General features: G+C 31.9%; 4 protein-coding genes and 3 pseudogenes across 9 annotated transcripts; all 7 read left to right on the top strand.

The window, feature by feature from the left end:
* Positions 1 to 4231: 4231 nt before the first annotated feature.
* Positions 4232 to 5986, top strand: LOC111277566 (protein LEAD-SENSITIVE 1-like; annotated as a pseudogene). The gene is made up of 2 exons (XR_016343834.1): positions 4232 to 4495; positions 4991 to 5986. The product of XR_016343834.1 is annotated as a protein LEAD-SENSITIVE 1-like (transcript).
* Positions 5987 to 31230: 25244 nt separating this feature from the next.
* On the top strand, positions 31231 to 32606 carry LOC111277165 (protein LEAD-SENSITIVE 1-like). 2 transcript variants are annotated; one of them, XM_089764386.1, is made up of 3 exons: positions 31259 to 31368; positions 31552 to 31600; positions 31900 to 32606. In XM_089764386.1, the coding sequence occupies exons 1-3, from the start codon at positions 31366 to 31368 to the stop codon at positions 32379 to 32381; spliced, it is 534 nt and encodes a 177-aa protein (XP_089620512.1). In that variant the 5' UTR covers positions 31259 to 31365; the 3' UTR covers positions 32382 to 32606. The 2 variants fall into 2 exon arrangements, with proteins under 2 accessions (XP_022719132.1, XP_089620512.1); XM_022863397.2 differs by lacking the exon at positions 31552 to 31600 and having other exon boundaries at positions 31231 to 31368.
* Positions 32607 to 34828: 2222 nt separating this feature from the next.
* Positions 34829 to 35454, top strand: LOC111277880 (uncharacterized). The gene has a single exon (XM_089764385.1). It carries the CDS (start codon positions 34855 to 34857, stop codon positions 35437 to 35439), a length of 585 nt encoding a protein of 194 aa, XP_089620511.1. The 5' UTR covers positions 34829 to 34854; the 3' UTR covers positions 35440 to 35454.
* A 2734-nt stretch (positions 35455 to 38188) lies between these two features.
* LOC111277164 (flowering locus K homology domain-like) lies at positions 38189 to 41888 on the top strand (annotated as a pseudogene).
* A 1522-nt stretch (positions 41889 to 43410) lies between these two features.
* Positions 43411 to 44913, top strand: LOC111277879 (protein LEAD-SENSITIVE 1-like). Its single transcript, XM_022864308.2, has 2 exons — positions 43411 to 43676; positions 44170 to 44913. The coding sequence occupies exons 1-2, from the start codon at positions 43598 to 43600 to the stop codon at positions 44661 to 44663; spliced, it is 573 nt and encodes a 190-aa protein (XP_022720043.2). The 5' UTR covers positions 43411 to 43597; the 3' UTR covers positions 44664 to 44913.
* A 2994-nt stretch (positions 44914 to 47907) lies between these two features.
* On the top strand, positions 47908 to 50247 carry LOC149518241 (protein LEAD-SENSITIVE 1-like). Of its 2 annotated transcripts, none has more exons than XM_089764384.1 (2): positions 47908 to 48038; positions 49464 to 50247. In XM_089764384.1, exons 1-2 carry the CDS (start codon positions 47957 to 47959, stop codon positions 49943 to 49945), a joined length of 564 nt encoding a protein of 187 aa, XP_089620510.1. In that variant the 5' UTR covers positions 47908 to 47956; the 3' UTR covers positions 49946 to 50247. The 2 variants fall into 2 exon arrangements, 1 of the variants encoding a protein (XP_089620510.1); XR_016343833.1 differs by having other exon boundaries at positions 47930 to 48038; positions 48161 to 49604.
* Positions 50248 to 69169: 18922 nt separating this feature from the next.
* On the top strand, positions 69170 to 71640 carry LOC111277878 (GDSL esterase/lipase At4g10955 pseudogene; annotated as a pseudogene). Of its 2 annotated transcripts, none has more exons than XR_016343831.1 (2): positions 69170 to 69306; positions 70149 to 71640. The product of XR_016343831.1 is annotated as a GDSL esterase/lipase At4g10955 pseudogene, transcript variant X1 (transcript). The 2 variants fall into 2 exon arrangements; XR_016343832.1 differs by having other exon boundaries at positions 69184 to 69306; positions 70155 to 71504.
* The last annotated feature ends 449 nt before the right edge of the window (positions 71641 to 72089 follow it).

The following is a 72089-nucleotide window of genomic DNA, read 5'->3' as shown; positions in this document are numbered from 1 at the left end:
GGAAAAATGACCAACCCATATATGATTAAAGCAAATGCATTCATTCCCTGATCATCATCTGGATGCTTGATAATGAAATCCTGGAGAACCTCTCATGAAATACCCTTGTGATCTCCTTTCTCTCGAATGTATGAATCTATAGTCTCTTTTCCCACTCCTAGCATTTGACCCAGCTTTTTGCAACTTCCTGATTTGTGTTTCTTCATGTATATTCTGTCTGGATATAATAGATACATACCCACCAGAGTTGAATACTCTTATATTGTTGGTACTAGATTAACCTCATTAAAAATGAAACATCGGTAGGAAGGATCCAAAAATTGTACCATCATCCTGATAAGTGAGTAGTCAATCTCCATTGACATGAGATATGCAATGTGCCTAAACTTATCACAAAAAGCTTCCTACCTTGAAGGGGTCATACCATTCCACATATCTAATAGGCATTTTAGATCATTATGTTTGAGGAATAGGCAAACTTCTCTTGATAGCGTAGGGACATGACCAAGTGGCAAATAGTCTTTTTATTCTAGCTATCTCTTTTTTAATTCCATCCTCACCTTTATAGGAGAGTCACATTTGAACAACATAGATGATGCACAAACTTGAAGTTCTATGTAATCCATGAGGGTTTTTGTTGAAATAGCTTTGAGGTAAAAATATTATGCAATTTGTGAAAATGTTCATGAATGTGGAAGAAATGAAATAAAGAAGACAAAAAGGTTAGTTAATTATTTCATATAGTAAACATAGCAATTAAGACAACAATATGACCTAGAATTTTGGATTTTACAAAGGGTGAGAAGACAAGGCTCTATCTATGGTTGGGTTTTTAAGGTTGACTATATACGGTTTGGGTTAATTCTAAAAGGCCCTCAACTTGTTCCCTATATCACTATCTATTACAGACTAGTAAGGCATGTCAATCCTCACCCATTATAGGCTATAAGTAGAAAGGGCTCAATCTGAGTGGGAGTATTTTGTAGGCCCATATGGAGACATGAAATCTCACGAGGGTATAGGTACTTTACTTTTTCCTAAAGGTGGAGGTTGGGTGGAGGGTTTATGTTATGCAAATGCATGACAGGTATATATAATAATTAAATAATCAAGTAAATAAATAAGTAGGTATACACAAGGAAAACAAATAATAAAGTCGATATAAGCAATAAGAAGGCATAAAATAATTTCGAACTTATTAAGCAAGGCTTGGATAATAAGAAATTATTTACTGGCTTGACTCTCAATTGTCTTTAGCGGAGTCGTCAAACTATCACGACATATAGATCCGTGGACTTACCGTTAGACATGGATCGTCACCAATCTTTTTTGTCTAGGTGTGATTGGCCACCTGATTGAATCCAATCTGTAAAACAGATGTTAGGTTCGGGAGTCGGTTACGCATAGAGAAGGTTGTAGTATCCCTACAATGCCTATTCAAATGATGATACCAGTTTGATTTCAAATTATTTAAGCCTTGATCATTTTGATGATTTATCAAATAATTTAATATTAAAAATTAACTTTAAAATTGTCCCAATAGTTTGGTAGTAATTTAAGATAATTCAATCTTCTCAGAGGTATTCATGGAGACTAGTGTTTCTCTCTGAAAAGGCTTTGTTGTCGGATTTATTAACTTTTATTTAAAAGAATTAGTGCAGCCTCCCAATAGTTTGGTAAGACTCATTTCAAAGCAATCATCCAATAGTTTAGATGATGAAAATTATTTTTGTTTATTTAAAAATATATATTTTTTATTGAAATGATTTTATTTATTTATTTATTTATGTATCATTTTTTCTTTTTTTTAGCATTATTTTTTTCTTTTTTTTACTTGATTTTTTCTTTTTTAATTTTTTCTTTTTCTTTTGGAAATAAAGGTGACAAAAGTAACTTTTGTTTTGTTTTGTTTTTTTAAAAACTAGAAAATAGGAAAATAGGTAAAAAAAAATAAATAAAATCAAAAAATAAAAATAAAATGAAAAAAAAGAAAAACTGCGATTGGGTCGGTCAAGGTGTGGGTCAACACGTAGGTCACGGGGTCTACGCGCGGATCCTAGCTTATCCGAAATGACATCGTTTAGTTGCCATATAAAAGCTAAGCTTCAGCGTTTTTCTTCAGAAGCCTTTCGTTCCTTCTGTCTCTACTCTAACTTTTTTCTGTCTTCTCTCTAGAGCTGCCCACCGAAAACTTCAATCGGGGATTGAAATTTCACTAGTTTCTAAAAAAGTTGTTAGAAAATTCAACCGGAACCTACCAATTTCTGGAAATCTAGTTGGATTCTAGAATCTCATCGGAATCTTATCGGAAACTTCAAACGCTCATCGAAAAATTTATCAAAAAATTCATGTTCTTCCCTAAAAACCCAAAAAAACTCAGAAAACCTAGATTTCTTCAAATTTTTTTCAAATTTCTCCAAATTTTGTCCAGATTACTCCCAGAATTGTCTTAAGCCCTAATCCTAATCCTAATCCAGAAACCTAAAACCGATCCTACAATTCCAAATTGAACTCTAGAACCCAAAATTGAACTGTTAGAACCCTTTTTGCCTAGTATTTTCCAAAATTTTTTCACAGTTCTTTCCAAATTTTTTGTGCTTTTGTGTGTTCCTTCTGTAGAAGTTAGTCTAATTTATAGGCAGTCTTAACAATAATTTTAGGAAACGGACAAAATTAATCCCAAGCTTGAATCCTGAGATTGCATTTTGTCTAGATAAGATTTTAGGTCCAAAATTCTAGCAATTATTGATTGAATTTGACCAAGGGATCCTAATCATGATTCACTCTGTGTACGTGTGGATTGAAATAAAAAAAAAAAGTAAAACAGGAAAATAGAAAAAGGAAACAAGAAAAAAATAAAAGTAATAATAATAGTAATAATAAATAAGCTATCCACTTAGGTCCGGACTCAAATGGGCCAACTGGGCCCGAACATTGATGGGTCCAATTGAGCCGGACCTCAATGGGTCCGGACACAAAAGATTGTCTACAATAACAAGCTAAACATATTAGATTTTGTCATATGCAGTAGCCTAACCGGAGGGTTGAGCCAGTACAATATTTTTGAAATTTCTTTAATTCTATGTCCATCTTCCTTACCTCTGATTATAATTGTTTAATTCGGGTTAGATTCTTGATTTGTGCGATAAGGCCTCATGTAGAATTTGCCAATGACGAACAGCAAGCATATATTGGGCAGACAAGAAAGTTAATTGGGACTGATAATGACTTCACTAAACTAAGCATCTGCAAGCATTAATTCCAACGCCATATATATAGGATAATTGTTTCATGTAGAATACATGCACTAAAATTATAAGGCGTCACGTACACCACTAAAATTATAGATTTATATAGTGATTCTTGAAACCAAGTTTTTATCTGGCATTCGAACCTTTTTCCGTCTTATCTTTATTTGATGATCTCCACTTTCGACTTGGGTTCTATATATCTATGGCTAATAATAAAGTATCAATTCCAAAGTAGAAAATAGACAACTCGAACTTGAAGATTAAAAGTGAATGCGTGGAACACGTTTGAAGAGGTTTGGACCTCTTACCTTCCATCGTCTTGAACTCAAACTTTCTTCAATATTGATTAAGAGCGTCAAAAGGGTTATACAAATTACTTTTTTTTTTTCAATAATGATTTAAAAGTAAATGCATACTTTTATTTTTTTAATAAAAAAGAGATCAAAGCCTAAAGAATAATTAAAAAAAGAGAATTTGCGGGTGTTGCATTTTAAATTATAATTGTGTGAATTTAGTTCTCGAAAGATGTGGTTGAACCATTTGAATTAAGAAATAAGTTAAGAATTCACACGAAATATGAAATTCATTGTACCACTAATAGTCGGTCGACCGCTTCTTAAGATAATAACATTTTCTTCTTAATTACTTAATTTGTTTGATTCCCTAATCCTCCCTCTGGGTTTCTCCCTAAAAAAGAAAAAGCTTTGCGAAAGAATGGGAATTTGAGTGAATGTATACACCCAATGGACGGGGCATCGATCCTACCATCATTGACGAATCTAGAATTTTTTTTTCTAAAAGTGTATGCTTATGACATGTATAAAAACTGTTTGATGGATTTACTAATTTTTTCAATAAAAAGAATTTTTAGAACTAAATTTTGGGGTATCAGAGAATCTTTGTTTTCAAATTTTTTTTATTTTTCAATTTTTAAGAGTATCCATAAACACTCTACCTCAAAGGGTTGATCAGCCCCTCTTCACAACTAATTGATACTACAACAAAAAAAAAGGATTCTTTTCTACAATATTGTGTTGGGTTGCTACCTTTTTATGATTCTTCGTTACTTCTCAGCCGCTTTGGATATCATTTCCATCTATAAATGAGCTGGGATTATTACGAAGTAGCCAACTTAAGCTCAACCCAAAAGAAAAGAGAAACTAAGATGCCAGTGAGACGCGATTCCCTCAGGCCTGGTGACCACATCTATTCTGATTGCTGTCTATACCTCTATTTTCACCATGGTATAGTCTTCTATCCATGTAATTAATTTTTTTTCTCAGTTTCCGTTTCTTTTTTTCTTTTTCACATGGGGAGGAAGAACCAAGTAGTGTGGTCCAACTTGAATGTTTGCGGCAACTACTAGATGGACCTTGATTTCATTTTCAAACAACTAATAATTTGTAATCAAATCCCAACTATATATTATATATTCATTCCTCAACCCTGTTTGGGTGAAAACTATGTGTACAATTGAGTATGGGAAAGATAATCTCATTTATCCAAATTGATTTTAAGTTAGATGTTCGTCTAAAATTTAACGATTCTATGGATGCAATAGGCCATGAGGGCCAAACCATATTAATTTTCGGCAAGTGTTTGTATCTAAATTTTCTGTTGTGTAAGCAAAGAATCTAAATTTATTGCCTAAAATCAAAGTTCATAGCAAATTTTCTAAAATCACGAAATGTTCCTAAACATATATATAGACATAAGGTTCCCTAATTTCATGGCTGCAGGCATATACGTAGGGAAAGCGACTGTGACCAACTCGAGAAACGAAGAAAAAGAAATAGACGATGCGGTTATTCACTTCCTGGGAGTTGGCAAATCCACCAGTAACCCCCCATGCAAAAGATGTGGTCAGTGCTCTCAAAGAATAGGACTTGTTATAACCTGCCTCGAGTGCTTCCTGGAAGGTCAGTCACTCTATGTCTATGAATATAATGTCCCTTACTTGAAGTTGTGTTTCAAGAGGAGCGGAACTTGCAGTGTTTAACCCCAGCAGGCCGGTGGATCAGGTTTTGAAGACAGCATTTGGTTACCTCAAAGACCAAAACTTCGGAAAGAAATAAAACTTTTTATTTAACAATTGTGAGGACTTTGCAACACGATGTAAAGTGGGGGATGCAATGAGCAATCAATTTGCTGGAACGGTTTTCGGATTTGGTTTAACGGATGTTCTAGCTGATAAAGCTGCCAAAGGGATATATGAGGCAATCACTGAAGACTAAAAGAACAAAAAAATTCAAGAAAGTGATCAGGAAATATTTAAGGACCAAAAGCTATTATATATATATATATATGTCTAAAAATAAATGTAATAGGCTTTTCAAGTATCAATAAATAAATTGTCACTTTGCCGGGCTCAGGGTTGCCAGTGATGTGGCTGGGGGTTTGTGGTATTTATCTTTGTACTAAAAACAACAATAAAGGAATGTATATTACATAAAGAGGTTGTTTTCACATACTGATAGCGTAATTTTTTAAATTCTGGTCCATTAATAAGGTTAAAAAATTGTCTCATTTTTTAATATATCTTAGAAATATGTGTTTTTTTTTTTTTTTTTTTTTTTTTTTTGCAAGGTCAAAGTTTTATTCATATGGAGTTGGTGATACAAACCACCGGCTGTAGAACTCCGAACACTCACCCAAAACGAAACAAAAGGGTGACAGGGAATCTTTAAAATAAAGAACAGATAACACACGAAACTAAGCTCCCTTCCCTGCTGCTACACTCAACGGAAACAAGAATAAAAGTAGCTAATATCCTCGAGCATTGTTGCGCCTGAAGCAATAATCACAACAATACAAAAGCAATAGATAACAATCAATAATAAAAAATACAGGAAAAATAAAGCACATCAAGATTTACGTGAAAAATCCTTTAGTGTAAAGGAAAAAAAAATCACGGACTACCAAAAAAATCTTCACTATCAAATAATAGGTATACAAAGTTCTTCTCTAGCTAAACCTAGAGCTAATCAACAACTAGAGAAACAATTGGAGAAATCTCACCAAATAAGTGACTCAACAAATATACCTTGGATTTGTTCCTAGAGAGCTTTAAACCCGATCTTCACCGTTCAGAATGTAGAACTTTGAATCATAAACCTCCTGACAAGGTTCCAACTCAATCGGATCATGGATCGACTTCCGTTCAACCAACTCTCCTTTCTCATTTTTCTCTCTGCTTTTTCTGGCTTTTCTTCTTTCTCTACTTAGTTTTCGACACACACTTAAAGTAACCCCATCTTTTTTTTATTAAGTAGCTAGGGCTCTGTGTAAAATGAAAGATCAAGGCCCATGGCCTTTACTTGATCCAAAACCACTTACACGAGGCTGGACCCCATTTTTTTAACAATCTCCCCCTTCAGCCCCATTAGGAGGAGATTCATCACCATAGCAGTTTCATTTGAAACTTACCTTGGCCAGGGAACTCATTCTGGCCAAGTTACTGCAAAGCTCAAGCTTTTCCCTGAGAAGTATCTTAGTCAACATATCTGCTACATTCTTATCAGTATGGACTTTCTTCAATAGCATCTGCTGTTCTTCAATCACTGAACGTAACCAATGATATCTAACATTAATATGCTTTGTTCTAGCATGGTACATGGTATTCTTACTCAAATCTAAAGCACTTTGGCTATCACAAAATACCATATACTCTTTCTGATTCAACCCCAATTCAAGAAGAAAACGTTTCATCTAAAGCATTTCTTTACATACTTCGATTACTACAATATACTCAGCCTCTGTGGTTGACAAAGCAACACACTTCTGCAACGTAGATTGCCAAGATATAGCTCCTCTTACAAAAGTGAATAAATACCCTGAAGTAGATTTTCTACCATCAAGATCGCCTGTCATGTCAGCATTAGTAAACCCTTCTAGAATTGGTTGTGAAACTCTATAAGTCAAGGACATTTTTGAGGTACCCCTCAAATATATAAAAATCCATTTCACTGCTTCTCAGTGAACCTTTCTCGGATTAGAAAAAAATCTGCTCACTACACCAACTGTATGAGCAATGTCAAGCCTTGTACAAATCATAAGATACATTAAAGAACCGACTGCAGAAGAATAAGGAGTACTATACATAGCTAGTTGCTCTTTTTTAGACACTAGACAAGATTTCTTACTTAGATGAAAATGGTTGGCAAGTGGACTGCTAATTGATTTAGCATGTTGTATGTTGAATCTACCAAGCACTCGTTCAACATACTTTCCCTGTGACAACCATAGCTTTCCAGCTCTTCTATCTTGGATAATGTCCATACCAAGAATCTGCTTTGCTGGACCTAAATCCTTCATATCAAAGGACTTAGACAATTGTTCTTTCAACCTGTAAACTATACTAGCATCTTGTCTTACAATTAACATATCATCAACATATAATAATAGGATAATGAAGTTACCATTAGGGAATTGTTTAACATACATACAAGAATCCGCTGCTATTCTTTTATAGCTATGACTCACTATAAAAGAATCAAACTTCTTGTACCACTGTTGCGGAGCTTGTTTCAAGCCATACAAGCTTTTCTTTAATTTGCAAACTAAGTGCTATTTCTCTTTCACTTTAAAACCCTTAGGCTGATTTATATAAATGTCCTCCTGTAAATCACCATGCAAAAATGTAATTTTAACATCAAGTTGCTCAAGCTTAAGATTCAAACTAACTGCTAATCTCAGTACCACTAGAATAGAACTCATCTTTACAACTGGAGCAAAAATCTCATCAAAATCGATGCCTGATTTTTGAGAAAAACTTTTTACTACCAATCGAGCTTTGTACCTCACTAGTTTATCACCATCTTTTTTCAACTTGAACACCCATTTATTCTTTAATGGCCTCTTCCCTGTTGAAAGTTTAACAAGATCATAGTACCATTCTTTCGTAATGACTCCATCTCTTCTTTCATTGCTTTTAACTAGTGCTCTCTATCTGGAGTAGCCTGCATATCTTGAAAACTTTCTGACTCCCTTTCACTGGTAACTAAAATAAAATCTGAACTTGGATACCTGGTACATAACTTACGCTCTCTAGTAGATCTCTTGGGCTGAGACTATACATCACTTGATGCCAAAGGTAACTCCCCCTGCTCAACACTCTCAGGTAGAGAGGATTGCTCCCCCTGCTCAAAACTAATTGCATCTGGCTCATTACCAACTGTGGCTGGCTCATTCATATCCCAAGTTTTATTTCTTGCTCATTTCCACCATCTATGGCTCTTTTCTGTGAAATCTCTGTCGGTGTTGAAATATCACACTCAACAGTAATCCGTATAGTCTTCTCATTTTTTTTAAGATTTGCTATGGTTTTTTTTTTTTTTATGAAAGACCACATCTCTACTTCTGACTATCTTTTTCTTTACTGGATCCATACCCTGTAACCAAATTTCTCATCACCATATCCTATAAACACACACTGTGTGGCTTTACTGTTAAGCTTTGATCTCTACTTTTTCGACACATGCATGAATGCTTTACACCTAAAAACTTTCAAGTGAGAGTATGAAGTATCTTTTTCTGTCTACACTCTTTCTGGAATGTCAAAGCCCAAAGGAACTGATGGTGATCTGTTAAGTAAATAACAGTCGTGTTGACTGCTTCACCCCAGAATGACTTTGGTAATTTTTTCATCCTCAACATACATCTGATTTTTTTCACAATTATACGATTCATTCTTTTAGCTATACCATTATGCTACGGTGTTTTAGGTTCTGTTATCTTATGCCTGATCCTATGCTTTGAGCAATATTCTTCAAAGCCTTTAGATGTGTATTCTCCACTATTATTAGTTCGAATACACTTCAAGAGTAACCCTATCATCCTTTCAACCATGGCATGGAATTTTTAAAAATACTGTAGTACCTGACTTTTATTTTTTAACATATACACCCAAGTCTTACGTGAAGCATCATCAATAAAAGTAACAAAATATCTGCTACCACCTAATGACTCAACTTCAACGGGACTACATATGTCAGAATAAATTAATTTCAATCTATTTTCTTTTCTCTGAGAACTTTTACGAAAAAAAACTTTATGATGCTTATCAAACAAATAATAATCACATGAATCGAGAGACATACCTTTGGTCAAGGGAATAAGAGACTATCTTGCCAAAACCTGTAACCCTTTTTCACTCATATGTGCCAGTCTCTTGTGTCACAAGTTTACTGAAGCATCATTTTCAACAGTATTTACTTGGTTACCATTCAATTGCATTCATGTTTTATACATTGTGCATCATAGTTTTCCCCTTGTAACTACCATAGATCTTTTAAGAAGCTTCCACTATCCATTTTTTTATCGTTTTCATATCCCTCATTATCAAGGACATTAATAGCAAGCAAGTTCATTCTCATATCTGAAATGTGTCTGACATCCCTCAAAGTCAACATGCAACCTATACTAGTTTGTACAATAATATCACCAATCCCAACAATCTGCGACACATTTTTGTTTTCCATCTTGGTACAACCAAAGTCTCCTACTTTGTAAGTTGTAAACAACTCTCTCTTAGGAACACAATGATATGTTGCTCCTGTGTCAACTATCCACTTAATGTCAGGATCACTAACATGATTACAATCACTATGTGTACAAATCAAAGTAACTGAATCACTATCTGAATTCACTGCTATAACATTACCATCATCTGAACTCTTACATTTCTCATCTTTTCGCTCTTGCTTCAAGATTTTATAGTTTGTTTTATATGACTTGCCTTACCACAATAGAAACACTTCACTTTACCTCTAGACTTGGATCTATGTTTAGACTTACCATGGCCATTTGAGTCCTGACCTCTGTTGATGTTTCTACCTCTGTTCTCTGTGACCAGAGCTTGATTTTCAGGGTCTACATCTTTTCACCTTGCTTCTTCATTAAGCATACTATCCTTTACCATTTCCAATGTCACCATATAATCAGGAGCTGAATTAAGAAAGTCACAACTAGAGTATTTCAGCTGTCTGATAATGAACCCAAAAAAAATAATGCTTTCATTTCATCATCCATCTTAAGCTCCATAGTAGTCATCCGATTAAATATATCTTGAAAATCACTCAAGTGCTCTGTAACAGATCGTCCATCCTTATACTGTAAAGTTGCAAGCTTTTTAACAAGCATAACTTTATTCATACCTGTTTTTCTCTCATACAATGCTGTCAATTTTTTTCAAACAATGTGAGCATCTGACTCCTGCGCTACATCATGAAACACGCTGATATCAACCTATTTTTTGATTGTAGCCAACGTCTTTCTACCTAGCTTCTTTCAACTTTCATCTTTCATATCTGCTGGTTTAGCCGAATCACCCAATACTGGCTCATACAAATCTTTGCAGTATAGATGATCATCCATCATAGGCTTTCAAATTAAATAATTCGATGCTGTCAATTTTATCATAGAACATGTATAACTCTCCATGATCTCAAACAGAATTTACTTTTATCTTGGGTTGCTTCTGTATTGATGTCTAAAAATAATCCTCGCTCTGATATCACTTGTTGTGCCTGAAGCAATAATCACAATAATACAGAAGCAATAGACAACAATCAATAATAAAAAACATAAAAAAAATAAAGCACACCAAGATTTACTTGAAAAACCCTCCAGTGTAGAGGAAAAAAAAATCACGGACCACCAGAAAAATCTTCACTATTAAATAATAGGTATACAAAGTTCTTCTCTAGCTAAAACTAGAGCTAATCAATAACTAGAGAAATAATTGAAGAAATCTCACCAAATAAGTGACTCAACAAATACACCTTGGATTTGTTCCTAGAGAGCTTCAAACCCGATCTTCACCGTTCAGAATGTAGAACTCTGAATCATAAACCTCCTGACAAGATTCCAACTCAATCGGACCATGGATCGAATTCCGTTCAACCAACTCTCCCTTCTCTTTTTTCTCTCTACTTTTTTTGGCTTTTCTTTTTTCTCTACTTGGATTTCGACACACACTTAAAGTAACCCCACCTCTTTTTTTATTAAGTAGCTAGGGCTCTGTGTAAAATGAAAGATCAAGGCGCATGGCCTTTACTTGGTCCAAAATCACTTACATGAGGCTGGACCCCATTTTTCGAACAAGCATAATTATACAGGAATGGACAGCCCTTTACCACCAACCCAATAATCATCAACTCTTAATTTCAATCCATGCTATTTTTACTTGTGAAATCTAAAAACTCCACTAATAATCTAACCTCTCCCTTAGATGGCCTTGGAAGAAAAAGTACTCCACTCAAAGTTTGTAATATTAATTCCTTAACCCATTTTGAATTTGGATTTTCAAATTCCAGTCTCTTGATTCTTGATTTAGAACATTTGAATCCACATCCATAGCTAGACAACAAGTAGAATTTAAATTTTTATTAGCATTCAAAAGAGTAAGACTAAGAGCTGGTTTATCATTGTTGTTGTGATTAAAAAAATATATTTAAAAAGTGTGATAGAAAAAATATGGTTAAGAATTTCAAATGTTTATTATTATTAAGAAAAAAACGGTGAGTAATTAAAATGTCTAAAAAAAATATGTATAAAATAATAAAAATATTATAAATATAAGGTAATATAGTAATTTTCTATCCCAAAACACTTTTTCACGGTAAAAATTACTTTTTAAGTAGCTTTCTTGTTTGGGTTGTAAAACCAGACTTTTAAACTAAAAAGTCGCATTTATTTTTTGCTGTTTAGCAATGAGGCTGGATCAAAAATAGCTTATGAAAACAAAAGTTATTTTCAACAATAATATTAAATTAGACTTGAGTTGGTCTCTACACTTAGATTTTATACTACATAATACATTTGTTTACATTATGTGACCAATTTTTTTCTTGAAGAAATTATAAATGTGACAAATTAATTGTAATAAGATATCAATTATCGCTGATCAATAAACTTACAAAGATTGATTTACATTTTCTAATTTTCAAATAGTAGTATTGTATAATTAGCCACATCCAAGGGTGGATCTACAATGGGGGCAGGGGGAGCAGTTGCCCCCACTGAGATCCTAATATCCTTAGAAATTATTACAAAATCTTTAAAAATTTTAATTCTTTTATAATTTATCCCCACAAAAAATGAAAAAAAAAATATAACACTTTTATAAATGTTCGAAAGAACAAAATTATAATTACAATATAAATGATTTATTTTACAAAAATAATAGGGTCATATGTATAAATATAAATAGAATAAATGTTTATAAATAATTTTTTATTCAAGGATCAACATTTAATAAAAAGTGATCTTCTTTCTATTCCACCTATAATTTTTTTATTGGTCCAAACACATAAAAAGTACAGTATATAGAGAATAGAAGTAGAGAAACAACAAGAGGATAAAGAAAAGTCAATAAACCAAAAAAACAAATTAAGCAGTGAACATTTTTTTCTTCCATCAATATATTTAAGTAAGTAATTACTTTTTTTGGAATTTTTTTTTTGTATTTATTATAATTTGTTTATGTGACAGAATATTTGTTTACTATATAATTTTTTTTATATTGATAAAATAATTTGATTTGGTGCTTAATTTATGATTTATTTATATTTATATTTATATTATAAGTGGATTAATATAGAAGAATATTGTACTTTTGTAAGTTGATCAATGAAATAATTTAATTTTTATGAAATTATTTTTTATATATAAAATTATAGTATTTAATTAAAATTCAAAATACATAATAAAATATGCATGTTGATTTGGTTTGCATAATTACAGTTCAATATCTAATACAAACTACAACATTATCTTCTTATTTTTTAGAAATTATATAAACTAAATTATCTAATTTAATTAGATTTGTAGAAATATCTTATTAAACGAAAGTCAATTTCGAAAGAATCATCCAAAATCAATAATAGTGACACACAACATTTTGTAAAATAAATTCATGTTTAATTAGATCTAGACGATTTTCATTGGATCCAGAGTTATAAAAAATGATTTTAGACTATCATCCTAATGAAAGACATAATGTTTAAAAAGTTTATTTTCACAATAAGAAACCCATAAAAAATAATTATAATATGTTATCTTTATATATAAACAAAATAATTTTTTATACATTTGAGTTAATTTATATTTTTATATTTAATATTATCTATATTTGTTGATTCCATTGAACATGAATCTTAAATCCATCCCTGGTCACATTTTCAAAAGTTTTCTCTCCATTCATAATGTGCTCTGAAATTTTTGTCTTTTTTTTTTTTTTAAAATAGTTGCTGGTATTTTGTTCAGGGTCAATGTATATAAAGGATTTTCAATAATTGCTGAGTTAAAATTTTTTATCCTGAATTATAATTGCTCTTGAAGGCTTTATGAGATTATTAGATGTTAGCCCTCTTCAAAATTTTTGGTAACCTTCGTTTTGACCAACTACATGTATCTAGCTTTAGCAATAAGGTGATCGTCATCAATTGTAATGAAAGATGGTAGTATTCTTTATAATTAACCACACCTTATTGCTTAATGAGAGATTAATGTATATTTTTTGAAAGGCAATGATAGATTTATTTAATAAAAATTGGAACAAAAGGTAACAATAGAAAAAATTGAAAGATTAAAGGCCGTCACAATCAAGTTAATTACAAGATCATTGGACCGATAATTTCTAGATTTGGCAAGTATATCAACAATTGAATTGGTCTTGCGCAACGTATGAATAAAAGATTAATATATATTTATATATAGTTGGTAAATTGAATTATGTGAGTGTCATAACGTTTAGATCCGGGGATCGATCGCTAGACATTGACTTAAAGAGTCGTCACCAATCTTTTTTTATCTAGGTGCGATTGGCCACCTAAGGAATTTATCTTTTTAGGGAACACCTAAGTTTAAGGGTCCCTAAAAGAATAGGTTCAGATCTACTAACCAGAACAGGGTTCGGGAGTTCGGTTACGTATGAGAAAAGTTATAGCACCCTCACAACGCCCATCAAAAGATGGTACCAGCTTAATTTTGTGTTATCCAATAAGCCTTAAAATTTTACCAAGTAATTAACTATTGAAAATTATTCTTAATTGACTCTAATACTTTTAGCAAAAAATTGAGAAAATCTCCTCACCTCAAGAGTATGCAAGAAAACTACTGTTTCACTTGTAGAAGCTCCATCGTCGGATTATTTAACATTAAAAAAAATTCAAAGGAAATACAAAAGAAAAAAAATGATTATTTTTGTACAAGGGAAAATTGATACTTTCAACTTTTCCTCAAAACCTCTTTTTTTTTTTGAAAATTTATTTTTAAGGAAAATTGATACTTTCAACTTTTCCCCAAAAATATTTTTCGAAAACTTTTAATTTCGAAGAAAATTGATACTTTCAACTTTTCCTCAAAACCCTTTTTTTTGAAAATTTATTCTTAAGGAAAATTGATACTTTTAACTTTTCCTCAAAAATAATTTTATTAAAAAAAATAATAAAATGATAAAATAAAATAAAAAGAATAAAAATGAAAATAAATAAAAAAAATAAATAATAAAAATGTTAAACAATTCTGATGTAATAATAATAAATAAATAAAATAAAATAATAAAAAAAAAACCTGAGAGCGGCTCGACTTGCGGCTCGGCTCGACTTGAGGAAGAAAAAATGGCTCGGAGACGCGGTTCAGGGTGTCAGCTCGGTTAACGACTTGAGACGCGGGTCACACGCGTGTCGAAAGCGGGTTGATGCTCGGGTCGGGTCGGATCTTGGTAAAACGCATGGATCCTCTGGGTTATTTAATGCAGAAATGACGTCGTTTTAGGAGTGTATATAAGGCTGATTCTTTCATTTCTTCAGCAGAAGCCTTTTTCCCTCTCTCTCTTTTTTCCTTTCTCTTTTCTCCCTTCTCTCTAAAAACCCGAAGAACTCTGGTTGAATGGCCACCGGATTTTGAAAATTTTCATTGGAATCTGGGTTTTTCGTCGAAAGTTCACCGAAAAGTTGGTCGGTTTCTGGAAATTCTTATCGAAAACTGGGTAGCTAGACGAAAACTTCAAACTTAGCCGAAATAGTTGCCGAAAAATTCAACCTTCGTCAAAAAATTCAACCGAAATCTGAAAATTTTTCAAAAATTTTCAAAAAAAAAAAATCACAGAAAAATCTCCAAAAATTTCCCACCGATTCCTAAAGCTATTCTAACGCCTCTAAATCCTTTTTTAGCTTTCAAATCTCTTCTATCTGCCTTTTTTTTCAGCCAGTAACTCTTTTTTCTATGTTTTTTCCTTTGATCCAAGGGTCTTTTTATAGAGATTGATCAGAAGAGTTTCTGATCAATCCCAACTCCTCTTTAGATCGAGATTCAATCATTGAATCCAATATGGACTCTGATTGAATCCCAATCTAATCTTCAGCCGAAAAAAAAGAAATCAAAAAAATAATAAAAAAATCAAATAATAAAAAAATATTAATAAATAAATAATCAGATAAACCAAAAAATTAACAGATAAATTATAATATATAATCAGATAAATATATATAAATATTAACAGGAAAAAATAATAGTAATAAGGATATATATATTAATAAATAGTAATAAAAAAATAATAATAAATACATAAGATAAAAATAAAAGAAAAAATATAAATAATAATAATAATAAAAATAATAAAAATATATAAATAAAATAAAAATGTAAAATACAAAAATAAAAAAGGAAAATGGGCTTACCCATTTGGACCAGGCCTAATTGATCCGGGCCTGGACCAAATTGAGTGTCTACAGCTGCCCCTCTTTGCACATTTTCTGTGAAACAAAAATTGCGCAAAGACGTAGACACCCATTCAAAACTCAACTCGACCTTTTTTTTTATTTTTTTATGTTTAAGATTTGATCAAGGCTTCTCTAAGCAGAGGCTCAACAATTTTGAAAAACATAAACAATGCTCCTCTAATCAGAGGCTTAATGACTTTGAAAAAATAAATGGCTCCTCTAATTAGAGGCTCGTCAACGACTTTGGAAAGATAAATGGCTCCTCTAATTAGAGGCTTAATGACTTTGGAAAAATAAATGGCTCCTCTAATCAGAGGCCAACGACTTTTGAAAAGTAAATGGCTCATTGACAATCATGTCCAAAGGAGTTAAAAATTGTGTTTGAAGGAATTTCAAGAGATTATGCCCAAAGGTCTTATAAATCAACCATGATACCAAGAGACATCTTATTTCAAGGATTAGGAACTTACTTGACAAGCTTTTTCTCAAATTTGAAAATGTTTTCACATCTATCTCCTCTATGTGAGATTTTGGAATACCCCTACTTCTTGAATTTATGTAGTATATGCTATGCAATGTATATGAAATTCAATGCATGTTATGCAAATGTTGGCTAATTAACTCCTATTCAGTTGTGGTACTCAAGCTTCTCAAACTCTTTTTTTGGGCCCTAAACCCTTTGATTTTTCAAAAATCAGATTACGTTATTCTTCTAAGATCGAGCAAGTGTAGCTTTCAATCACCTCTTCCGCTCGCATTCTTTCTATAAAAAATTTTCTTCCAAATTCAATGTCCTTATCAGGAACTGAACATCTCGATTTTGCCTTTATCATTTGGGACCTCTTCAATGTAATGTAAAAGTCTTTCATGCCATTATTCATTTATTAGTCATTATTTCAAACTCAAAAAGTAAGAATGCATTTGCCCATTTCTTCCATTGTAGGATATTAAGAAAAAAAAGAATAAGAATAGTTGAGAAACAGTCACAAGAAAAGACATAAAGAGTGAAATAGAATGTCTTTTATTAGCAAAATGTTGGCAAATTTTGGCCAAGGGAGAATTACAAGAATAAGTATGGGGACAAAGCCCAAAATAAACAATCGGATAATCATGATAACACATCTCAAGATTTTTTTTGAAAATCCAACCCTCTGATGTATTTAGCAACTTGGAGCTCTTTCGAATTTGCTAGTCTCCATGCCAATGTATTTTCAAATTCGATGCCGTATTCTCCTTATCTAAGCTGCCTTTTCAGGTTTTCAACCTAGATAAACCCCCTATGACTCAAACTGCCCTTTTAGGGTTTTCGCCTTGAGTCCTCCTTTTTCATTCACTTTTTTTCTTTTTTCATTTTTTCATTTTTTTCATTTTTTCTTCAAGCATAGTATTTTTTCATAGCATTAGAATTTATAGGATGGGTAAATCATTTCCATCCATCTCAATCAGTATCAATGCTCCATCCGAAAAAGCCCGGTTCACCACATACGACCCTTCCCAATTCAGAGTCCATTTTTCTCTACTATCGTGTTGGATCGGAAGGATTCTCTTCAAGACCAACTCTCCTTTTTGAAAGTAATGAGGTCGAATCTTTTTATCATGAGCCTTCATCATTCTTCTTTGATATAGCTGACCATGGCATAGTGCAGTCAATCTCTTTTCTTTTATGAAATTTAACTGTTCATAGCGTTCTCGAATCCATTTAGCTTCTTCCAACTCAACTTCTTTTAGAACCCTCAGGGAGGGGATCTCTACTTCCACTGGTAGTACAGCTTTCATCTCATAAACCAAAGAAAATGGGGTTGCCCTAGTAGAGGTACGAACTGGCGTTCGATATGCATGCAACGCAAATGGCAACTTCTCATGCCAATCTTTATAAGTCTCAGTCATCTTTTTTAGAATCTTTTTTATGTTCTTATTGGCTGCCTCAACTACCCCATTCATTTTCGGACGATATGGTACTGAGTTATGATGCTTGATCTTGTATCGAGCATATATTTCTTGCATTATCTTACTATTTAGATTCTTGACATTATCTGAAATAATTTTTTTTGAAAGTCCATATCTACAGATGATCTCTCTCTTTATGAACTTACAAACCACAGATCGTGTTACACTTGCATATGATGCTGCCTCTACCCATTTTGTGAAGTAATCTATCATCACAAAAATTAATCTATGCCCGTTAGAAGCCTTTGGGGTGATTGGACCAATGACATCCATGCTTCACATTGAGAATAGCCATGGTGGTGCCATAAGATGCAAAACAGATGGTAGAGCATGGATCTTATCAGCATATATCTAGCATTTATGAGCATAGTCAATGCAATCATTCTCCATCGTCAACCAGTAATATCTTACTTTCATGATCTGTCTCGCTATCATATGTCCACTGGTACTATCATGCACCTCTTCAATAATTTTTTTCGCTTCAGTCTTACTTATGCACCTCAATAATACTTGATCCCGACTTTTTTTGTACAGAACATCCCCATCCAGGAAAAAGGTCATAGCCAATCTTTGGATGGCCCGTTTATCATTTTTCGTTGCTTGAACAGGGTATTGCTGATCCTTAATATACTGTAGAATGTCATAATACCAGGGCTTTCCATCTTTTTCTTTTTCTACATTAGAGCAATAAGCTGGTATATCCTTAACATCTAGGTTGATGGGCTGAATGTCAGTATTATCATTAATTCAAATCATTACAGCCAGAGTAGCCAATGCATCAGCAATCAAATTCTCTTCTCGAGGTAAGTGGTCAAACTGGATATCTTCAAATTGTTTCGTCAACTCTAGAATATACTTATGATATGAAACGAGTTTTGAATCTCTCGTCTTCCATTCTCCTTTCAATTGATATATAACCAGAGCTAAGTCTCCGAACACTTTTAATGCTTTCACTCTTCTATCTATAGTAGCTTGTAAGCCAATGACACGGGCCTCATATTCAGCAATGTTATTTGTGTAGTTGAAATTTAACCTTGCTGTTACAAGGCAGTATTGTTCTTCTGGAAAAATCAGAATTACCTCAATTTCATGCCTTAAGGCATTGGCAGCTCCATCAAAATACATTCTCCAGCATTTTTCTTCATGTTCCCCTTTCTCTAATTGAGAAATAGTCATTAGATCTTCATCAAGGAATTCCAACTTCATTGGTTCATACTCTTCAGTAGCCCGATCTGCAAGAAACTTCGCTATAGCGCCCCCTTTTATTACTTTTTGGCTCATGTATATAATATCATATTCTGAGAGCATTACTTGCCATCTAGCAATTCGTTCAGACAAAGAAGGCTTCTCAAAGATATATTTAATTGGATCCAGTTTTGCTACGAGCCATATGGTATGATAGAGCATATACTGTCTGAGTCTTTTGGCGGTCCATGCTAATGCACAACACATTTTCTCCAATAAAGAATACTTGGATTCATACTCTGTGAACTTCTTACTCAGATAGTAAATAGCTATCTCTTTTCGGCTAGACTCATCTTATTGCCCCAGCACACATTCCATTGAATTTTTGCATACTGTCAAGTACAGAATTAAAGGTTTCTTTGGAACATGTGACACTAACACTGAAGGGTTTGACAAGTATTGCTTAATTTTATCAAATGCCTATTGACATTCTTCATTCCATTTTCCAGGATTATTCTTATAGAGAAGCTTAAATATGGGATCACATTTGTAAGTAAGCTGAGAGATAAACCGAGAAATATAGTTCAATCTCCTCAGAAAACCTCGAACTTTTTTCGGTGTGCTGGGAGGTGACATATTCTGAATGGCCCATATTTTATCTGGATCAATTTCAATTCCTCTTTCACTGACCACAAAGCCTAATAACTTCCCTGACTTTACCCCAAAGATGCATTTGGCTGGATTTAATTTGAGCTGAAACTTTCTTAATCTTTCAAATAACTTTCTGAGGCTAGTGACATGATCTTCACCCTCACAAGACTTTGTAATCATATCGTCTACATGCACCTCGATCTCTTTGTGCATCATGTCATGGAAGAGTGTTACCATGGCCCTTTGATATGTTGCCTTAGCATTTTTTAACCCAAAAGGCATGATCTTATAACAAAAGGTTCTCCACATAGTCATGAAAGTGGTCTTTTCCATATTATCTGCAGCCATTTTTATCTGATTATACCCTGAGAAACCATCCATAAAAGAGAAAATTGAATGCCTAGCCGTATTATCTACCAGTGTGTCGATATGAGGTAAAGAAAAATTATCCTTTGGACTAGCCTTATTCAAGTCCCGATAGTCTACACATATTCATACTTTTTCATCTTTCTTAAGAACGGGTATTATATTGGTTACCCACTCTGGATACTTAGCCACTTGTAGAAAACCTGCGCCAAATTGTTTCTTCACCTCTTCTTTGATTTTTAGTAGCATTTCAGGCTTTATCCGTCTCAATTTTTGCTGAACTGGCTTATATTCTGACTTTAACGGTAATCTGTGCTCCACTATCTTCGTGCTTAGCCCTGGCATATCCTGGTAAGACCAAGCAAATACATCTACGAATTCTTGAAGTAGGTCTGCCAATCGTTGTCTATCTTCCAATGAAAATGAAGTGCCGATTCTGACATCTTTTTTATTCTCTTCATCTTTCAGATTCACTAAGTTAACTATCTCCTGATGAGGCTCAATTGGCTTATTTTCTTATTCAATCAATCTCATTAGGTCGGGAGGCATAACATATTCCTCAGAATTCTCTTCATTGTCAAGTTCATTAGTGTTAATTGAATTCTCAAAACTAATCTCTTAATTGTTATCATGATTATCTTCATGTTCATTTAAAGACCTGAAATTGAATGAAATGGGATATGTTGGCAAAATGTGCTTGAAAAGATGGAAATAATGAAGACACAAGAAGAAATGAATGAAAATGCATCCTTCTTATTTTTTTATTAAAAATAATAAAAGATAAATGGCCCAAACAAGAAAGATCACCCCAATGCCTTGGGCAATAGCTATTGGGATGTTACAATTACATTGTATTAGTCTCAAAAGTCACAGGCATCTCGATGGCACTCCAATTATTCAGCTCATAATTTGAGGGACAAAGGCTAACCCACTCTTCTTGATTAAGCCCCACTTCATCTTCAACAGCATTAATGGTTAACTAGATAAAAGTATTTTTCACATTTTTTCCTGTATCTGGGTACATGAATCCTCTAAGTTTGAAAGTCTCATACAGGTGTGGGATAACCATTAGTCTTGCTGACTTTTTTGCTGGCCTTCTTTTGACCTTCCATTCTGCCATTTCATAGCCTAGGCCTAACTTGTCGTTATTGTCTATCACCGTTGGAGGTTCCTTTATTCCCTGTAAGTTTTTTTCTAGCCTTAGTCCTGGATACCAGCCTTTGTTGATGACTTAGCTCATCACTATCCTTGAAAAAGGTTGATTTTTAAATCATTCACCTACAGAATTAACCAATTCAAAAGATCGATAGGAGCATTCCAATGCTTTTTTGGTAGCCTCTATATATGGAGTGTTTAATGGTTGGGTCACTAGCATGTCTTCCTCCCCAACTACCACTACTAATTGACATTTTACATTAAACTTGATCTTTTGGTGCAAAGTAGAGGGCACAGCTCCTGTCATGTGGATCCATGGCCTTCCTAATAGATAGCTATAGGATGAAGAGATATCCATTACTTGAAACATCATATTAAAGTGCATGGCCTGATTTGTAAAGGCATCTCGATATCCCCTAAGACTTTTCTTCTGGTCCCATCAAAAGCTCTCACAATCATCTGACTATTCTTTATATGAGAGTAGTCGATGGGTAGCCTCACCAAAATTGACATAGGCATGACATTGATAGTAGAGCCATTATCGATAAGGACCTTGACTATAATATGGCTCTTGCACTTGATTGTGATATGCAAAGCCTTGGCATTTCTTTTTCCCTTTAAGGAAATCTCATCATCACTGAACGAAAATGTGATTTGGCATGACTATATTTTCAGCTAGGTGGTTCACATATTCAACAGATACATTATGTGTCACATATGCCTAGTTCAATACTTTCAGCAGGGCATTTCGGTGTGGTTCTGAATTTAGCAGCAGTGATAGTAATGAGATTCGGGCTGGCATTTTATTCAATTGTTCAACAACTGAATACTCACTATATTTTACTAGCTTCAGGAATTCACAAATCTCTCTTTCTGATACCGACTTCGGATGATCTTCTTCAAGTTCTACTTCAAGATTGTTTCATCCTTTTCTTTCTTTGGCCTTCTCTTTTCTAACCTTCTTTAACATTTCTGGAGTGTAGCACCTTCCACTTCGGGTTATACCTCCTACACCAGTTATATTGAAAGCGTCAGCTTTGGAGACATCCTCTTCTTACCCCTGAACTACTGTATCACAGCCATATCTCCAAGGTAAAACTTTATCATCCTTGTACGAGAAAAGAGTTAGAACTTTAAAAGTTACCGATCTAGGAATAAGTTTGTCTATGATTGACTTTGGCTTGTTCCCACAATGAATTGTCACTGGCTTTAGAAACAGCTTTGCAGGCTTATCGGCCATGGACACCTCAACACTCTTTAAGTCTTCTCTTCTTTCATAGACCTCCATCTGATATAAATCCAAGAGTTTTTGCACCTCTTGGTGAAACTATTCATAGGTTTCAATGGAATGGCCTATTACCCCATTATGATACTTACAACTAGTATCGACTATATATGCTCCATGATAGCTATGTGGACTTACTAGTTGTATCATGTCAGCTCTCCGTAGAACATCGAACAGTTGGCTGAGAGGTGTCTTGATATCCGTCACTTCTTTCTTCAAATGATGCCCCTGTTCTTCACTTAGAGCATTCACATTATGATTCGGCAAGGGATTGCCACTAACATTTGGTGCAGTTACCCCTCCCGTATCAAAGTAAATCATTCCATCCTTGATCAAACATTGCACTTTATGTTCAGGGTGGTGTAATTTTTAGTGGAATGACCAGTAATCTCATAATGGTAGTCACAATGGGTTGTGGGATCGTACCACTTACGGTAAGGTGGCTTGAGGGGTTCCAATTTACTAGGAACAATCAAATGACTGTTGTAAAGCTCCTTATGTAATTTTGTATAAATCATTGAAATTGGGTCAAACACAAGTTTCTCACGAGTAGTTCATTGCTCCCGTGAACCACCAATGGGGTTAGTTGGGCAATTTTGAGGTCTTGGGGTAGGCTGAGTGTTAGGATTGTACATGGTGTTTTGAAGCCTAAGAGGGGTTTGATATGTTTGGAGGTAAGGTGACTGTACAAATGGTTGGTATGGATAAAAGGAAGTGTTATTTACAGTAGGGTAATATGACAGGTATCTTGGTGGTGAGTAGGGTTGATAGCCCCTAAATTACTGTCTATCAAAGCTTACAGCCTAAGCTTCAGTCTCTTTCTTCTTTGAGACTTTCTTGCTAGATGCTTCATTTTCTTTCAGCTTGCCATTCTTGATGGCACTCTCAATAATTTTTCTCAAAATTATCATATCAGTAAAATTTTTCGTTACATTTCTTATCATCTTTTCATAATAGAAAGGTTTTAAAGTGTTAACAAACAGTACTGTGGTCTCTTTCTCAGTCAGTGAAGGTTGTACCTGAGAAGTTATATCTCTCCATCTCTAGGCATACTCTTTAAAAGACTCATTTGCCTTTTTCTCTAGGTTCTGTAAAGATAAATGATCAGGGGCCAGATGAAAAATATATCGATATTGGCTGATGAAGTCATGAGCCATATCGCTCCAAGAACGAATGCAGGTTCTGTCCAGCTGAACATACCACCTGGCCGTTGAGCCTGTAAGACTATCCTGAAAGACATGCATCAGGAGTTTTTCATCATGAGCATGAGCTACCATCTTCCTGTAATACATAGTGATGTGGATTTTGGGGCACTTTGTACCATCATATTTTTTAAATTTTAGTACTTTGAACTTATGAGAAATGACCACATCAAAGACTAAGCAAAGCCCAGCAGCATCAACTGAACCATAGAAACCAAATCCTTCTACAGCCCGTAGCCTTTGTTCTAGCATACCAATCTTGGAGCTTTCCTGAGTTTTCACCCTTATCTTTTCTTTCTTCTTCTCTTTCAAATCATTTAGATCAGGAATTGGTTATACTACCTTTTCAGTAAAGACAGAATTTACATAGCTATTACAATGCCCTGGGTTAGAAGCTGACGGTATTCCAGGATATGTTGGATATGTGAAGTGTTGTGGTGGAACCTCTTGAGCAGACTGGGCTTGAGGTGGGCCAAAACTTGAAGGATATAAAGGGTCAGCCACTTCTTGCAACGGGAGAACTTGTTGGCTTACATTTTTTTCAACTCCTTTTCCCTTATTCAGCTTATTAAGAGCATCCAGAATCTTGCTCAACTTACTTTCAATCTTTTCCTGTGCTTTTTCTATTTTTTCAAATCTGTGAGGATTTTTTTGCTCTATTTGTCTGGCTCTGGATCTTGTGTTGTATCGATGGCAGGGTTTTCGTTAGATGGAGCTATCCTTGAACCTTGAGTACCATATCTTAGGATTAGTAAATTCATATAACTATCACATGGTTACTTTATTAAGTGTAATAAATGAGAATGCAATGAATGAAAAATGCATGTATGCAAAAAACATTTGCCTTAAAAATGGTATTCAATTAAAAGATTTCATTTATTCTAAAAAAACTTTTATTTACATTGAGTTTATCATCCTAGAATTATAACCATAAAATTGTTTGATCTGTTCATACTGGGCCTTGGCTTCTTCAATGAAGTTCAACAATGCTGTCCATGTTCTCCTACTGGGGTCACCACTTGTTTCAATGCCTCTGCCTCTTCCACCATCTCTCTTGCCTTGGATACCCCTTTATGGATTTAGGTCGTTAGGTGCTCAATGTATTTTTATCTTCCTAAGTTCTCTCTTTTCCCATACCAGACTTGGTATGATAATTTTCTATGCTCCCTAACCAATGTAGCAATATGGTTTTCTTGTTCATTCAACTTTTACCTTAGCCTGCTAAGATAACTGTTAGCATGTTACTCTTTGTCTGTATTTGGGTACTTTCTTCTTCCAATTCAGCATACTCTTGCTTCAATCTTGCATTTTCTTCAGTCAGCTCGATAATGGTTATCTCTTTGGCCCTTTCTCTCACACATAACCTTTTATGCTCTTGGTGTAGCTTTGCTAGGTCTTCAATAGTTGTATCACGTTTTTTAGCAATCTTGTGAACTTTAACTTCATGAATTTTAGCTTTATCTTTCCACTGGGCTTTTTTTTCTTGAAGCTTCTAGATTTCTTGCTTTAACTTACCTTTTTTAGACTCAAATTTTTTTGTTGCAAGCTCTAATTCTGATGGTGTCTCTTCAAGTTTTTCTTCTATTGGTGGTTGAAAGCTTTCATAAGTGAATACTAATTTTTGTCTTCGTTTGCTCTCCAAACCAAGTACCCTGTAGTGACTTTATCAGTAAACGGTCCAAGACTCACCCTTCAAGGATTCTTACATGCTTTGATCATCTCATTCATTCTTTGAAATACTTTAGGCTCACAGTGAGAGAAATTTAACTGATGAAGCACATAAGTCATAGGAATGAACTGTTCTGCCCCAAACTGCCTTCTCACTATGAGTGGTGCATAATTTGTTGCTCCCTATAAACCCATAAGTGGGACCACTGTACTATCCTTACATTGATACAACATAGGCTCACGATTCATCCATGGGGTCAACCATCTCACATTGACGCTGGTCAATTTTTGTAGGAAAGTTATCCATTCCTTTTTAGACTTTCGTTCTGACCACCCACTTTTATAGAATTCCTTGATCGGAGCACGATTATGGATATAAAGTTTCAAGAAAGCACCATTTTCCTATTCAAAATGGCTTTTCATCCATAAGTACAACAACTGTATGCAACCTATAAATTGCCCTCCATTTAGACGATAATAACTCAAAGATCTGATAGTCTTTGTTAATATTATCGTTGAAAGATTACAGCCATTGATCACACTCTCGAAGAAGTCCACCATCGTTATTTCAATATAACCCAAACCTTTAGAAAGATCACCATTCCGTATATGGCTAAGGTAAATATATCTAACCCCCGTTCTTCATTGGCATGTTGTACTAGAAACTCATGAAAGAACTTTCAAGGTAGGCAAACCTGTTCTTGTTTCTTTTTTGTATGAGAATCCACAATTTTCTTGTCTATCCCCATGAGTTGAGCTAGACCCTTACGAAATCCTGACTTGTGTTTTTTGACATATATCTTGTCGGGAGCCTTGAGGTGTAAATCCAATAAAATCAAATATTCTTCAATGGTGGGAGCCATATCAGCTTCATTAAAGATGAAACACTTGTATGCAGGATCCCAAAATTATGCTGCAGCTCTGATTAGTTGATCATCAACAACTACTACTAGAAGGTGTGCTATATGACCGTGTCTCTGGCAAAACTGCTTTTATCTTGACGGACCCATCTTCTTCCAGATATCGACCAAATCTTTTAGATTGTTCTGTTTGAGGAGGATAGACGTTTCTTGAGATAGAGTAGAATCATATCCGATTGGTAAACAATCCCTTATCTTCAGTTGAATCTTTTCTGACTGGGCCTTTACTTCGTTGGGTGTCTCACAAGGCGCTAATACGGATGAAGAGCAAACTAGTCATTCATTGCAGTCCATGAAAAAAATTTGTTGAAGACCGTCTTTTAAGCAAATGTTCTTTATGCAACTGTATGATATGAGCATGAACCAATGCAGAAGAATGGGAGAAAAGGTTAGTACACCCAAAATAAATAAATACATAAATAACTAAGTAAATTTAAACATCACACAGAAAAAGAAGAATGAACCCTATGCTTCTGGTCAAATCTAAAAGGGAAGAATAATGGCTTTATCTATAGGCTAAGCACTTCTAAGGTTCACTATATGTGGTTTAAGGTCAAAGTCTAAAGGTTCCCAAATTGCTCTTTACATCCATGTCCATCACAGACAAGTAAGGAACCCTAATCCTCACCCATTACAGGCTACAAGCGAAAAAGGTTCAATTTGAGTGAGAGTATTTCGCTAGCCACTGCGGAGGCATTAAACTTCACGAAAGCAATAGGTACTTTACTCCCTCCTAGAGGGACGGAGCTCGGGTATAGAGCTCATGTTATGCATATGCATATGAATGACATAATTAATAAAGTAAATAAACATGAATGAATAAAAAATCTATACAAAAGGTTCAATTTTATTAGGCTTTTGGATAACACAAATTTATTTGCCAGCCTGACTCTCGGAGTTTCCCAGTAGAGTCGTCAAGCTGTCATAACGTCTAGATCCGGGGATCTATCGCTAGACATTGACTTAAGGAGTTGCCACCAATCTTTTTTTATCTAGGTGCGATTGGCCACCTAAGGAATCTATCCTTTCAGGGAACACCTAAGTTTAAGGGTCCCTAAAAGAATAGGTTCAGGTCTACTAACCAGAACAGGGTTCGGGAGTTCGGTTACGTGTGAGGAAGGTTATAGCACCCTCACAACGCCCATCAAAAGATGGCACCAGCTTAATTTTGTATTATCCAATAAGCCTTAAAATTTTATCAAGTAATTAACTATTGGAAATTATTCTCAATTGACTCTAATACTTTTAGCAAAAAATTGAAAAAATCCCCTCACCTCAAGAGTATGCAAGAAAACTACTGTTTCACTTGCAGAGGCTCTATCGTTGGATTATTTAACATTAAAAAAAATTCAAAGGAAATAAAAAAGAAAAAAATGATTGCTTTTGTAAAAGGGAAAATTGATACTTTCAACTTTTCCTCAAAACGCCTTTTTTTTTTTGAAAATTTATTTTAAGGAAAATTGATACTTTCAACTTTTCCCCAAAAATAGTTTTTGAAAACTTTTAATTTTGAGAAAAATTGATACTTTCAACTTTTCCTCAAAACATTTTTTTTTGAAAATTTATTCTTAAGGAAAATTGATACTTTCAATTTTTTCTCAAAAATAATTTTATTTAAAAAAAAATAAAATGATAAAATAAAATAAATAGAATAAAAATGAAAATAAATAAAAATAAATAATAAAAATGTTAAACAATTCTGATATAACAATAATAATAAATAAATAAATAAAATAATAAAAAAAACATGAGAACAGCTCGGCTTGCGGCTCGGCGCGGCTCGGCTTGAGGAAAAAAAAATGGCTCGGAGACGCGGCTCAAGGTGTCGGCTTTGCTTGGCTAACGACTTGAGACGCGGGTCACATGCGGGTCGAAAGCGGGTTGACGCTCGGGTCGAGTCGGATCTTGGTAAAACACGTGGATCCTCTGGGTTACTTAATGCAGAGATGACGTCATTTTAGGAGGGTATATAAGGCTGATTCCTTCGTTTCTTCAGCAGAAGCCTTCTTTCCTCTCTCTCTCTCTTCTTTTCTCTTTTCTCCCTTCTCTCTAGAAACCCGAAGAACTCCGGTTGAATGACCGCTGGATTCTGGAAATTTTCGTCGGAATCTAGGTTTTTCGTCGAAAGTTCACCGAAAAGTTGGTCGGCTTCTGAAAATTCTTACTGAAAATTGGGCAGCTGGACGAAAACTTCAAACTTGGCCGAAATAGTTACCGAAAAATTCAACCTTCGTCGAAAAATTCAATCGAAATATGAAAATTTTTCAGAAAAAAAAATTCACAGAAAAATCTCCAAAAATTTCCCACCGATTCCTAAAGCTATTCTAACACCTCTAAACCCTTTTTCAGCTTTCAAATCTCTTCTCTCTGCCTTTTTTTCTCAGCCAATAACTCTTTTTTCTATGTGTTTTCCTTTGATCCGAGGGTCCTTTTATAGGGATTGATCAGAAGAGTTTCTGATCAATCCCAACTCCCCTTTGGATCGGGATTCAATCATTGAATCCAATATGGACTCTGATTGAATCTCAATCCAATCTTCAGCCGAAAAAAAAGAAATAAAAAAAATAATAAAAAAATCAAATAATAATAAAAAATTTTAATAAATAAATAATCAGATAAACCAAAAAATTAACAGATAAATTATAAATAATAGATAAATTATAATATATAATCAGATAAATATATATATATATAAATATTAACAGAAAAAAAAATAAGGATATATATATTAATAAATAGTAATAAAAATAAAAAAAATAAATACATAAGATAAAAATAAAAGAAAAAAAATATAAATAATAATAATAATAATAATAATAATAATAATAATAATAATAATAATAATATATATATATATATAAATAAAATAAAAATGTAAAATACAAAAAAAAAAAAAAAAATAGGTTTACCCATTTGGACCAGGCCCAATTGATCCGGGCTTGGACCAAATTGGGTATCTACAGTGAGGGAAAATTTAAATTGAGGTTCCAAATTATAAACAAATCAAAGCTCAAAACAAACATCATCTAAGGAGCATCGGATGCTTTTCGTGGTGCTCAATCTTTCAGAGTATATTAATTCAATCAAACATTCTAAACGACAACCCTAGAGGAATAATAACTGTTAACTAAAACCAGATTTGGATTATTGAAATAAGAAAAAAACCAAATCTACTTAATTAACAGGCAGCTCATACATAAAGATATTTGCATTTTAATTATATATTTAGCATATGTAAACATTCATATGTCACATTTAATTCGTCACACCCACCAGCTAATTAATATTCAGTGAAGTGATTCTTGAAAAGAAAATTTTTTTTAACAGTGAATTTGTCAGCTAAAATGTTCTAAAATTTTTATGGTCCTTTAGCTGAACAAAACATGAATGCTAAGCCATATTTACATGAAAAGGACACTCCTTTTTCGAATTGTTTGTTTCAAATTTTTTATAATGATTGAACATGATTCATAATGGATATCGTTTTCTAAATCTAGAATAAAATTGCCAAGAACAACTGGCGAATGGACCAGATATGAGAAATGACACTTACGATTGCTGTTGATCGATGCCAATTCTGGACAATTTAGGCTTGGAAGTTATGCTAAAATTACATATACAAGAATTCGAATGCCATGTGCAGATCAGGTTAAACCCAGCCATAGATAACGTATCGATTCTTTAATTTATTATTGTCTTGTTAAAGCTATAATAACCTTTTCATATTTTATATATATGTCAATTCTTTGCTAGTTATCGAGGGGATTACAATTTTGAAAGACCTAATTTTATGCAGAAGTTGGAGTGAACTCACGAATTACCAATCTTTTTTTTTTTTTTTTCCTTTTTCCCTGTTTAAATCAAAGCCTAGCCAAGGGATCTGGACCTGTGTATAAAGCTGTAGCAACAACTGACTTAAATATTAACTTCTCTTTCAACACAAAATTAAACCCCAAGGATATCACTAATTGGTAGAGTTAGACGTAGGGATTGTTCATTAGCAATTCTCATCACCTGCTTTGGATTCACTGCCTTGATTTCCAATAGTTATATATTTATATGTCAACGTATATACAAAAGAGTATTTTTTTGGCAATCATAAAAAAAAAAAGGAAATTAAGAAGGATGTGAGACGTGATGCCCTCAGATAGGGTGACCACATCTATATCAATCGATGTCTGAGGGCTTATGAGATTATTGGGATGTCTGAGGTTCTTAGCCCTCTTCAAAATTTTTTGTATTTTTGGTTTATATTAAGCTACGTTGTAATCAGAGATAATAATAGTATGCCAACAGTCGTGTATCTATTAGTAGAATACTGAATTTTTAATTTTAATAATCAAAATTCAAATTTTGACAAGTTTTATAGTAAAAAAAGGAAAAAAGAGACAAGTAGTACTATTCTTTAATCCCGTTTTGCTTAATCAAAGATAGGTGATAAATTTGATTTAGATTAGGAGAAATTAATCAAAATCTCTCATACCAAATTGTAACAGATCAAAGGCTCAAAACAAGCATCATCAAAAGATCATTTGATGCTTTTCTTGGTGCTCCATCATTTCAGAGAATACTTATTCAATCCAAAAGAAAAAAGATTTTTTTGTGATAAGAAACTTTTCTTCTAGCTTTATTCATTCTCCATTTTTATTCAGTCGGAATTTGATCTAAAAAAAGAAAAAATTCTTTCCACTACAATTATTTCTCATCCAAATAGAATAATAATGCATTCCACTGCCACTTATTAATATTCGAAAATAGGATTATTGATATTAAGCAGTTGTTTTTTACTTTATTTTATTCTCCAATTTTAAGCCGTAGATTGTCTGTTTTAATTGTATGATTGCAGTAACCTTTCCATCTATATATATTTGCAGCGTTTATTACGAAAGCAGACACAATTAAAGAGGAGATAGAAGAACTGAAAAAGGAAGATGAAACCTGTTAGAAGAGACTCGCTCCAACGAGCTGATCATATCTTTACTCCTTGTAGCGGAGGCATATACTATCACCATGGTATATATCTATATATTTTTTTATATTTTTTTCAACGGGAAATTTGCATTTAATGTATTGTTTTCATCAAATTCAAGAAGCAATAATGTTTTAATTACATGTTTATTTCTTTTAACATGTTGCACTTGTTCAACCAGACTTAGTTTTGGGAAGATATAAATTTAATTCTTCTACCCTTTTCAGTTCTTCAGGTTTTTCCTTACATCATGTTTGGTACGAGGGAAAATAATAGGTAAAGAAACCAAATATGTTTGGTTTGAGAAAAATTTTTTTGTTTTTATTTTTTAGGAAATAATTTTTTAAGATAATCTGATTATTTGAGATTTAAATCTTTTTCTCTTTGACAAATATATGCATAAAAAGAAAATTTCTTCGCATTTTCTTTTGTATTTTCCTCATAATTCAATAAAGGTAAGAAATTTTATATTTTTTCCTTTCTTTTAAAATACCCTTGTCTTTTCCCTAACATTTTCCATACACCAGGCAGATCTTTATTACTTTCTCAATTTTCCTTGCTTAATTTGACTCCAGGCATATATGTGGGCAAAGCCACGGTCACTAACCCGAAAAATAATGGAGAAGAACAAGAAATATACGATGCAGTCATTCATTTCCTCGGATTTTACAAGAAAAGCAGCTGTAAACCCCAATGCAAGAGATGTTTCTACACTTCTCAAAATATGGGAGTTATCATAACCTGCCTCGATTGCTTCCTTGACGGTAGCTTAGTCTATGTCTACGAATATGGCGTCTCCTACTTGACATTTAATTTTAAAAGTAACGGCAGTTGCAGTTATTGGGATTCTTATCCTCCTGACAAGGTTATTCGGACAGCGTATTGTTTTCTCGACAAGCAATCCTTCGGTGATTACCACTTGGTTTTTAACAACTGTGAGAGCTTTGCAACCTACTGCAAAACGGGTAATGCCATGAGCAATCAGGCCTTATTCGGATCAGGCTTGCCTGGTGCTGCCGCTTATATTATTGCAAAAGGTATATTATGGGGGAATTAAGGAGTAAATTAAGTGATGCGAGGTTCAAGAAAGTGAAGGAATGTACTCAATTTGCTGCTATATTTTTGTTACTCAAACCTCTGGAAATGCATAAGGCTTTGCAATGTCAAATAGGGTGGGGTGGGATGATTATAGAGGTCCAAGGTTTGTAATTTATTGCTCTCTTTATTTTGTATAAAAAATTAATATATGTATCAATAAATAAATTGTTGTCATTTAAAAGCATTAGTTGATCATTAAGATTCAAGCCTTTTTCTCTTGTTTTGATTGTTGGTTTGGATCAAAATCTCTTTTTAAAAATGAATTTTGTTAACAAGTACCTTAGGAACACTCTATAAAGTTATTATTAAGTAATTTATTTCTTTCAATGTCTTGGAATGCATAATAATACCGTCAACTCTCACATTTAATACAAGTACAAGAATATTGTTTTAAATAGTGTTCTTAATTAGGATACTCTAAAGAAAAATCCTTTTAAAGTACTTTTATTGTATATGAGAAAAATCACTAAATTTGGGAGTGTAAATTGTAAATTTGATTAGAATTGGATGATATTAAATGTTTTGAATTTTGATGTGTTTAAAGCATTTTGAACTATTGTCCACTTAGCAATATGAATCTTGAGCCACATTTATGTGAAAAATGTTAGGTTTACGGTAACTCTAATACCAGTTGTTAAGCAAAAGAAGCTTTAATTCAAATGAATATTCATATCAACAGAAGCGAAATTAAATAATTAATTAATTAATAAAAAAATAATAATTTAACGTGATTCAATTCAATCAGTCTACGTTTATGAATAAAAAAAATCCAATAGTTATACAGAATTACGAACATACAATCTCAATCAACCACTCAACAATTAATACCCATATTATCTATTTAATATATAAATTAAAATCATGCTTTCTCCTAAAATTATAATTATTTTATATTTTAAAATTTAGTTTTTAAACTAATATTAATTTTAGCAACTTCAAAAATAATTTGTGTATTTTTTTAAACAGAATTTTTAAATGTTTTATATAAAATATATTTTTATTGTTCTTTTATTATGATTTCAATAGATTAGTTTTATTTTCTAATTCAAATGTTTTTCACATCATTTATCTAATAAATAAATATAGTTTTTAATTTAACAATTTAATTATATTTTATTATAAAATAAATAAAATATTACTACATCTTGCAAATTATCTTTAAATAACATTAAAATCTTAACTTGTGTAACTATTGAAATTTGTATGGATATTTTCGTACTTTTAAGTAAAATAATATTTTATATTTTTATGAAGAAAAAAAATAAAATAAAATTTGATTTTTGAAGATATCATATATATTTTTTAATTTCTATGAATTAATGATTGTTAAACAAATAAAGTAATTGCAAATCATAGAGTGATAAGATCATGATAATCTTCAAAATGATACTAATTAAAGTTTTAAGTTAATTAATGGTCTTGGCCTACTCGAACAAAATAGATTCTAAAATGTTAAGTGTCATAATGTCTAGATCTGTGAACTTATCGTTAGTGACTTAAGGAGTTATTGTCAATTTTTTTTGTTTAAGTGCGATTAGCTACCTAACTGAATTTATCCCGTTTTAAAGAGAAATCTTAAGTTTGATTTAGGTATTTTTAAAAGGTAGATTTAATGTCTACAAAACTAGAATAAAGTTCGAGAGTACTGTTATGTGTGAGAAAAGTTATAGCATCCTTACAATGCCCATAAAATAATGGTACTAACTTAATTTCATATTATCCATTGAGCCTTAAAAATCTTGTCAAATAGTTAATTATTAAAAATTATTTTTAATTGACTCTAATACTTTTGAAACAAAATTAAGAACGTTTCCTCACCTCAAGAAAATACATAAAAATTACTGTTTTTCTTGTAACGGTTCCGTAATCGGATTATTTAATATAAAAAAATTCAAAGAAAAATTATTACTTCAACTTTTTTTGAGATTTCTTTTCTTATTTTATTTTCTTCAACTTTTTCTTAAATATCTAAAAGCTTTAAAATATTTATTAAAAAATAAACAATATTAACTTAATACATACATCAAATAAGAAGAAAGAGAAAAAAAAATTACCAAAAATAGGAACTGCCCGACTTAGCCCGGCAGCTAAAAGAGGGTTCAACTGTAGAAATAGAAAACAACTTGGTAGGCGCGGCTTTAGGCTCGTCTTAACTCGTCAAACAGCTTGACTTCACAGATCGGCTTGGCTTGAAGTCTGAAACAGGTCGCAACTGGGTCGGATCGCCCGTGGAGCAGCACTCGGTGCCTTGGATCGAGTCAAGAGGAACCTGGTCCCTTGGATCGAGTCAAGGGATGGTAGGTTGGCACAAATATTTGCTATTATCAGCGTGCTATTATTGACCTTTAGAAACAGTCAGATTGGAACAAATATCTTGCATTGTACTATTTTTCATGTGTTGTTTTCTTTCCTTTTTTATTCTCTGCAGCAATATGCATATAGCTGAAGTTGATCAAAGCTTTGTTGAACATGAGGAGGAACAGGCACAAGAACCTGATAACTTGGAGCAGAATCCAAACCTGCAGCATGACTTGAACTTGGAGCAGAATGTGAACTTGGAGCAGAACTTGAACTTGGAGGAAAATCCGGAAGACAACTTGGAGGAGCAGAACTTGCAGCAGGAATCGCCACATCAACCAAAACATGAGCATGACGATAAGGCAGTGGTTGGAGATGGTGAAAAGAAGTGGCCTGGATGGCCTGGAGAGAGTGTTTTCCGGATGTTGGTTCCTGCACAAAAGGTTGGTAGTATAATTGGACGAAAAGGGGAGTTCATTAAAAAAATAGTTGAGGAGACAAGAGCTTGTATCAAGATACTTGATGGTCCTCCGAGGACAACGGAGAGAGCTGTAAGTTTGTACCTTCTCTTGGCTTATATTACATTTTGCTTTGATTCTGGGAATAGACTATTAGGGAAGAACCAGTTCTACTTGTTGATGCTCACTTTCTGTGTCTACTTGTACTATCGAGTTATAAGCGATATGGACATTTTCAGTATCTTATATTATGATGAATGATTCTGCTCACAAAGTGGCAAACTTAAGCAGAAAGTCATTGCAGGAGATTTCTTTACCTGCTTTTTCTTTCTACATATCTTCTGATTCTTTTTGGACACTTTTCTGTTGTCTTTTTATTTGTTTGAGATTTCATGTGCATTTATTTGCAATTTTGTGCTTAGAATGAAGCCATGTTGTATTGTAGTTGTACAATGACGTGCTAATGATTTTCACTATAGAAAATAATAAAGCCTGCTCTTTGATTTTTGCTAGATCTCTTCTAGTTTAGGACTGCTTATGTACATGATATATTGGTTTATTTAATCTACCAGAAAACATGAAAATAATAAAAAATGGAAATATTAAATATACATCACCAAGGCAAAATTAAGCTTTATGTATTCCTTTCTAATCTAAATCAATTCTATGAAGAATGTATATAAGAAAAACATTAAAGAAATAGGAAGAAGAATGGAAGTGCTAAATTAATGGTTGAAGTTTTAATGTGCTTCACATTGCAGTAATTTGAATAAATATAATTCTTTCTTACATAATAATTGTTCATCAATTTTTAAAGTTTCGACACATTGGCAGTCAATTACATGCCCGAGGCATGATATCGTTTTAAAGATTTGAGTAATTGAAGAAGCCAGTAAGGAAGGCCACAAGAAGCAATCAATAAAATACAAATACAGTTTCCTTTATTGCAATAACAAGAATGAGTCTGTGCAGGTTCGGTTCGCAAATTTTAAGGCAAGGAGTCAAACATCAATAATACTCCAATTTTGAGGTACCAAAGTCTAAGATTGCAGGGATCCACATTGAGCATTTCAAAGTGCTGAAAGTTTGATATGAATTAACGGACACATCTTGTACAAACAACCGTATCAAGAAGCTCCGCTTTCTCTTTGGTAACTTCAAACAAGGATTCAAATAGCGGTGTCGCGGCCGCTATTTCGCGGTCGCGCCACTATCAATTACCGCTATTGGAGAAAAAACGGAAGAGAATTTGAATCTCGTCTATAGCGGATGAATCGCGGTCGTGAATTGCGATATAACGGTGAATAGCGGCAATAGCGGTCCGCTATTGCCTGCTTTTGGCGCTATTCCTATTTTCATTCAAAAATTTTGTAAAAAAATTCATTTGATTTTGTTTAAAAACTTAAAATAAAAACAACAAGAAAGAAAATAAACATCAATTTACAAATTCAGAAAAAAAAATCCACAAAACTTAAACTTTCAAAAAAATCAATTCTCTCAAGTTCAACTTCAATCAAAATCAAGTATATGCAATTTAAGGTAAACAATTAATTCAACACTCAAATTATCTTTTTTTTTTTAATTTCCAAATTTGCCATGATTTTGTGTGTTTGGGATTAGATTGGGCTATGTTAAATTGATAGAAGGAGGTAAGAGTTGCTGGGACTTAAAATAAGAGATAAGAGATGAGAGTGAAACTTGAGGTTTACGGAAGCAAGCAGATAGCATATACCAAACAAAAAGAGAACTGAGAGATGGGGATGAGGATGAAGGTTTGGAGAAAAAAAAATATTGAATGCAAGGTGAATGGATAAGAAGTTGTGTGAGTCTGTGCAATTTAGTCAAGAGACAAGAGAAATAGACTTGAGGTTATTATTGTTGAAAATCGACTATAACATGGAGGCTGTTAAGTTTGATTTAGTGTAAGTTCATAAAAAGCAATTCTTTTGACTCATAAATAATAATGCTCTTACTTAATTTATGAATACCTAATCACTTATTATTTGATTTATGCATAATACAGTTCGATAATAATTTGATGAGTACGATAATTAAATAATTAAATATATTATTCGTTATGATTATTTATTTTTCACATATTTATTTATCTCTTTTTATTTTTTAATTATCATAAAAATAATTTCTTAAATATGAATATTTTACTATAAATATTTTTTATTAAATAAATAAAACACATGATATGATATAAATTACTTTAAAAATCATAAAATAAGAGGTTTTATAATTAACAATTAAAATTATTATATTTTATAGCAAGTTAAGCAAAATTTTAAAAAATTCACAACCACAATAACCGCAATGACCGCGAAAATTTTCGTTATATCTGCAACCGTGACAAATGCGATGCGACAAAAAACGTGACCGTTACTGCAATTTAAATCCCTGACTTCAGAACCTGGATGATTGGTGTCTTGCCTCAGATTTTACAAAGAAAATCTTAAAGGAACCCCGTGGAAAGTGCTCTAAGATCCCTGGAAATCAAGCAAAATTTAAATTCTCATTTGTAAACATCATACATATGCCTACGATAATTATGGTATAAATTTACCCAAAGTTGTGTGAAAACTCTCTCAATAAAGTGGATATTGTATATGCATGTATGATATATTTCCTAATAAAATTCAAAATCTATGATCCAAATAACTTGCAAAATTTAACATGTAAAAACAGCTTGGTTAATAAGTCTGTTCCCTTCAGACAAGGCTAGTAGTTTGCACTGATACACGAAGAGTATGTTGAAAACAAGTAACTCAACTAAGATAAAGTTATAGTCCTGCTGAAATAAAACAATTTTAATAAAAATCTGTCATTGTTGAACAAAATCAAGTAGTTTTTCCTTTGAAAAAAAAGAGTTTAATGTTATGTTATAGATTATATTGAATCTGATCCAATATGGCTTATTTTAACCTCTTCGTCCTTATTTGCTGGTGGATGCTATAAAATTGAGGTTTTTATTAGTTTCTTAATTTCTTTTCCCAATTTTATTTGGGCATATGGACCACAATCTTAACATGTTAGGCTTTGTGCTGATGCTACTATTTTGTCAACAGGTAATGATATCTACAAAGGAGGAGCCTGATTCTTCTCTTTCGCCGGCTATGGATGGGCTTTTGAGGGTCCATAAACGTATTGTAGATGGTTTGGAAGGTGATTCATCTCATGCAACTGCGGCTGTCGGAACCAAGGTTTCAACAAGGCTGCTAGTCCCTGCCTCACAAGCTGGAAGTTTGATTGGAAAACAAGGAACAACTGTCAAATCTGTTCAAGAATCTTCTAATTGTATTGTTAGAGTTCTTGGAGCAGGTTTTCTTCTCAGGATTTTGTTTCTTACATTTTTTTTTCTTTTCCTTTAGAGTGAAAAATTTGTCATTTTTTCAGGATGTAGTGGTTATCTAATTGTTGGTATTGCTGGAAGACTTTTATGATCAACGTACATAAACTATTTTCAAGTGTTTATGTTAGTAGCATTTAATATTGTTCCTTGTCTGTGAATGTGTGAATTTGTGTGTGTTTCATTAAGTTGTGGGTGAATAATGTTACTGGTTCACTCAAATCAAATTATAATGTTGAGAATATGACTGTCTTGATTTCTACCCAAATTCAAGAATAAGGTTGTTAGTTCCAATGCTGATAATTTGAAGTTATTTAGGTTTGGCATCCTATGTTTGATAATCTCATACCATCATTTTGTTCAAAGGATTTCATTTGTAACTTTTTCTGCTTTTGATTGGTTATTTTATCATAATATTTGTGACATTTATATTTTTCTTTTTCTTTGTTAAATAAATGTTGCAGAAGACCTTCCAATCTTTGCTCTTCAAGATGATAGGTTTGTTGAAGTTGTGGGAGAAGCAGCTGGTGTGCACAAAGCAGTGGAACTAATTGCATGTAATCTTAGGAAGTTTTTAGTGGACCGTAGTATAATTCCATTATTTGAAATGAGTGTAAGGCTTCTATTTCTTGTTGACCTACCGGTTAACTGTGCCTCTGTTAGTTTATAGAATGTAATGAAATTATGTTACATGTTTCTACCAGATGCAAATGTCTAATCCTCAGATGGACCACATGCCACCTCATCAATCCTGGGGTCCACCTCAAGGTGTCCCTCCAAATGCTGGTGGAGGTGCTGGTTTTGGACACAATCCTCAGTACATGCCACCTCCAAGGCAACATGACAATTCCTACCCTCCTGCTGATATGCCTCCTATGGAGAAACAACCACATCTGTGTATTTCCGCCTATGGAAGAGAAGCGCCAATGGGTGCCCAAGCATCATCAAATCCGCAGACTGCACCATCAATGATCACACAGGTAATTCCATACTGCTGCTTACCTGGTGGCCCCCTTTTCTCCACCCCTCTAATTTCAATGCGACTTGAGAAAAAGATGCTTTGGAGCATGATAGACAGCTACTATTAATGTGATTCCTCGTTCTTGGTTTGGGTTGTTTAAGTCATGGGGAGGCTTGTTGAATTTTAGCATAGAATTCCATGTGGAGTAAGTTGCCTGCCTCGGCCTGAAAGGGGATGGATGGGGATGTTTTAGCAAGCCTCTCTTGTTCTTGCATTGTAGTGATCCATGCTTCCTCATCTTTTGATCTACCCATTTGTTTTTTTGCTTTGTTTTGTTTTTGGCTGTTGGTAGATTTTTGGTTGTTAGTTCAGAGATTGTTGGACTTGGCATAATTTTAATTTCAGGCTCCTGATTACAAGGTGTTTCCAATCTTTTAGGTAGTGATTAGTTTGGGGTAGTCACCCCAAAAGCCGTATAAATCTATACAAAGTGATTTTTTTTGGTCAATTACACAGTGATTAGATCACTGTGTTTGGTAAGCACTTGATGATTTTACATGATAGTGATTTTGATCTTGGATGACTGAGAGTGATCTGATTACGTACTATTTGGATGGTGATTTAATTTTCATTTAAAATGATAAAAAACTTTTATTATTGAGATGAAATGATATTTAAAATTAATAATAATCAATATTACTTATTTAATATGTGAATTAAAAGCATGCTTTCAATTAAAATTCTAATCATTTTATATTATAAAATTTTATTTTTCAAACTAATATTCATTTTAACAAGTTAAGAAATAATTTGCGTACTTTTTTAAAATTTTTTTAATGTTTTATATATAATATAATTTTTTATTTTTCTTTTATTATGATTTGAATAGATTAGTTTTGATTTGTTTTTTTACATAATTTATCTAATTAATAACTATATTTATTAATTGAACAATTTAATTATATTTTATTATAAAATAAATAAAATATTATTATATTTTATAAATTATCTTTAAATAACATTAAAATCATAACTTGTGTAACTATTGAAATATGCATGGATATTTTCGTACTTTTAAATAAAATGATATTTGAAATTCCTAGGAATTAAAAAAATAAAATAATATTTCCTTTTTAGAGATATCATATATGTTTTTTAATTTCTATGAATTAATGATTATTAATTAAATAAAATGATTTTAAATCATGAGTGATAAGATCACCTAAGTGATTACATTATCATGGTGATCTTCAAATTGATACCAAATACTATAAAGCTTTAAGTCGATTAATGGTCTTGGCTTGCTTGAACAAACCAGATCCTAAAATGTTTTCTACTTCTTTTCTCTGCAGGTCACTCAGCAAATGCAAATTCCGCTGTCTTATGCTGATGCTGTTATTGGGACAGCTGGTACAAGTATTAGCTATATTCGACGTGCTAGTGGGGCAACTGTCACCATTCAAGAAACTAGAGGTTTTCCTGGTGAAATGACGGTCGAAATAAGTGGAACTGCTTCATAAGTTCAAACTGCTCAGCAACTGATACAGGCAATGTCCTTTGCCCTGGCTTCTGAACCTTTTTGGTCATTCTTTTTCTATTTGCTAGATATTGGAAACAGTATATATGTGTTTTTTCATTGCTTATGCTTCCGATTTCCTTCTAATACTATTTCCACCTGCCTGGAGGCTTGGTCAGTGTCTCTGTAGTTTGACTACGCCACTGCTAAAAGTTACCATGGGTCCTATCTATCATGTCTATTATTGTCCTATCTAGAAAAGAAGCATTTTATAACATAGATGTTAAATTATGTGTTTTCTGACGGTTTTGACCAGTTTCAGTCTGATGCATGATCCTAGAGGGCTGCATAAGGTAAAGAGTTTTCACTAATATGATTTATGAAAGTAAAACAATGAGAGGCCCTTGTAATGATGTTTTTGAAATGTTATTTCCATGTAGCTTTCTAAGTGGAATAATTGTGCAATAGAGTTGGTATTAATCATGCTAATGTTTTCACTAGACGAGCTTCCGATTTTGTTGGGTCTGTGTGTGTGTGTGTGTGTGCATGCGAAGGCATTGTATTTTTATCAGTTGTCAAAACATTGCTTCCTTGGGGAACTATCAGTTGCAATTTATTGAGTAGAATACTATAGCTACTGCTTATTATTATCAATTGATCCGGCTGGGTTAAATACTGATATTGCATATATTATATTGCAGAATTTTATAGCTGAAGCTACAACTCCTACTCAGGCACAACCAGGTGGGGCTGCAGACCAAGCTTATAATCCTTATGCGGCTCATAGTTCTTCTGTATATGCGATGCCACCATCCAATCCGGTACATGCAGGCTATAATGGGGGCTATGGCTCTGTTTATGTTTCAAACTATGGGTACTAAGCAGGATTGTTTGAGTTTGATGTGTCTTGATGGTACAATTTCCGAACTGGTTTAAGTGTGGTTTGCTGTAGGTTGTACTCTGTTTAATGTGAGTTGTAACAAACTAAACATGTTAGATTTTGTCATGTGCAGTAGGCTAACCGAAGGGTTAAGCCAGTACAATATTTTTGGAATTTCTTTAATTCTATCTCCATCTTCCTTACCCTGATTATAATTGTTTAATTCAGGTTAGATTCTTGATTTGTGCTATAATGCTAATGTAGAATTTGCCAATGACGAACAGCAAGCATATATTGGGACTGATAATGACTCCACTAAACTAGCATCTGCAAGCATTAATTCCAACGCCATGTGCAAATCTCTCACATCACATATATTGTTTCATATAGAATACATGTACACAAGCATCAGACGTCAGGTATAAGGCGTCACTTACACCAATAAAATTACAGATTTATATTATATAGTGATTCTTCAAACCAAGATTTTATCTCGCATTCGATCCTTATCGCATTCGATCCTTTTTTCGTCTGTCTTTATTTGATGATCTCCACTTTCAACTTGGCTTCCATATATCTATGACTAATCAAGCATCGATTCGAAAGTAGACAACTTTAACTTGAAGATTAAAAGTGAATGCATGGAACATATCTAAAGAGGTTTGGACCTCTTACCTTCCATTGTCTTAAAACTCAAAGTTTCTTCAATATTGATCAAGTGTCAAAAAGGTTATACAAATTACATTTTTTTCCCAATAATGATTAGAAGTAAATGCATACTTTTATTTTTTAATAAAAAGAGATCAAAGATAATTAAAAAAAAAAAAGAAGAATTTGTAAGTATTGCATATCAAATTGTAATTTCGCGTGTGAATTTATTTTTGAAAAATATGAATGAATCATTTGAATTAAGAGATAAGTTCAAAATCACTCATTATATTTGATCAAATTTTAACTATTGAAAAAAATTATAAGTTAGTTTCAGTTAGACTTTAACTGGCAACTCATGGTATTTATTTATATTATGATTATAAGCTACCTAGGATGTGTTGAACTTGATTATTAGAATTAAGAGTCTAATACTTTACTTTAGCTTTTATAATTATTGTCAAAAGTAAGTATGTTTCAGAATTCATACGACATATGAAATGCGTTGCACCACTAATAATAGGTCAAGTGATTCTTAAAATTGTAACATTTTCTTCTTAATTACTTAATTTGTTTGTTCACTAATCCTCCCTCTGGATTTCTCCCTAAAAAGGAAAAACCTTCGCGAAAGAATGGGAATTTGAGTGAAGGTAGGCGTCCAATGGACAGGGAATCAATCCTACCATAATTGACGAATCTAGAATTTTTTTTCTGAAAGCGTATGTTTGTAACATGTATAAAAACTGTTTGACGGATTTATTAATTTTGTCAAGGGAAAGAACGTTTAGAACAAAATTTTGGGGTATCAGGAAATCCTTTTTTTCAATCTTTAAGTGTATCCATCAATACTCTACCTCAAAGGGTGGATCAGCCCCCGTTCACAAGTAATTGATACTACAACAAAAAAATGGATTCTTTTCTACAATATTGTGTTGGGTTTCCGCTTTTTATGATTCTCCATTACTTCTCAGCTGCTTTGGATATCATTTCCATCTATAAATCAGCTGAGTTTATTTCGAAGTAGCCAACTTAAACTTAACTCAAAAAACAGAAGAAACTAACATGCCGGCGAGACGCGATTCCCTCAGGCCTGGTGACCACATCTATTCTGATCGCTGTCTATACGTCTATTTTCACCATGGTATAGTCTTCTATCCATGTAATTAATTTTTTTTCTCTGTTTCCGTTTCTTTTTTTCTTTTTCACATGGGGAAGAACAACCAAGTAGTATGGTCCAACTTGAATGTCTGCGGCAACTGCCAGATGGACCTTGATTTCATTTTCAACCAACTGATAATTTGTAATCAAATCCCAACTATATATTATATATTCATTCCTCAACCCTGTTTGGGTGAAAACTGTGTGTACAATTGAGTATGGGAAAGACAGTCTGATTTATCCAAATTAATTTTAAGTTAGACGTTCATCTAAAATTTAACGATTTTGTGGATGCAGTAGGCCATAAGGGCCAAACCATATTAATTTTTGCTATGTTTTATATCTAAATTTTCTATTGTGTAAGCAAGAATCTAAATTTATTGCCTAAAATTAAAGTTCATAGCAAAATTTCTAAAATCACGAAATGTTCCTAAACATATAAATAGACATAAGGTTCCCTGATTTCATGGCTGCAGGCATATACGTAGGGAAAGCGACTGTGACCAACTCGAGAAACGAAGAAAAAGAAACAGACGACGCGGTTATTCACTTCCTGGGAGTTGGCAAATCCACCAGTAACCCCCCATGCAAAAGATGTGGTCACTGCTCTCAAAGAATTGGAGTTGTTATTACCTGCCTCGAGTGTTTCCTGGAAGGTCAGTCACTCTATGTCTATGAATATAATGTCCCTTACTTGAAGTTGCGTTTCAAGAGGAGCGGAACTTGCAGTGTTAACACCAGCAGGCCGGCGGATCAGGTTTTGAAGACAGCATTTGGTTACCTCAAAGACCAAAACTTCGGAAAGAAATACAACTTTTTTTTTAACAATTGTGAGGACTTTGCAACACGATGTAAAACGGGGGATGCAATGAGCAATCAATTTGCTGGAACGGTTTTCGGATTTGGTTTAACGGGTGTTGTAGCTTATAAAGCTGCTAAAGGGATATATGAGGCAATCACTGAAGACTAAAAAAACAAAAAAATTCAAGAAAGTGATCAGGAAATATTTAAGGACCAAAAGCTATTATATATACATATATATATATATCTAAAAATATATGTAATAGGCTTTTCAAGTATCAATAAATAAATTGTCACTTTGCCGGGCTCAGGGTTGCCAGTGATGTGGCTAGGGGTTTGTGGTATTTATCTTTGTACTAAAAACAACAATGAAGGAATGTATATTACATAAGGAGTTTGTTTTCACACACTGATAGCGTAATTTTTTTAATGCCGGTGCATTAATAAGGTTAAAAAATTGTCTCATTTAAATTGAGGTTCCAAATTATAAACAAATCAAAGCTCAAAACAAACATCATCTAAGGAGCATCGGATGCTTTTCGTGGTGCCCAATCTTTCAGAGTATATTAATTCAATCAAACATTCTAAACGACAACCCTAGAGGAATAATAACTGTTAACTAAAACGAGATTTGGATTATTGAAATAAGAAAAAAAACCGACTCTACTTGATTAACAGGCAGCCCATACATAAATATACTTGCATTTTAATTATATATTTAGCATATGTAAACATTCATATGTCACATTTAATTCGTCACACCCACCCGCTAATTCATATTCAGTGAAGTGATTCTTGAAAAGAAAATTTTTTTTTTTTTCATAAGAAACTGTTCTTCTCACTTTATTTGATTCTCCTTCCTTTTCTTGTCTTTATGAATTCTCCAAAAATAAAAAAAAGCTTTTGAAGAAGAGTGGGGATTTTGATGAAAAAAAAAGAAACTCTTTTTCAACGTCAAAATAAAATATTCTAACGAATTTTTAACTGTTGGTATATTTTTTGTCGGTATAAACTTAAACTAACGGTTTTTAAGATGTCAAAATAGATAGCAGAGATATACCAACAGTTGGAGACGGTCAACATATGTATTACCTTTGGTATAGTATTTGTTGTCTGTTCCACCGTAATATCTTTTACAGACGATTATCTTTCGTCGCATAGATTTATGTGTTTTATTTTTTCTAACTATAATGACGGATTATTCGATAATATATCTATTACCAATGGTCCATGCCCACCAATATATCTTTGTGTGTTTCACTTATACCATCAATATAAATGTTAAGACATCGGTAAAATTTTTTTTTAATTATATTTTAATTATTAATGTTAATGTTAAATTATTTATAATCTTAATCTGATATGGTTTCAAATAATAAAAAACAAATACACAATAAAACACAAAATATTAAATAACATTTGAAATGAAAGTATTTTAAAATCCACAAACTAATAATAAGTCAAGTTCTAAATTCATTGTACTTAAGTCTAGAAAAAAACAATCATTAAATACAAAGAACCACCGAAAGTATATAATCCTATCATAGATTTTTATAGAGAAACATCTTTATAAAATAAAAAACATAATTAAATAATTAAATTAAAAACAAAAAAATTAAAATAATTTTTAAAATGATTTGTATGAAACACTAAATAGGAAAACCAAAAATCACTTTCTTCACTACAAATTGAGTGGACATTATCCTAAAATTGGCTAAGTATATTTAGCCACAACCCAACCTCCCTCGTGTTTTGAAAAATATAAAAACACTTATTACGTGGTTTTGGCTAAATTAAATGATTTTATGCAAGGGTGACAGTAGTTCGTATCAGATTAGATTTGGTTTTATTTTTTTAATATTATATAATATTATAAAATTTAAAATTTGGTCTAAATTCGAAATAACCTTTTATATGATTTGATTTGAACCGAATCAAATTTTATCGATTTAGTTCGGTTTACTTTATCGGTTTTTGATATTAAAATTTTTTATTTTTTATATATTATTTTAAAATAAAATTTTAATATATTTTTATATAAAATAATTATTTTTGTTTTATAAAAATTTAAAAAATATATAAATTAATAAAAATATATTATTCGGTTCATTTTAGTTTTTTCTTTTATGGTTTTTCTCTTTTCAATATGAAATTTGATCCGAATTTAATATATACATTTAATTTGAATCAAATAAAAAAAAATTGATCTAAATTAAACCGAATATTACAATTTTGAATGATTTTCAATTTTCTCAATTTCTTTTCTCATCTTTAGTTTTATGTAGAGTTATTAGAGTATTTCACTTACAATCATAATTCGGAATTGTATAGTCTATCAAAATTTCATGTAGAACTCATACTTATAAGTAGTGGAATCTACATAACTTTTTATTAGGATTAGATAATTATAATATTATAATAAAAAAATTTTTAGGTGATATGCTTCGTGAAGTCGGGATTTCAAATGTGCAAGTGCACTAACACAAAATTATTATATAAGACTTACTTTTTTCTTTAAAATTGTAAATTTGATCAGAATTGAGCTGGCAATAAGTTTTGAATTTTGTGGTCCGACCATGTTACCGAACAATAAGCAGACCTCCAATTAGGCATCTTTCTTTGCTCTGTTTGAGAGTTTTCGCAAGCTGTAAAAGACTCGCATTCAATTCGTGACATATTGCCTATTTTGATGCAAAATTCAAAATTTTATCCTATAAATGATATCTTTAGTTTTCATCTAGCTACGTTGTAATCAGAGATAGTAGTCGTATGCCAGCAGCTGGGTATCTGTTGGTACGATATTGATTTTTTAATTTTAATGATTAAAATTCAAATTCTGACATATTTAATGTAAAAGAAAAAAAGTAATAGTATTCTTTAATCACGGCCTGGTTAATTAAAGATAGATGATAAATTTGGTTTAGATTAGAGGAAATTAATCAAAATATTTGATACCAAATTGTAACAGATCAAAGGCTCAGAACAAGCATCATCAAAAGAGTTTTCAATGCTTTTCTTGGTGCTCCATCATTTCAGAGAATATTTATTCAATCCAAGATAAATTTTTTTTTATTTTTTATTTTGTGATAAGAAACTTTTCTTCTAGCTTTATTGATTCTCCATTTTATTCTCGAATTCTCTATGAATTCTCACAAAAAAAAAAAAAAAATCCGACTGAAGAGTCGGAATTTGATCTTTAAAAAAAAAAAATTCTTTCTACTTCAGTTATTTCTGATCCAAATACAATAATGATGCATTCCACTACCACTTATTAATATTAAAAAAATAGGATTATTGATATTAAGCGGTTTGTTTTTTCTTTATTTTATTCTACAATTTTACGCCGTAGATTGTCTGTTTTAATTGTATGACTGCAGTAACCTTTCCATCTATATATATTTGCAGCGTTTATTACGAAAGCAGAGACAATTAAAAAGGAAATAGAAGAACTGGAGAAGGAAGATGAAACCTGTTAGAAGAGACTCGCTCGAACGAGCTGATCATATCTTTGCTCCTTGTAGCGGAGGCATATACTATCACCATGGTATATATCTATATTTTTTTATTTATTTTTTTCAACGGGAAATTTGCATTTAATGTATTGTTTTCATCAAATTCAAGAAACAATAATGTATTAATTACATGTTTATTTCTTTTAATATGTAGCACTTGTTCAACCAGACTTGGTTTTGGGAAGATATAAATTTAATTCTTCTACCCTTTCCATTTCTTCATGTTTTTCCTAAGGTCATGTTTGTTATGAGGGAAAATAACAGGTAAAGAAACCAAATACGTTTGGTTTGAGAAAATATTGTTTGTTTTTATTTTGTATTTTCATTTTTTAGGAAATAATTTTTATTTTTTATTTTTTTTATTAAAATATATTTGATAAATGAAAATAAAAATTATTTTTTAAAAATACAAAAATAATGAAATAAATAAAATATTAAAGGATATTACTATTATTGACAAAAATAATATATATTTATTAATTAATAACGTTAAAAATTGTTCAAATATGGTAACTAGCAAAATATAAGAAAAAAACTAATATATATCCTTTATTTGTACAATAGAAAATATATAATTTTTTATTTTCCTATTTCAAACCTATTTTTTTATTCTTTAAAAATTTATTTTCATTTTCAATTATTAAACTCATTTTCATTTTTTTAATTTTTTTAAAAGAATAAAAACAGAAAATAACTCTATTTTTTGATGCCAAAGGCTCATGTTTGGTTAAGGGGAAAAGACAGGAAAATTTTAAAAAGGAAAAACAGGGTAAAATGTAGTTTTAATATCCCTGAGAAAATGCAAGGAAAATGGTAGAAAAAGGCGGAAAATTTTTCGAAGTCAGCTTATCTCTTCTTTGCTTTCACGACCATGAAACAACCACTCCACCGTGAGAGGAAGACATGGCTTTGCCGCTTTGATTGCAGGCTACTCGATGTGAAAAGAGGGAGGCGGCTCTGGACTCTGGTTGCGAAGTGGTGAACTGATGCAGAATTTTCAGATGCAGAAGATGTAATTTCTGGGTGGTTGGAAAACATAGTTGTTTCGGAATGAGTGTAGCATTTTGGGCTTTTTCTTTCTTAACTTCCTTGACTTTGTCTCCAATTTTCTTTTTACATTGACTCATATAATTAATTTTAAATGTGATATCTAAAAAGTATTTGCATTTCTTTCATGTATTTCATACCAAAAGGATTATAAGAAAAATTTTCTAACAACAATTTTTTAAGAAAATCTGATTTTTTGAGATTTAAATCTTTTGCTCTTTGACAAATATATGCATAAAAAGAAATTTTCTTCGCATTTTCTTTTGTGTTTTCCTCATAATACAAAGAAGGTAAGAAATTTTATATTTTTTCCTTTCTTTTAAAATTTCCTTGTCTTTTCCCTAACATTTTCCATAAACCAAACAGATCCTTGTTACTTTCTCAATTTTCCTTGCTTAATTTGACTCCAGGCATATATGTGGGTAAAGCCACAGTCACTAACCCGAAAAATAATGGAGAAGAACAAGAAATAGACGATGCAGTCATTCATTTCCTGGGATTTTACAAGAAAAGCAGCTGTAAACCTCAATGCAAGAGATGTTTCTACACTTCTCAAAATATGGGAGTTATCATAACCTGCCTCGATTGCTTCCTTGACGGTAGCGCAGTCTATGTCTACGACTACTACGTTTCCTACTTGACATTTACTTTTAAAAGTAGTGGCAGTTGCAGCACTTTGGCTTCTTATCCTCCTGATCGGGTTATTCAGACAGCGTTTTATTTCCTCGACAAGAACTCCTTCGGCGATTACAACTTGGTTTTTAACAACTGTGAGAGCTTTGCAACCTACTGCAAAACGGGTAGAGCCATGAGCAATCAGGTTTTACTCGGATTAGGCTTCCCTGGTGCTGTCGTTTATAATATTGCAAAAGGTATATTATGGGGGAATTAAAGAGTAAATTAAATGATGCGAGGTTCAAGAAAGTGAAGGAATGTGCTCAATTTGCTGCTATATTTTTGTTACTTAAACCTCTGGAAATGCTTCATTTAAGGCTTTGCAATGTCAAATAGGGTGGGGTGGGATGATGATAGAGGTCCAAGGTTTGTAATTTATTGTTCTCTTTATTTTGTACAAAAAAATTAATAAATGTATCAATAAATTGTTGTCATTTAAAAGCATTAATTGATCATTAAGATTCAAGCCCTTTTCTCTTGTTTGGATTGTTGGTTTGGCTCAAAATCTCTTTTTAAAAATGAATTTTGTTAACAAGTACCTTTGGAACACTCTATAAAGTTATTAGTAAGTAATTTATTTTTTTCAATGTTTGAAATGCATAATAATATTAACCTACAACTTTCACATTTAATACAAGTACAAGAATATTATTTTAAATAGTATTTTAATTAATTTTAAAGAGTGCCCTTAATTAGGTTGCTCAAAAGAAAAATCCTTTTAAAGTACTTTTATTGTATGTGAGAAAAATCACTAAATTTGGGAGTGTAAATTGTAAATTTGATTAGAATTGGACGATATTAAATGTTTTGAGTTTTGATGTGTTTAGAGCATTTTGAACTACTGTCCACTTAGCAATCAGAATCTTGAGCCACATTTATGTGAAAAATGTTAGGTTCATGGTAACTCTAATATCAGTTGTTAAGCAAACAAAAGCTTTAATTCAATTGAATATTCATACATGTGGAAGCAAAATTAAAAATCAATCAATTAATTAAGAGGTAACAATTTAATGTGATTCAGTCCAATCAGCTTACGTTCATGAATGAAAAAAAATTCACTAATTGTAAAGAATTACAAACATACAACCTCAATCAATCACTCAACAATTAATACTCATATTACCTATTTAATATATGAATTAAAATCATGCTTTCTCTTAAAATTATAATTATTTTATATTTTAAATTTTAGTTTTTAAACTAATATTAATTTTAGCAACTTCAAAAACAATTTGTGTACTTTTTTAAAAAATTTTAAATGTTTTATATAATGTAATTTTTTGTTTTTCTTTTACTATGATTTTAATAGATTAGTTTGATTTTCTAATTCAAATGTTTTTTTACATAATTTATCTAATAAATAAATATATTTTTTAATTTAACAATTTAATTATATTTTAATATAAAATAAATAAAATATTATCATATTTTACAAATCATCTTTAAATAACATTAAAATCTTAACTTGTGTAACTATTGAAATATGTATGGATATTTTCATACTTTTAAGTAAAATAATAGTTTAAATTTCTATGAAGTAAAAAATTAAAATAAAATTTGATTTTTGAAGATATCATATATGTTTTTTAATTCCTATGAATTAATGATTGTTAAACAAATAAAGTAATTTCAAATCACAGAGTGATAAGATCACTTTAGTAATAAGATCACCTCAGTAATTACATTATCATGATAATCTTCAAATTGATACCAATTAAAGTTTTAAGTCAATTAATGGTCTTGGTTTACTTGAACAAATTGGATTATAAAATGTTAAGTTTTCTATTTCTTTTCTTTGTAGGTCACTCAGCAAATGCAAATTTTGCTATCTTATGTTCATGTTGTTCTTGGGATAGCTGGTGCAAGTATTAGCTATATTCAATGTGCTAGTGGGGCAATTGTCACCGTTGAAAAAACTAGAGGTGTCTTTGATGAGTCCTCATCATGGCTGCCATTCTGCGCACTCCCTTTTGGAGTACTTGGCATGGTTAAGATTTTGCCATTGTGCCTTACCCAAACACCTTTTTAAGTGGCTAGACTGGCCCACCCTATCTACCTCCACTGGGATGCTTAGTGTGGAGTCAAATGAGTTAAAGATTGGCTCTGATACCATTTGTCACATGATCATTATCCTCTTTTTATAAAATTGGTTTATTGGGGTGTGAAGTGCCAACACTTATATGTTCATCAACTTTTCTTTTCCTATCTAATGTGTGATTAATGCACCTTGCTTACTCTATTTGAACGCTTAACACGACATTTTGCCTTTTTTTTTTAACCTTTTGGGTCTTTTTTATTTTGCTTTTTTCCCTTTTTAAGTCAAAGCCTAACCAAGGGATTTGGACTTGTATATAAAGATACAACATCAACTTATTTAAATATTAACTTTCTCTTAATACAAAATTAAACCCCAAAGATATCACTAATCGCTAGAGTTAGACATAAGGATTGTTCATTATCAATTCTCATCACCTATTTTGGATTCACTATCTTGATTTCCAATATTTCTATTTACAAGTTTTTGGCACATGTGTCATGCATGTGTAATTCTTATCTCTAAAAATTCATTTCAATAAATAATTTTTTTACAATAATAACAATGAAAAATACTACTAATTTGATTTTGATTTTGGTATAATATAAGTAAATTTTGACTATTTTTTATATAATTTTGATTTTGATAACTTTTGATAAAATTTTGGTAACCTTCGATATAATTTTGGTAACTTATGATATAACTTTGATAACCATTAATACAATTTTAGTAATTTTTTTATAAAAGTTTAGTAAACGTTTTGATGTAATTTTATAATCTTCTGATAACTTATTATATACTTTTGCTAATTATTAATAAAATTTGTGTCATTATATATTTAATAATTGATTCCTATAGGAAAGTGCGGGTTCAATTTTAATATAAGATAATTTTATTTTTATACAATAACATTATTATTGTTAGAGTTTGCCTTGAATCTCATAATCCCATATTGATACTTATGCAAAATTATAAGAGTTTGAGTTTGTCTTGTATCCTATATTGAGAGTTTAGTAAATGTATAAGGGGTTTCACTCTCTATAAATAAGATGTTTTAGTTTTAGTTTGGTAATCCCAGATGGTTATATACCAAGAGAATAGCTAACTAAGTAGGCTATTAAAAGGATGTTATTGGTTTTTGGGTTAAGTTTTCAGTAAAGTTTCTAGTGACTTTTCACATTCCAAAAGTCTCATAATTGTAAAGATCTATTTGTTAGTGGATTAGGTATTGAGTAAGCCATTTTGAGTTGGGCCGAATATATTTGTATGTTCTTATTCTTGTTTTGAGCTTGGTCTTTTGTTTATATGTGTCGGTGCTATGCACGCATGTTGATTTTCCAACAAGTGGTATCGGAGTAAGGTTTGGAAAGAGGAGAGGCAAGCCTACGAAATCATGAAGCAAGTATTTCAAAATGTTTGAAGAAAGTATGTCAGTACGCTATGTCGAAGTTTGAGATTCCATTATTTTATGAAAAGAATAATTTTTATGTTATGACAAAGTATAATTCAAGATTTGTTAGTACAACAAGGTTAGATTAGGCATTAAAGAGTCATAAACCTGAGGAATACCTAATAGTAATTGGAATAAACTTAAAAAAAGCTGTTAGTACTATTAGATTGGTATTAGCCCCAGAGGTAAAGTATAATGTGTTGACTGAGAGTACTCAAAAGAGTTTGTGAGATAATTTTGAGGGTATTTACGCTTCAAAGTCGTTAACTAACAAATTATATTTGATGATAGATCTGTATTCTCTAAAGATGGAAGAATATATGAGTTTTTATAATCACCTGAATGGGTTTAATAGATTGGTTTCTCAATTGCTGAAAATTCTTGTTGATGAGTTAGAAGATGAAGAGAAGGTTTTAATTTTGTTTGTCATCTTTGCACAAGTCCTATAGACCTTTAGTTTAAACTTTGTTGATGGGTAGGTTTACTTTGAAGTTGGATGATGTGACTGTCCTATTGTGTGAGAATGAAAGTTTTATGGAAACATAAAACTCATTACTTGGAGGGAATATACTTGCTGTGGAAGGTTTTGATTGAAGGAGGACTTAAAAGAGGATTGATGGATCAAGAAGGAGATCCGAGTCAAAAGACAGAGATTATAGCGACATAGAATGTTATTATTATGGTAAAAAAAGGCACATCCAAGTGTGCTACAAGAAGTTAAAAAGGGATATAGCTATTTTCAAAAGGGCAAATGATGAAAAAAAAGCAGATGAAAGAAAAAGTGATACTATTGCTATAATGTCTAATGATGATGATGTCATTTTGATGACTTGTGTGGATGAGACTCAAACTTTGAAAGGTGATATAGGTTGGGTTATAGATTCAACTACTACAGTTTATGTAAATAGTGATAGGAGTTGCTTTATGAAGTTGGAAGAGAATGAGAAGTATGGAGATATTGTGGTTGCCAACAATGAAAAAGTTTAGATTTTAGGCATTGAGAGTATTCGCTTTAGGTCTCACAATGGTGTTGTTAGGACTTTTTGTCATGTAAGGTATGTATCAAGTTATAGCTATAATTTGATTGCTTTGGGTGAGTTAGCTTTCAGGGGTACACATATTATAGTAGTAATGATTGGTTGAAAGTGTACAAGAATGGTAGTGTGACTTTACAAAGAAATAAGGTTAGAAATTAATGCTTGATAGAGTCAGTTGCTGGGATTCCTGTGATGAAAGAAACAAAAAAGAGACAAGTGTGTCAGCTTTACAAATACTGTTGAAGTGTTTAGAGATTCAAGTCAATGAAGGATTTGTTGGGGTTTGCCTTGAATCTCATAATCCCATATCAAAAGTTAAGTGAAGTTATAAGAGTTTGAGTTTGTCTTCTATTCCGTATCAAAAGTTTAGTAAAGGTATATGGGGTTTTACCTTATAAATAAGATGTTTTAGTTTTAATTTGATAATTCTAGATAGTTAGACACTAAGAGAATAGATAAGTTAATAGGCTATTAAAAGGGTGTTATTGGGTTTTGGGTTAAATTTTGAGTAAAGAGTTTTTGGTGACTTTTCTTATTTCAAAAACCTCATAGTTATAAAAATTTATTTGTTGATGGATTGAGTATGGAGTAGGCCATTTTGAGTTGGGTTGAATATATTTATGTATTTTTTTTTTTGTTTTGGGCTTGCTTTATTGTTTGTATGCATCGGTGTTATGTGTGTGTAGATTTTCCAACAATTATTTTGTTTAAATTTAGAATTTTTTGACTAAAATTTTTTTATTGAATAGGTTGGTAGGTTTATCATAGTCTCCTAAGATAAAACTTCTAGCTCCATATTTACTAGTAATCAAGATTTAAATCCTGACAATTTCAAGTTTAAAAAAATTTATCAATGATTAACAATTAAGTTATTATTGATTTACTATTATGTTATTAATGATTTACTACTAAGCTATTAATGTTATACTATTAAATTATCATTATTTAATACTAAATTAGTATTGATTTACTACTAATTTATGATTGATTTACTACAAAATTGTTGATAATTTACTACTAAGTTATTGATGATTTGTTATAAAGTTATAACTAGTTTATTATTAATTTATGATGATTTACTACATTGTAATCAATGATTAACTAATTTGCTAGTAAATTATCACTTATTTACAATAAAATTATTAGTGATTTACTATTAAGTTATCAATAATTTACATATAAATTATCAATGATTTATTGTTATGTTATTATAAATTTACAATTATGTTATCATTGATTTACTATTTAATTTTTGATTATTTACTACTAATTCATTATAGATTTATTACAAAATTAACCATAATTTATTATCAAGTTACCATTTTTTATATTAAATTATCAATGATTTACTATTAAATTATCATTGATTAACTATTAAGTTATTGTTGATTAATTACTATTAAAGTTATATTTATTTACTTTTAAGTTTTCATTGATTAACTACTAAATTATCATTAAATAAGAAACATGCATCAATTATTGAGTTAAATTTACTCAATTGCATAAGTAAATAATTGAGTATACTATGAATGGAAGTAGATAAAACTTGACACAACTTTCTACAATGATTTGTATGAAACACTAAATAGCAAAACCAAAAATCACTTTCTACACTACAAATTGAGTGGACATTATCCTAAAAGGATAATTAGATCATGTCCTAGACATCATTGATTATGCTTTTACAGTGACAAATTAAAGCATGTAAAATTACACAACACAATCAACATAGTGCAAACATTCCTAATTTAGTTCAGAGCAGAAATTTCTTTTGAAAAATTGGTGGTAACATTTAAAACATGTATTAATAACTATTTCTAGATGTGATTCTTGCAGCAACTCAAGGAATACATCTAGGTCGTACACAAGTTTATGAGCAAGAAGTAAATTCTGTACCATTCTGAAGATTAATTTTGTAAGGTAAGATTATAGTATGGCTATGGCATCATCAATTTCCACAGCATAAATTGGAAATTTAATAAATAACTTCCATCGTTTAGGTCTTCAGAAGAAATTTCAGCACAATAGGGATAATGCTATTTTTTCTGTTTAGAAGCTTTAAGCGTTCTATTTTATGTTCTCTGTCCTATCAATATATGGAAAATTTTTTGTAGTGACTGTGAGACGAGACACGCTTGAACCAGCTGATCACATTTATACTGATAGCAGTAGCCTATACTATCCCCACGGTACATATATATATATATATATTCTATCTATGTTTATTTATATGTATTTTCTATCTATGTTTTTGCTCCTTGAGGATCTTGAATGTTGTGCAACTCTCAATGTTGAAGAGTAACGATTGTTATTTTAGACCATAGACTTAGATTTTTGGGAAACTATAAATTTAATTCTACAGTCCCAATTCCATTTCTTCTTTTAATTTTCCTTGCTGAATTTGAGGCCAGGCATATATGTGGGCAAAGCCAAGGTCACAAACCCCAAAAATGGAGAACAAAAAGAAATAGACGATTCAGTAATTCATTTCTTTGGACCTACCAAGAATGGTTCTAAAGCTCAGTGCCAGAGATGTTTTCATCTGCCTCAAAATGCTGGAGTTTCTGCCTTGATTGCTTCCTCGAAGGTCACTCGCTCTATGTCTATAAACACGATGTCTCCTACTTGAAGTTGCGTCTTAAAAGGAGTGGAACTTGCAGTACTTGGTCTTGCAAGCCAGCTGCTGAGGTTATTCAGACAGCTTTTACTGTCCTCGAGAAAAACTAATCACTACCATCCAGTAGAGGACTCCAAAATCAAAGAAGAAAACAAAAAAAAGGATTTCAACCCCTTCTCTTGTCGTCTAAAACACCCCTAATCCACCCAACTTATATAGCATTGCCCATCCTTAATGAAAAACCCCAAGATGAATAAGCATTCCTCGTTAAAACCCATCAATACATTCAACAGTCCCCCTTTGATGCATCTCAACCTCTCAATAGTACACCAAGCTATATAACAGTCCCCAACAACACACCAATTTCTTTCTCAACCTTCTTACAACACCAACACCAACACCAACGCACCATTGAATTTACTGTTCTCTTTAGCTTGTATAAAAAGAAATATATTGATATATATATATGTTAAAATAATGTTATTTCACATCCATTAAATATTGAGTTTTTTTATAATTTTATATTCAAATTAGATCTTTTTACTCATAATTAATTAATTTTAAATTAAATACTTAACAATATATTAGTAGTTTTTATTTAAACCATTGAGATTCAAACTTTTTCCTTTTGTTTGGAGGAATTTGACACCATCCACTATTTTTGGTTTTGGATCAACCTTATGAGAAAGGTTGGCTAAGTATATTTAGCCATAGCCCAACCTCCCTCATGTTTTGAAAAATATAAAAGACACTTTTGACGCAGTTTTGGCTAAATTAGATGATTTTATGTAAGGGTGATAGTGGTTTGTATCACATTGGATTTGGTTTTTTTTTTTTTTTTAATAATGTATAATATTATAAATTTTAAAATTTGATCTAAATTTGAAATGACCTTTTATTCGATTCGATTTGAACTGAATCAAATTTTATTGATTCGGTTCGGTTTGATTTATCGATTTTTGATATTATTTTAATATAAAATTATAATATATTTTAATATATTTTGATATAAAATAATTATTTTTATTTTATAAAAATTTAAAAAATATATAAATTAATAAAAATATATTATTCGGTTCAGTTCAGGTTTTTTTTTCGTTTTTCACTTTTCAATATAAAATTTGATTTGAATTTAATATATATATTTAATATTCAAATTTAATTTGATCCGAATAAGAAAAAGTCAATTTAAATTGAACCGAATATTATAATTTTGAATCAATTTTCAATTTTTTTAATTTCTTTTCTCATCTCTAGTTTTATGTAGAGTTATAGAGTATTTCACTTACAATCATAATTCAAAATCATGTAGAGTCTATAAAAATTTCATATAAAACTCATACTTATAAGTAGTATATCTTTGCATAATTTTTTATTATGATTAGATAATTATAATGTTATAATAAAAAAATTTTAGGTGATATGCTTCGTAAAGTTTGGATTTCAAATGTGCAAGTGCACTAACACAAAATTATTGTATAACCTTACTTTTTTCTTTAAAATTGTAAAATTGATCAGAATTGAGCTGGCATTAAGTTTTGAATTTTGTGGTCTGACCCTGTTACCGGACAATAAACAAACCTCTGAATGGGCATCTTTCTTTGCTTTGTTTGAGAGTTTTCAAAATCTATAAAGACTCGTATTCAATTTGTGAGATATTACCTATTTTGATTCAAAATTTATAATTTTATCTCATAAATGATATCTTACAAATATAGATTAAAATTTTACATATATATCATAGTGGATTTTAAAATTTTTTCAGTATAGGGTTGAGGGTATTATAAGCTGCTAGCTAAAATTTTTGACAAATGATTTTAACAGTGAATTTGTCAGCTAAGAGGTTCTAAAATTTTTATGGTCCTTTAGCCGAACAATATATGAATGCCGAGCCATTTTTACATGAAAAGGACACCCCTTTTTCGAATCGTTTGTTTTAAAATTTTGATAAAGAACATGATTCATAGTGGACCAGATAAGAGAATTGACACTTACGATTATTGTTGATCGATGCCAATTCCGCACAATTTAGGCTTGGAAGTTATGCTTAAATTAATATCTACAAGGATTCACAAGCCATGTGCAGTTCAAGTTAGACCCACCCATGGACAACGTATCCATTCTTTAATTTATTATTGTCTTGTTGAAGCTATAATAACCTTTTCATATTTTATGTATAGGTTAATTCTCTCAACACATAATTAAACCCAAAGGATATCACTAATTGGTAGAGTTAGACATAGGGATTGTTCATTATCAATTATCATCACCAGCTTTGGATTCACTGCCTTGATTTCCAATATTTATATATCAGCATATATACAAAGAGTTTTCTTTGGCAATTAAAAATAAAAGAAATTAAGAAGGATGTGAGACGTGATGCCCTCAGACAGGGTGACCACATCTATACCGATCGATGTCAGAGGGCTTATGAAATTATTGTGATGTCTGAGGTCCTTAGGCCTCTTCAAAATTTTTGGTATCTTTGGTTTCAATCTAGCTATGTTGTAATTAGAGATATTAGTAGCATGCCAACCGCTGCGTATTTGTTGATTCAATATTGAATTTTTAATTTTAATGATTAAAATTCCAATTATGATAGATTTAAATGTAAAACAGAAAAAAGAAAAATAGTATTATTTAATCGCGGCCTGCTTAATTAAAGATAGATGATGAATTTGGTTTAGATTAGAGGAAATTAATCAAAATCTTTGATACCAAATTGTAATAGATCAAAGGCTCAGAACAAGCTATTGGGAAAAACAACACCCACGCGCAGCAATCACACACAAAATAACAAGCTCAAATCAAGAATAAAAACACACAAATATATTTGGCAACCACACACAAAATAACAAGCTCAAATCAATAATAAAAACACACAAATATATTTGGTTCAGCCAACTCAAAATGACCTACTCCAAACCTAATCCACTATCAAATAAATCTTTACAATTGTGAGACTTTTAGAATGAGAAAAGTCTCCTAAAACTCCTTACTCAAAACTTAACCCAAAACCCAATTACACCCTTTAATAGCCTACTCACTTAGCTATTCTCTTGGTGTCTAACTCTTTGGGGTAACCAAACTAAAACCAAAACATCTTATTTATAAGGTTGAAACCCTTTATACCTTTACTATACCTTTACTAAACTTCTAATGTGGGATACAAGACAAACTCAAATTCATTTAACTTTCGATGTGGGATTCTGAAATTCAAGGCAAATCCCAACAAATCCTCCCTTGACTTGAATCTCTAAATACTTCAATAGTATCTGCAAAGCTAACATGCTTACCTTTCTTTTTTTCTTTCATCACAGGCATCTCAGCAACTGAGCCTCCATCAAACATGTACAAATGATTATTGACCCTATTCCCTTGTAGAATCACACTACCATTCTTGTACACTTTTAACCAATCATTACTACCATAATATGTGTACCCCCGAGAAGCTAACTCACCCAAAGCAATCAAATTGTAGTGACAACTTGGTACATACCTTACATGACGAAGCATCCTAATAACACCATCGTGAGATCTAAGGCGAACATTCCCAATGCCTTGAATCTGCACCTTTTCTTTGTTAGCAACCACAATATCTCCATACTTTTCATTCTCATCAAATTCCATAAAGTAACTCTTATTATTGCAAACATGAACTGTAGCAGTTGAATCTAAAACCCAACCTTTATCACTTTTCAAAGTCTGGGTCTCATCCACACAAGTTGTCAAAACAACATCATCATCATCAGACACAATAGTAGCAATATCACTCTTTTCTTCATCTAATTTCTTCTCATCATTCGCCCTTTTGAAAGCAGCCATATCCCTTCTCAGCTTCCTGCAACGCATTTGGATATGTCCCTTCTCACCACAATAATAACATTCTACATCACTGTAATCTTTATCTCTTGACTTGGATCTCCATCTTGATCCATCAATCCTCTTTTGAGTCCTCCCTCGATCAAAACCCTCTACAGCTAGTGTACTCCCCCCAGGTGATGAGTTCTGAGCTCCCATAAACCTTTCATTCTCACGCAACAAGGCAGTCACATCATCTAACTTCAAAGTAGACCTACCCACCAACACAGTTTGAACTAAAGGCCTATAAGACTTGGGCAAAGATGACAGCAAAATTAAAGCCTTCTCTTCATCTTTTAACTCATCAACAGAAATCGCTAGTAATTAAGAAACCAATCTATTAAACTCATTTAGGTGATTATGAAGATTCATACCTTCTTCCATCTTCAGAGAATACAGATCCATCTTCAAACATAATCTATTAGTCAACGACTTCGAAGCATAAATACCTTCAAGTTTATCCCACAAACTCTTTGGAGTACTTTCAGTCAACACACTGTATTTTACCTCTGGAGCTAGCGCTAATCTAATAGTATTAACAGCTTTCTTCTGAATCCTATTCCAATTAGCGTTAGACATTCCCTCAGGCTTACTATTCTCTAATGCCTGATCCAATCCTTGTTGTACTAATAGATCTTGAATTGTACTTTGCCATAACATAAAATTACTCTTTCCATCAAATAACGGAATCTCAAACTTAGGCATAGACATACCAGACATACCTTCTTCAGACATCTTCAAACACTGCTTCACGATCTCTTAGGCCCATGAACCTTAAACCTCGAACCTCACTCTGATACCATTTGTTGAGAAAAACAACACCCACGCACTGCAACCACACACAAAATAACAAGCTCAAATCAAGAATAAAAACACACAAATATATTTAGTTCAGCCCAACTCAAAATAGCCTACTCCAAACCTAATCCACTATCAAATAAATCTTTACAATTGTGAGACTTTTAGAATGAGAAAAGTCTCCTAAAACTCTTTACTCAAAACTTAACCCAAAACCCTATTACACCCTTTAATAGCCTATTCACTTAGCTATTCTCTTAGTGTCTAACTCTTTGGGGTTACCAAACTAAAACCAAAACATCTTATTTATAAGGGTAAAACCCTTTATACCTTTACTATACCTTTACTAAACTTCTAATGTGGGATACAAGACAAACTCAAATTCATTTAACTTTCGATGTAAGATTCTAAGATTCAAGGCAAATCCCAACACAAGCATCATCAAATGAGTTTTCAATGCTTTTCTTGGTGCTCCATCATTTCAGAGAATATCTATTCAATTCAAGATAATTTTTTTTTAATTTTTTGATAAGAAACTTTTCTTCTAGCTTTATTGATTCTCCATTTTATTCTCGAATTCTCTATGAATTCTCAAAAGAAAAAAAGAAAATCCCACTGAAGAGTCGGAATTTGATCTTTAAAAAAAAAATTCTCTCTACTTCAGTTGTTTCTCATCCAAATACAATAATGATGCTTTCCACTACCACTTATTAATATTCGAAAGTAGGACTTTTGATATTAAGCAGTTTGTTTTACTTTATTTTATTCTCCAATTTTAAGCCGTAGATTGTCTGTTTTAATTGTATGATTGCAATAACCCCTATATATATATATATTTGCGGCGTTTATTATGAAAGCAGGACAATTAAAAAGGAGATAGAAGAACTGAAAAAGGAAGAAGAAACCTGTACAAGAGACTCGACCTGACGAGGTGATCATATCTTTACTAAGTGTAGAGGAGACAGATACTTTCACCATGTATATATCAATATATATATTTTTTACTTTTTTCAAAGGGAAATTTGCATTTAATGTATTATTTTCATTAAATTCAAGAAAAAATGTAATTAATAATACTTATATCTTTATTCTTATAAATTAATAATTGTTAATCAAACAAAATGATTTTAAATTACAGAGTAATAAGATCATTTTAATAATAAAATCACTTCAATAATTACATTATCTTGATGATCTTCAAATTGATACCAATTAAAATTTTAAGTCAATTAACAGTTTTCGCCTGCTTGAACAACCTAGATCCTAAAATGTTAAGTTTTCTGTTTCTTTTCTTTGTAGGTCACTCAGCAAATGTAAATCCCGCTATCTTATGCTGATGCTGTTATTGGCACAGCAAGTGCAAGTATTAGCTATATTAGACGTGTTAGTGGGGCAATTGTCGTCATTGAAGAAACTAGAAGTGTCCTTGGTGATGCTCTCATCGTGGCTGTCATCTCGCTTGTTCTTTTTGGGAGTGATTGGCATAATTAGGACTTTGTTATCGTGTCTTATCTTGGCATCTTATTAAGTAATCAACTAGCCCACTTCGTCTACCTCCATGGGGCGTTGTTGTGGAGTTGGATGAGTCAAGGGTTGGCCTTGTCACGTGATCACTAATCTCTTCTCACAAAATCGGTTTATTGGGATGTGCAATGCTAATGCTTAGATGCTTAACTACCTTCCTTTTTCTATCTAATATGAGATTAGTATATCTTTTTTAAACGCTTGATGTGACATTTTGACCAGGCTTCTTAACCTTTTGTGTAATTTTTTCCCCTTTTTCCCGGTTTAAGTCAAAGCCTAAACAAGGGATCTGGACCTGTATATAAAGCTGCAGCATCAACTGACTTAAATATTAACTTTCTCTCAACACAAAATTAAACCCCTAAGGATATCACTAATCGCTAGAGTTAGATATAGGGATTGTTCATTATCAATTCTTGTCACCAGCTTTGGATTCACTCTCTTGATTTCCAATATTTATATATTTATATATAAGCATATACACAAAGGGATTTTTTTGGCAATTATAAAAAAAAAAAATTTAGGGATGTGAGACGTGATGCCCTCAAACGGGTGACCACATATATACTGATTGATGTCTGAGGGCTTATGAAATTATTGGATGTCTGAGGTCCTCAGCCCTCTTCAAAATTTTTGGTATCCTTGGTTTTGATCTAGCTACACTGTAAAAAGAGATAGTAGTAGAATGCCAACAGTTGCGTATCGATTAGTAGAATACTAAATTTTTAATTTCAATTATTAAAATTTAAATTCTGATAATTTTAAGTATAAAAAACTAAAGAATAAGTAGTAATATTCTTTATTCACGGCCTGTTTAATCAAAGATAGGTGATAAATTTGGTTTAGATTAGGAGAAATTAATCAAAATCTCTGATACCAAATTGTAACAGATCAAAGGTTCAAAAGAAGCATCATCGAAAGAGCATTGAATGCTTTCTTGGTGCTCTAACATTTTAAAGAATATTTATTCAAAATCCAACAAAAAATATATTTTGCTCCTCAAATCTCAGTTCCCTACAAGATTTTTTTTGTGATAAGAAACTTTTCTTCTGGCTTTATATATTCTCCATTCTATTCTTGAATTCTCAAAAAAAAAAAAATTGAAAACCTCTTTTTTCTCCCTTCTTTTTTATTACCGCCACATCACTCTTATTTCTTTTTCGGTCATATAAAGACTTAAAACCTTATAACCAAGTATGAAAGGGTTAAAAAGTCCTTGGTGAATGGGCTTTGATTTAGGTCACCTCCATGTAAAGGAAAACAAGCCCAACACATTCTATTCTTGAGATCTCTATGAATTCTCGAAAAAAAAAAATCCGACTGCAGAGTCCGAATTTGATCTTAAAAAAAAAAAAAAAAAATTCTTTCCACTACAATTGTTTCCCATCCAAATACAGTAATAATGCATTCCACTACCACTGATTAATATTCGAAAAAAGGATTATTGATATTAAGCAGTTTGTTTTTACCTTATCTTATTCTCCAATTTTGAGCTGTAGATTGTCTGTTTTAATTGTATGATTGCAATAACTTTTATATATATATATATATATATATTTGCAGCGTTTATTACGAAAGCGGAGATAATTAAAGAGGAGATAGAAGAACCGAAGAAGGAAGATGACAATTGCTAGGTGCTCCCTCTGACGAGGTGATCATATCTTTACTGATTGTAGTGGAGGCCTATACTATCACCACGGTATATATCTATATATATATTTTTTATTTTGGTCAACGGGCGGGAAATTTGCATTTAATGTATTATTTTTATCAAATTCAAGAAAAAATAATGTATTAATTACATGCTTATTTCTTTTAATATATAGCACTTGATCAACCATACTTAGTTTAGGGAAACTATAAATTTAATTCTTCTACCCTTTCCATTTCTTCATGTTTTCCCTAAGGCCATGTTTGGTACCAGGGAAAATAGAAGGGAAAGGAAACCAAAATCCAGGAATTTTATATCTTCATGTTTGGCTTAGGAGAAAAGACAGAGGAAAAGTTTAAAAAGGAAAAAACGGGGTAAAATAATGTTTTAATATCCCTGAAAAAATGCGAGGAAAATGGAAGAAAAAAGGGGAAAATTTTTCGAGGTCAGCTTGTCTCTTCTTTGCTTTCACGACCATAAAACAACCACTCCACCTTGAAAGGAAGACATGGCTTTGCCGCTTTGATTGCAGGCTACTCGGCGTGGAAAGAGGGAGGAATGGCGGCTCTGGTTGCCGAAGTGGAAGACAATAACGTGAACTGCTGCAGAAAATTTAATTTTCAGCTGCAGAAGATGTAATTGTGGGAGGTTGAAAAACGTATTTGCTTTCGAATGTGTAGCATTTTGGGCTTTTTCTTTCTGAACCATCCTTGGCTTTCTCTCCGATTATTTTTGGACATTATACTTCGGAGAAAAGTCAACTTCAAGGAGGTGTTTAATATCTATACAATCTTTTTCTTTGATTGGAGGGATAAAACAATTATAAAAAAAATTTAAATCAAAATTTAATTCAGTTAATTAATATAATTATTTTTAAAAGTGATATTTAGTAAGTATTTGTAACTCTTTCATATATTGCATACCAAAAAGATTATAAGGAAAATTTTCTAACAATAATTTTTTAAAATAATTTGATTATTTGGGATTTAAATCTTTTTCTCTTTCATTGACAAACATATGCATGCAAAGAAATTTTCTCCATATTTTCTTTTGTACTTTCATCATAATTCAAAGAAAGTAAGAAATTTTATTTTTTTTCTTTCATTTAAAATTTCCTTGATATTTTCTTTTCCCTAACATTTTCCATGAATGAAACAGATCTTTATTGCTTTCTCAATTTTCCTTGCTTAATTTGACTCCAGGAATATATGTGGGCAAAGCCACGGTCACTAACCCGTACAATACTGGAGAAGAAAAAGAAATAGACGATGCAGTCATTCATTTCTATGGATTTAACAAGAAAAGCAGCAGTGCACCTAAATCACAATGCAAGAGATGTTTTTACACGCATCATAATACGGGAATTGTCATAACCTGCATCGATTGCTTTGAAGGTAGCTCACTCTATGTCTACGAATACGATGTCTCCTACTTGGAATATATTTTTTCAAAGAAGGGCACTTGCAGTTGTTGTGCTTCGTATCCTCCTGATCAGGTTATTCAGACAGCATTTTATTACCTCAACAGCAAATCTTTCGGTGATTACAACTTGCTTTTTAACAACTGCGAGAGCTTTGCAAACTACTGCAAAATGGGTAAGGGCACGAGCAATCAGGCCATAGGATTCGGCTTGGCTGGTACTGCTGTCGTTTTTAGTATTTTAAAAGTTGTATCGCAGACGCGTCAAAGAGAACATTGAATGATGAAGGGTTCAAGAAAGTGAAGGAATGTGCTCGATTTGCGGCTATATTTTTGTTACGCAACTTCTAGAAATGCTTCATTTTAGGCTTTGCAATGTCAAATAGGGTGCGGTGTGATGTTGATACTTGATAATGGTCCAAGGTTTGTAATTTATTACTCTCTTTATCTTGTATCAATATATTAATATATGTATCAATAAATAAATTGTTGTCATTTAACGCATTAATTGACCAGCAAGATTAAAGCCCTTTTCTCTTGTTTTGGTTTGGTTTGGCTCAAAATCATGAGAGAAATTGACTCAAAACCTATCAAAAACTTTTACTCAATAGATCTTTTTTTTTAAATGAATTTTGTTAACAAGTGCCTAACGAACACTCTATAAAGTTATTAATAAGTATTTTTTTTTTCAATGTCTTGAAATGCATAATAATTTTAACTGTCAACTCTCACATTTAATACAAAAACAAGAATATTATTTTAAATAGTATTTTAATTAGATTTAAAGAGTGCCCTTAATTAGGATACTCAAAACAAAAATCCTTTTAAAATACTTTTGTTGTGTAAGCGAAAAATCATTAAATTTGCGAGTGTAAATTTTGATTAGAATTGGATGATATTAAATGTTTTGAATTTTGATGAGTTTAGAGGATTTTGAACTACTGCCTACTTGAACAATATGAATCCTGAGCCACATTTATGTGAAAAAGAGACATTATGTATTCTTTTGAGAAAGAACATGAATCTGTAGTGGCTATCATTTTCTTATTACAGAATAAAATTGCCAAGAACAACCGGCCAATGCACCTGATAAGAAATTGACACTTACAAAGTTTCGATGACTGTGAATGGATGCCAAAATTAGCATCTGCAAGAATTCAAACGCCATGTGCAGATTATGTTAGACCATCCATATAGCTAGACTGGACAAGGTGCCGATTCTTTAGTTTATGCGTAGTTGCTAAACCTAAAGCTGAATACAAGAGAATATAAAACAGAAAATAAACGAAGAATAAATCATGAGAATAATCTCACTCACTTGACTTCAACGTCAGGATAGAACTTTATAATTATTTATATAGGAGATGTATATATTTGGATTTCTACAAGATAAACTAATCTGTAATTTGAAATAAATTCAAGCTAATTATAATGATAACCTTATCTAAGATTTTAATTTGGAATTATCTTGATCCTTATCAAAAGCAACATATAAGGGCTTTTTTTTTTTTTAATTTTAGTTTGGTTGAGTTTGGATTTAATGTTAATTATACTGTACTGATGAGACTTTAATTTAATGGCAACTAGGAAGCTCTAAAATCTTGAGGTTTTAGGTTTAAATCCTCCGGTACATGGGTTTAATTATTTTGTTAAGTTATAAACTATCAGTTGATTATTCAATAATTAATAATTGATTGTAAGAATCTAATACTTGATTATAAATATAACCTCAAGAAAATCTTTAATTATATTTAAAAAATTGTCTAAAACAATTAATTCATGTTAAGTGCAAAAATGCAATTATTTTTTTAAAAAAAATAATTAATTACCAATTAATTATATATGATTATTAAATGATAAATATTTGTTAATATTTTTTTACATGCACATTTTTCAATGAAAAGGATGAACTGTTTCATTTGATTTGTTCTCATATTGTATTTAGACAAATTGTCGCTTTAATAAAATTAATCCTTACTATTTAATTTAGATTAATTTTGTGGAAAAAAAAAGCTGTTAATATGACTAACATACCCTTTATATAGCAAACTTTTTTTTTTTTTGGCACCATCTTGGTTCGTTAGGTAAAAATTATTAACCATTATTTGATTAATTCTATTTTTCACATATGTAATATATATTTATATGTAAATACACATACGACTCCTATATTACGTCACAGTTCACACCCGCAGCATGGTAAGCCTAAGTGATTCTTCAATATGGCATTGGCTTTAGATGAGAACAATTTCCTTTTTCTTTTTGGCAAGAGGAATATATTTCTTCTTACCTTAGCAATTTGATTCTCGTACCGTATTTCCGCTTTAATTTATTATTTTATTTTTAATATAAAAAAGGTCATGATGTTTGAAAAAAAGAATTATAGATATTAAAATTTAATAATTAAAATTATTAAATATAACTTTTTAAAAATGATTATGTGAATAAATTGAGTTAAGTGTCAATTTTTTTCAATCAATGAAACAATAATTATGATTCTCTTAATTTATCATATTATAGTGTAATTAACAAATTTAATTACTTGATTACAAAAATAACATATAATTGTCTAATTTAAAAAATCTTTTCATATAAGCTTATGCTATAACACATGCAATTTAGATAATTATTTCTTTTTGAGGTTTATGAAATTGGATAAAATATTTAAGTAGTACTTGAGTCTTGCATGTTTTCTCTCCTCTTAGACCCAAAATAATAACCTTCTTATCTAAAGTTCACTTCTGTTATATTTTTTTTTCGTTCAACCCAAACAAAAGCTATAGTGCATTCTCCCATTAAATAGTAGTCAATTAAGTATGGATTCGACACACGATTCATTGGCTTATTTATTCTTTTTTTTTTTAAATTATATTCCTCTTATTAGATATGTATAGAACATTTTTTTTTTTGTATGTTAAAAAAATGTATAGATGAGAATTTGGTATATCCAATTTTATTTTATTTTTCTTTAATATTCTTATTCGTTCTTACCGTTCTTTATTATTTGGTTCCCAGACATCTTTCTCCCATCTATAAATTGGTTGTGTTTATTACAAAGAAAGCAGACAAACTGAACTCCAAAGTTCAAAAGAAGAAATTAGGATGAGAATTGTAAGGAGGGATGCGTTCATCGGGTGATCACGATTTTACTTATAACAAGTTTATTTCTCCACTAATCCTATCTTGGTATTCTCTCTTTTTCTCATTTTTTTATTTGAGATTATAAAGATTTAAATCTTACTCATTAAAATTAAGATTCTAGCATTCTATTAATATATAGTTCACGCAACTGCTGTCATTTATTTCACTCTTTTTCTATCATTCTTGCTTTTGTTTATCTGTTTTATTTATTTATTGCTTATTCTATAAGGAAAACCCTAAGACTTGGGGAACCTTGATTATTCTTCTACTTCCTTAGTACTATATATAAAATACATAAATATTTGTTATTTTTGTGTGTTACATATCTGTTATATGTTATTAATACATTTAAAATAACTATTGTTCTTTCAAAATATAAATAATATGTGAGAAAAGTTTAAACCACAAGAGATTTGATGGAATTTACCTTTTATGAATTATACTTTTAAAATATAAATAATTGATTGTTTTTAAAAAATAACTAAAAAAATAAACATGTGAAATGAAAAACACCATAAGTAATAGACTTTGACTTCTGATTGTAATTAAGGATTGATATTCATTAAGTAATTTGATATTAATTCAATCACAACTTTATTATCATAAATAAAATATTGAAGGAAAATAAAATAAATTTTTTTTTGAATTTTATCTTTTGGTGTTTTGGTTAGTGTGGAAAAGTGAGAAAAAATAATTGAACTCCTATGTTTTCTTTTTTTCTAGTTATATATACAGGGTGTAATTAGTTTATTTGGTTTTTTCATTAATTTTTAAATATAATAGTTATGTTTGTTATGTGTTGTCGGTTTTTAACTGTGAATCTGTGATTGTAAATTTTAATTGTACATTTTCATAAAAAAAATACTAACAATTGTGTCCTATGGCAGAGACAGTAGCTCTTGTGCATGTCTCCCCAACAAACCGCATCAAAATTATTTCAAATCTTCATTAATCATCATCCACATTTGGTTTAATTGCACCAAACTCTCAGCAATAATCGTGGAAATCAACAAGAAAAAACAAGAATTTCAGGTGTTATAATGGACTCTGGAAGTGAACATTTTAGCTTTTCGGGGCCCTCACACCTAAATAGTATAGATTGGAACAATGCACATCATCGGAGGTCTGTAGCAGCCTGTTTAGTTGGGGGTGTCTACGTGCTGGAAAGTGATCGCCAGGCAAGACGTAAAGGTTCTCAATGTCTTGCTCCTTCTTGGTGGGAGTTTTTCCACTTCAAGTTGACTCATCAGCTTGTTGATGATGATGATAATTCCATGTTCGGTGCCATTTTTGAATATAATCCTCCACCTTATGCATATCATCGTACAATTGATAGGAGCCCTCGCTATGTAATTGCCTTCCGAGGTACCTTAATGAAACGAGACTCCTTTGCGAGAGATCTTGACTTGGATATCGATGTAATCCGAAATGGACTCCACCAGACTACTCGCTTTGCGATTGCCATAAAAGCTGTTCGAGAAGTGGTTTTCGCTGTGCGTGGTTCAAATGTCTGGTTAACTGGTCATTCCCTAGGAGCAGCCATGGCAATGCTTGCTGGAAAGACTATGGCCAAGACAGGCTATTCCTTGGAAGCTTTCCTCTTTAACCCGCCATTCGTATCTCCCCCAATTGAGATAATCAAAGATAAGAAAGTGAGACATGGACTTCGATTTGCAGGCACTGTAATCAAGGCTGGACTTGCGTTTGCTGCTGCTACAAATGGTAACAATAACAATTCAAGGAATGGAAATGGATATGAAGATTCATTCGCTGCTATATCTGGATGGATCCCATGCCTATTTGTGAATCAGAAAGACCCCATATGCGCTGAATATATCGGTTATTTCGAGCACAGGAGAAAGCTGGAAAATATTGGGGCCGGGGCTATTTCGAGGATAACAAGCCAGCACTCACTGGCAAATCTATTTATGAGTGCGGTGGGAATAAAAGGTGTCGAAACTTCGGAACCGTTGCATCTGCTTCCTTCTGCAAATCTGACAGTGAATCTAAATCCTCCACCAGATATCATGCAAGCTCATGGTCTATACCAGTGGTGGAGGCCTGACCTGAACTTGAGGTGCAGTGTTTACAAGTACTAATAGTACTTTGTGGTTTTCATTGCAGTGGATTAAGGAAACATAGATTGCATTGTCTTCTTCGTGTCATCAACTGCTTGATGCCAGCCGATTATCTCAGGAATAATACTGTAGGCTTTACAACTCGTCTTTAAAAAAAATGAAAAATGAAAATCTATAATATATAATTTGCTACAAATCACAATAATAATTTCCTGAGACTTGTTTGAGTTTGAGTGTGCCCGTCTTTGCCTGGTTGTAGTAAGATTGTACTATATTACTGGAAATGAAAAAGGGTTTTGTATATTGGACTAACTCCTGTCATGTGTTTAATGGCATTCGATCAGGTTTATATTTTATTATCAGTATCTGAAAGATTTATTTAATATATTAAAAATAATGGTTCGGTACGATTAACCCCCTGTTCAAATAGCCTAATTGGATTGGAAATACTATTGATTACCGATTGAATCGGTTGGCCGATTCGATTATTACAACACTGCAAAAAGAAACTCGGATATATTAGCTTGCGTTACGCATATATGCAAGCGTTCACTCTTCACTCATCACTTGTAGTGTCATGGTCACCATAATAAGGCAGATGATTCAGCAACGATGCATTTTGGGTTGCGTAATAACATTTTCCTCATAGTTATTCGATTCTCCACTCCTGGCTTGAATGGCTTAATTCCATTGATACTTGTCTGAATTTGTTATGGGGCCGATTTTACATAATACCCCAGCTTGAATTTC

The sequence above is a fragment of the Durio zibethinus genome, chromosome 7 (assembly GCF_047325235.1).
Source record: "Durio zibethinus cultivar Kanyao isolate XHJ-2024 chromosome 7, ASM4732523v1, whole genome shotgun sequence".
Taxonomy (NCBI): Eukaryota; Viridiplantae; Streptophyta; class Magnoliopsida; order Malvales; family Malvaceae; genus Durio; species Durio zibethinus.
Note: the sequence above shows the minus strand (reverse complement) of the source record. Positions and strands in the feature narration are given on the sequence as shown.

Bases quoted from the DNA above. Each gene is read 5' to 3' on its own strand.
- LOC111277165 (XM_022863397.2), top strand. From the start codon at position 31,287: ATGAAACCTGTTAGAAGAGACTCGCTCCAACGAGCTGATCATATCTTT. The intron at 31,369-31,899 runs GTATATATCTAT...ATTTGACTCCAG, and splicing joins AGGCATATACTATCACCATG to GCATATATGTGGGCAAAGCC.
- LOC111277880 (XM_089764385.1), top strand. From the start codon at position 34,855: ATGCATATAGCTGAAGTTGATCAAAGCTTTGTTGAACATGAGGAGGAA.
- LOC111277879 (XM_022864308.2), top strand. From the start codon at position 43,598: ATGCCGGCGAGACGCGATTCCCTCAGGCCTGGTGACCACATCTATTCT. The intron at 43,677-44,169 runs GTATAGTCTTCT...TCATGGCTGCAG, and splicing joins ATACGTCTATTTTCACCATG to GCATATACGTAGGGAAAGCG.
- LOC149518241 (XM_089764384.1), top strand. From the start codon at position 47,957: ATGAAACCTGTTAGAAGAGACTCGCTCGAACGAGCTGATCATATCTTT. The intron at 48,039-49,463 runs GTATATATCTAT...ATTTGACTCCAG, and splicing joins AGGCATATACTATCACCATG to GCATATATGTGGGTAAAGCC.